Below are 71,665 nucleotides of genomic sequence, written 5' to 3'. Positions count from 1 at the left end.
ACAAGAATCCAGCCCACCTGATGAGAATATTAGGAAGGGAGGAGAGAGCAACCTCTGGAATAATGGTCATGTCTGGTTGCTTATGGGGTTGGTAGAGTTGGGAGTAGGCAGTCAGGTGAGAGTGCAAGGGTGTTAGCCCAGTGCTCAGAGGAGACAGGTGATAATACAGCCTCTCACAACAGGTCCCATGAACCATCTGACTACCAGGTCCTGCTAGGGTACCATCAGCTCCAACATCCCACTGAGCATAGCCGGCAGATGACAGTGTATCGAGTCATTGTTCACAATGACTTTAACAAGCGCTACTACATGGGCAGTGACATCGCTCTGTTGCAACTGCCTCTATCTGTGAACTTTACTTCTCACCTCCTCCCTGCCTGCCTGCCGGGGCCTACCATGAAGCTGCCCCTTCACAGCAGCTGCTGGATAACCGGCTGGGGGATGATCACTGAGGGTGGTGAGTAGGAGCAGGGCAGGCAGGGAGGGTAAGGGTGGTGGAGGAGGAAGGTGTGTTAACCATTGTGGGGCCCTTCCAGCCCTGATACCATTTCCTTCTAAAGCTTCAATTTCCTTCTGTCATGCTTCAAAAAGTCTGAGCATATCTAACTTTTGGAATCAAGAACTTGGGCTCTTTGACTCCAAGCCATTTAGGATTCCACTCTGATTCACAGGTCCTGCATGAGACCATGTCAGGCCCCTCCAAAGCTTCCTCAGGCACCTCTTGGGCTTCCCCTACCATGGAAGGTACTCAGGGAAGCATAACAGTAAGGAAATGAAAACAAGTTTGCTTGTTGGCTTGAGAGGCAAAGTTGGGTGTTTCTGGATTAAGAACATATTCCTATGTGAATCTCACTTCCCCTCATCCATTAATTCAAGTAAAACTTGTCTGTTCTGCCAGCTTGCTGGGCTTGTACATTTTTAGGCTGAGAGAGAAGAAATGGTGGGCAAATATTTTTTTAACACAATGGAAAATGCTTTTAATTTAGGAAAATGTAACATAGAGTGAAAAAAGCAGAATGTAAATTTGCCGTGATTTGTAGGGTCATAGGGTCATGATGTGGCAGAGTATCTCACTGGAGGTATTTGGGGCAAGATTTCCTTTGCTGTGCTCTGGCCACAAATATCAATCACACTGTCTAGTCATGAAAACAGCCAATGCTTCAACATTTCCAAAGACACCCTCTTGGGAAGCACTGTCACTCATTAAGAACCACTGGCAGAGCAAGAAGGATTCTGCAAAACTGGTCGGAGGGTAGGAATTGGGGTATGAGGGGAAGTTGCAGGCTAGAGCAGCCAGCAGGTCAGGGAGCATCTGACATCAATGATAGACTCAGCCTGCAGCTGTTCTGTCCTCTCCCTGACCACAGTTGCTGGGCCTGGGTTGTCCCCGAGGACATGTGAGAGCTGTACATGGCAAGCACTCCACAGGACGGAGCTGTCACTGTGACACTGAAAACACCAGTCTGACCTGTGAGCAATCTGTGGAAATAGAATCCACATGGAAAGCATCCACAGACCAGCTGCTTGTTGAGGCTGGGCCATGTCTTATTTGACATACTACCTCACCCCACCCAGCATCCATTAGGTGCATCACTGGAACCTGGGCCAAGCCAGGACTCTCAACTTCCACCCTCCACCTCTACTTCTATATCTGCATAGCTACCGGATTAATTATTTTCAAAACACAAGGAGACCCTTCAGTGGTTTCCCAGTGTGCTTGAGAGAAATCCAAACTCCACATACTGGTGAAGAGGCCTTGCTCGCTCTGGACCCTGCTGTGACCTTGTCTCATTTTTTTCAACTCCCACGCCACTGCAGCCACCCAGACCTCCCTCCTGGCACTTCCCACTGCAGACCCCTCACCTTTGCTCTCTTGTCTGCCTTAAATGTCTTGTCCCTTCATCTTTGCAAGTCCTCTGAGAGACTTCCCCAATCCTGTCAGTTGGAAATGGCAGCATGTCCATTAGCAGGCAGGTTGGGGAGGTAGCTAGCCCCTCTCTCAGGCTCCAACCCACATCTGACCTTCCCCCACTCCTGACCCCTGCAGATTTCCTGGCTGCGCCATTTCAGCTGCAGGAGGGAGAGGTTGGCATCATTGACAGTGAGGTCTGTAAAATGTATTTCCAATCGCCAGACTCCAGCAGCAGTGAATATTCTATACACGAGGATATGTTTTGTGCTGGGGACCTCATGACAGGAAAGTCCATCTGCAGAGTAAGTGAGATTGGCTCTGTTTATCAAGTGGGAACTCCCCTCTCCCTTTGTGTCTTCTCTGGATCCTGCCCCTGACTTCCTCCTCCTAAGCTCACCCCCCAGCCTGAAGTGTCAGAACTGAAGTTCAGAAGACCCCAAAGAATACTAGTTCATTCCACACATTTCTTCGTTTAAAAAAAAACGTTGTTGAAGAATAGCATGCATAGAAAAGGGCATAATTTAGACATGTGCTATTTGATGCATTTTTAGAAATTTGCACAATCAGGGACACCTGGGTGGCTCAGTCTGTTAAGCGTCCGACTTCAGCTCAGGTCATAATCTCGTGGTCCGTGAGTTTGAGCCTCATGTCCGGCTCTGTGCTGACAGCTCAGAGCCTGAAGCCTGCTTCAGATTCTGTGTCTCCCTCTGTCTCTGCCCCTCCCCTGCTTGCACTTTGTCTCTCTCTGTCTCAAAAATAAATAAACATTAAAAAAACTTTTGGGGCGCCTGGGTGGCTCAGTCATTTGAGCGTCTGGCTTCGGCTTAGGTCATGATCTCGCAGTTCGTGAGTTCGAGCTGCATGTCGGGCTCTCTGACAGCTCAGAGCCTGAAACCTGCTTCGGATTCTGTATCTCCCTCTCGCTGCCCCTCCCATTCTCTCTCTCTCTCTCTCTGTGTTAAAAATGAGTAAACATTTTTTAAAAAATTAAATAAAAAAAAAAGAAATTGGCACAATCATGTAACAACCAGCACCTAAAGAATCCTCCTGATACTTCCTTCCTGTTACTAACTCCCTGAGACTAGTCCTGGCTTCTGAAGCTCTGTGGATTAGTGTCGGGACTTACCTACATGGAATTATACAGGATGATTCTCATCTGGTCAATATTATGTTTCTGAGATTTATGCATCTTGGGTGTAGTTTACATTGTTCACCTTGTTGCTGTGTGGTATCCACTGTGTGAATATACTACAATTTTATTTATCTATTCTAGTCTTGGTGGCATTTGGATAGTTTCCACTTGAGACCATTACAAATAGATTTGCTGTGAACATCCTAGTGCATGTGTTTTAGTGCACATGGGTTCACATTTTGGTTGAGTATAACCCTGGGAGTAGAATTACTGTGCCATAAGATATGCACAGGTTCGTCTCTCACAGGTACTGAGGAGCAGCTTTCCAATCCACTGGTACCAGTTTGCACTCCCCCCAGCAGGGGCTGACAGTTGTGTTTGCTCCACATTGCCTCCAGTACTTCATGTTGCCCGCCATTTTAAATGTGATTTTTAATTTGCATTTCTCTGAGAATTTCTCTGTGAATAATGAAGATAAGCACTTTTTTCATATGTGTATTGCCTCTTTTTAAAAGTGTCTATTCAAATTTTTTTGCCATTATTTCAGTGAGATTGTGTGTCTTTCTCATTGAATTTTAGAATATGAGTATGGTATTGAATATATGTATTAAGAATATTTTCTCCTACTCTGTGGAATCCTTCTATTCTATGGTGGAGAAACTTGAGACCCAGAGAGGAAAGTGGATAGCTCAAGGTGAAGTGGCATGATCATAGTCAAACCTAGAAAAGCCTTGGAGCTATGGCCCCCACATGCTTCCTCATACAGAGCTCCTTCCTCTCCTGCTCCTTTTGCTACCCCTTTGTCTCTCTCCTTGACCATCTCCCATCAGCTGAAAAACATACTGTCATGATGCCCATCTTAAAACACCTACACATACCTTCTCTTTTCCCCAGCTCTCTGCCCTGGGCCCTGATTCTCAGCCTGCCTTCCCACAGGGCTCACCCACTTCAAGGGCCCTCTCTGGCTTACTCACTTCTCTTTCTTGCCTCAGCCCATTCTATCAGACTTTTGTGCTCGCCCTTCCTCCACAGTTTTCTCACCAAGACAGCCAGATGCCTAGGTGCACCTCTGACCTCCTCCCACTTGGTGCTTGGCCATGCACCCTGCAGCACATCCCATCATACTTGAAGGGCAGCCCCTCTTATGTCTCCTGCTTTCTTCCTCCTCTTTCTGACCTCCACACACCAAGGACCCACCACTCAGCCCTTATTCTGCTTTTCCTGCCTTGCTCCATTTTTACCTTAAATGGAGGGAAAGGGTCAGGTAGGGCAAATCTGTGCCTCACCATTTCTTGCCTGCCTTTATCAGTCTCTTTCTGCTGCAGTAGTTCATGACTGGTCTCCCTGTGCTGATTTCTGCCCTGCCACATACTGTGCTTCACCCAGCCCCAGAAATCCTACCATCCTTTTAGAATCTGTATCAGGTCACACTACCTCCCTGCTGAGTGTCCTTCAATGTCCCTTCATCCATACCCTCCCAGCTGATAAGCCTGGGCCTGGCCCTGCCACTTCTCAGCCTCACCTGTGCCAAGCAGGCCGCCTACCTGTGCCTGCAAATTCCAGGTCAGGCCTTGCTCATCCCTCCCATCTCTGCTTAGAGGCTCTCTGAAGGCAGCCCTTCCTGCCATTTACCACCCCCTGGGTGCCTCTGTTCCACATCTTGCATCTGTGCATGGTGTGTGCTGTACTGTCTGTGTTCATGTTCTGTCATATCAATGTCTCCTACACACAGGGTACTCGGTCATGTTTATTCAACAGAAGGCTGGAAGGGTGCTATGTTTCTTTGGTCCCTACTTTATAACCAATGAGATAGAAGCATTATGCCCAATGGTGCCTTCCTGCCTTGGAGTCCTGACCTCAAGGTCCTTAGCATTTTTCTGGGACCCCCTTGGGCTCCCTGCCATTCTGACCACCCTACCAGTTTGGACTTGGGATCACTTCTTTTCTGCTGAGCACATTTAACAGTTTGCGTTTTCTAAAGAAGCTCCACAAACCAGAGACCTTAATAAGTCAAAAACAAATGCCCAGGTGGGATGTTGTACTGGACTGATAATTACCCAGAGGCCTGCAGGCCCCATGGGACTTCAGGTGGTACCTTCACTCACTTAGGATTGGGAGCACAAAGGGCTGGTGTCCGATATCTGGAGTCTGCCTGCATATTCTCATAGGTCTATGACTGCCAGCTTAGAAGGATGCTCAGAGTCCCCTCCACAGACTTTGTGAAGTGAGCTCCAAAGCCTTACCCTTGCGATTTTGATCAAAGAGGTATGCAGTGGGACTCTGTGTCTGGATTTTTCAAATCCTCCATGTAATTCTGATGAGAACAATTCACAGCCCCACCTTGACATGAGGCTTCCTAAACTCCACTCTGGTGGAGGGCAAAGGCACTTCACACTGTCTAAACCATGTGTGTCCCCCTCTATTTTGGTCCCCATGACTCATGCTGTCTCTTTCCTCAGGGAGATTCTGGAGGCCCCTTGGTCTGCAAGCTGAATGGTGGCACTTGGTTTCTGATGGGGCTGTCTAGCTGGAGCCAGGCCTGCCGCTATCCCATAGGCCCCAGCGTCTTCACCAGGCTCACCTACTTTTCCCACTGGATCAGTGAGAAGCGGAGCACCTTGCCCAATCCTGATCCTTCTTTTGCTACTTCTCAGGACAAACCTCCTATTTTGAGTGACTTTTCTTCTCTGGGCACTGTCCTCAAGCCCAGCACCTGCATCACCCTTGTGTCTTTACAGACCTTCCTCCTACTGCTGATTTTCCTAATGATTCTGTGACAGACCCTGTGATGCCCCTCCTGGCCCTCCCCAACAAGCTTGTTTGCATTAATGCCAACAGGCTCTACATTCTTCTTAAATGTGCCCATCTCTGAGCAATCCTGTCCATCTGAAGCTTGCTCCAGGCCTGATAAAATTTTAAAAAATATATTAAAGAAGCTTCCTGCTCCTGTTTCTGACCTATCAGAGCTACCTTCTGTCCCCACCCTACTGTCATTCAAGCTCCTTGGCACATGAAGTTTTCCCTGCTCCCTCAGCTGGGAGTAGGGAAGGGCAAGGACACTGAGGGCCTGGCTAGCTATCTGGAACTGAATCACTAGCCTTGAGGAGTCTTCCAAAGAGCTGCCATGGCTTAGGGCCCAAGGCCTCACCCCATGGAGGAAGTGGCATCCCCTAGGTCCCACAGAACACTAATGGCCAGTGCGATAGGGACGGGTCGTCCTACGGGTGGATGATTTGCCCTGAGCTGGAGATGAAGAAGGATACTCCAGGCCCACAGGTCACAGAGGTTCTATTTGAAAGGCTCTATTTGAAGTAGACTGTGAAGGGCTCTGGCTACCAGGCTAAGGTCCAAAATCACAGGTCAGCTGCCCTCAGATCTCTGCTGTTAGTCTATTCCCCTTGTACCCACAGTACCTGTCCTCCCCCTATCTCCAGGGGCCCAGCCTCCCACCCCCTGGGAACCTGTCATAGCTTGTGGTTTGGCTGACCCAGGACTTGCTGGCCCAACACTGAGCCTTAAGCCATGTCCTGAACTGTCCCCTACAAATATGTCTGGGTCACAGAATTGTAACTAGTTAGCAGAATACTCAGAAGAGTCTCATAACCACAAGACCCACCCTGAATTCTTGGTGATCAGGGAGCAGCCCTCAACCATTGCAGATCCACTGTATCAAAATGCCATCAGGTGTTCTGTGCAAATTCTTTCCAATCTTGTTCCCCAGATAGCCTGGGCTCTCACCAGCAGGTGAAAATAGGTGAAGTCACATCCACATGGTCACCAGAGTCTTGCTGGCTTTAAGCCCTCTGCTACTCATGCAGAGGTTTCCTTCCCAGCTCAGGAGTGTCTGGAAGTGATAAAAAAAAAAAAAAAAAAAAGCATTCTCTCCCTATTAGTAGACTCAGTTATGGGGCTTCCTGGCTGGATTGCTGGGCCCAGAGGTGGCAGTCAGCACTTAGTTCAGATTTGGACCATTATCTACCCACTGCCCCTAGAACTTCCACTTACCTTCAACCCATGGTGGCTTTGTGCTGACTGTGCTGGGTTTCTCTCCCACAGTGACTTCTGCTTTGTCCATCAATAGCCATGTTTCTATGTGAAGCACCGAGTGGTGTGACTGTTGGTCCTGCATGAAGTTTCTTGGGTCCCCTAACTCAGTAGATGCAAATACATTTCCAGTCCACTCTGAAGATCTGCCAAATCACAACTTTCCCACAGCCTACTTCCCTGTTACAGCCAGCTTCAATGTTTGGTATTATTATCCATGTTTGATCCCTTTTTACAGATCTGAACCCAAGATCTAGCATGGTTAAGTAACTTGTCTGAGGTGATGTGGGTAGTAAATAGCAGAGCAGAAATTCAAACCCAGATTTCTTAAGGAGCTCAGAGGTCTTCCCTCTAATGCAGGCCATTCTCAGGCACCTCAGGCCCTGTGTGATTTCCTCTCTCAGGTTAATTTTGAGAGGTACCTTGAGAGGCTTGGGTTAACTGTCCCAAGTGTGGCCCTGGTCAGTGACAAGGAAAGATCCCAAATAACAAGACTGATGTCAGGGTGCAGAGCAGGTCTGGAAGGCCAGTAGGACTGGGGCTGGGGGACAGGCTGGGAGTGCTGCTGAGATGGATTTCACCAGACCCACCATCAGAAGCTCCCAATGGGCTGCTAGGTCGCACTCCCACATCAACCCTGGATGAGCAGGGGAGGTGAGAAGGAAATGTAGAATCAACAAGAAATCCTAGAGGAAGTAAAGTTTTCCTGAAGTGGCCTGTAGCTGGGTTAAGAGAGTAGGGCAATGATAGGATGAGCTTTAAGGCTGTTTGCATGTTCCACTCTCCCCCATCCGATACCATGTGACAAATGCTGCCTAATCTTTCTCAGGTGCCAGTGTATTCCAGGGTGGATGTGTCAACTAGTGTGTAGCTTCTGATGGCCATCTTGAGTACATGCCCTCCGTGCCCACACTTCTACCCCTGAGGGCAGGGGGAGTACTACATGGGGAGACTTGATCCTTCCACTATGATTTCTTCTAAGAGCTTTAATGTTGAAGCCTTGGATGCAGAAAATGCCTGGCAGATAGCAGTATGGAGGAGAGGTTAAGAGTGGATTTTTGATGCCTGGGGCCTCTGGTCTAGGGTCATCCTCCCTTCTCCTTGAACTCATCAGGACTTCTGTCCTTCTCTGGTATACTGTACCAAAGAGTGACAGAGTAGCTGCTAACCCATGGGTTATATGAGCACATGTGCCAAAATAACTGCACAACTGAGAAGTATGATTGCCACATAAGAAATACAGAAGATTGGACGTTATATGTTATTTGAAATAGAATTATTAGAAGAGACAGACCACCAAAAATTAATAAACACAATAAATATCCTTATGGATATAGGAAAATATTATTAGCAATAAGACTCAAGACAAAGAAACCACAGGAAAGAACCAAGTCAAAATATTGTGTATGAAAAATACAATGGTTGAATTAGAAGGCACAACAGATTGGATGAATAACAGGTAAACACAGATGAAAGACACATGCAGTTGCTACTTTGTGTAGACATTACAAAGTATGGACTTTGGAGCTGGCACACTTATGGTAGGATAATGTGTGGAGTTTCTTTACAAAAGATCTAATTTCTAAGGTATGGTTGGGGATAAGGAGAAGAGGAGGCCAGTGCAGGAGCCTGGCATAAGCTCTGCCACCCCCCACTCCCCCCACCCCTGGCCCTAAGGAACAGGGAAGGGAGAAGAGGAGCAAGGACTGACAGCTGAGGGACATAGCTAACTGAGGAAACCTCACAAATAGGGTTTTTGTGGAAATAAACACTGTGACCACTTCTGTCACCTCCTCAGATCTTCAGCTGAGTCTCCCCTCTGGTTGAACCCACTGTGGCCAGAGAGAATAGGAACCTGTCAGGCCTTCCAGCTTACACTTCCACCCCCACAGAAGGAGTGGGATGAGGTGGAGAGTATGCCTGGAGGGACAGACAGGAGATAATTGCTACAGGGGGTCTAGATTACTTGGGTCCACTCTCCTGCTAAAAAAAAAAAGAAAGAAAGAAAGGAAAGTCTTTATTAATTCAGTAAAGAAAATATTCATGAGGTACCTGGCTGTCTCAGTTGATGGACCATGCAACTCTTGATCTCGTGATTGTGAGTCTGAGCCCCACACTGGGTGTAGAGATCACTTCAAAAAATAAGATCTTATGTAGAGAGGCAAACCTAGAAGTTGACTCTCACCTATAGAGAACAAACTGATGGTTACCAAAGGAGAGGTGGGTGGGGTCATGGGTTAAACAGGTGATGGGGATTAAAGAGGGCACTTGTGATGAGCACTAGGCATTGTTTTGAAGTACTGAATATTGTACACCTGAAACTAGTATTATGCTGTAGGTTAACTAACTAGAATTTCAATAAAAACACACAAAAAAGTAAAATAATAATGAATAAAATAATGAATAAATTATTTGAATAATTTGATATTTGAAAATTGAATAATTTGAAATTTGAATAATTTGAATAATTTGCCAGGTATGTTTTGATTGCTCATTGAAGTAACCCTGGAAAAAATGGAAAAGAGTGGGGTGGCAGAAGCCTTTTACCATACAAAAAGAGAAATTTCAGGGGCAGAAAAAAAGACCAGGCAGAGAATCAAAGAAACTATAAGGCTTAATCCAGAGAGAAACAGAGGAAAATAAAGAAAAAGGAGATACAGAAAATATGTAAAAAGAATAAAAATGCCTTCAGTTTAAAATTCTCCACCAATAATACGGTCTTAGAAAAGTTGGCAGCATAGGGTTGGCAGGGATTTTCTGGGCTTAGTGACAATATAAACTAAACTCATTTTCTTTTTCATGCGTGAATTAGATCAGGAAGTTACAAATGAGTGCTTGAGCTTGGAGAGCTGGGCCAGGCTCTAATTTGAATAGTTCAAATAAGTTATTTCATTAGTAAATTAAATGAATAAAAATTATAATGAATAAAATAAAATCCTTTTTAAAAATCTTTGGGGTGCCTGGGTGGCTCAGTGGGTTAAGCGTCTGACTTCAGCTCAGGTCATGAACTCGCGGTCTGTGAGTTCGAGCCCCGTGTCGGGCTCTGTGCTGACAGCTCAGAGCCTGGAGCCTGTTTCAGATTCTGTGTCTCCCTCTCTCTCTGACCCTCCCCCATTCATGCTCTATCTCTCCCTGTCTCAAAAATAAATAAACGTTAAAAAAAAATTAAAAATCTTCATAAAGACATTGAAAAGGTAGGAAGACAGCAGGGATCTGCCAGGGCAAATTCTGAGAGAAAAGCCTGCAATCAGAATATAATCAGAATATCTGATACCCAAAGTTATTTTTGTTGCAAGGATATATTCTTACAGCTCATATGTGGGCCTCAGGAGACTTCTGTAAAGACCATGGGAAGGAAGCTGTATTAGACAGGGTTCTCCAGAGAATCAATTAATATCTGTATATAAATATATAGGATCTATATCTATATATCTACAAACACACACACACACACACACACACACACACACACACACAGATTGATTTATTTAAAGGAATTAGCTCATGATTATGGAGACTAGCAATCCAAAATCTGCAGGGTGGGCTGGCAGGCTTAGACTCAGGAAGAGATGATATTGCAATTCAAAGCTATATTAATTGTATTTTTTGTTTTCTGTATTTTATAACTTGAAATCTCAGTGGGGGTTGACCACGGAGAGGCTGTTCCATACCTAGAGATAATAATCAACTGGGAACATACATTTCATATGTAAACCAAACGAACCCGAAGTCTGTACCCCCAATGCCTCTGTCTTACTCTCACACACCAAACCAATATTTTTCCCACCTTCAATCACTGCAGAGCTAGATGGTAGACAATTAGAGACCACCCATATAGCCCAGAGCCTATTGACATTATTCCAACTGACCAGTCCTAAACTGTTTCCTCTCCCCTGCCTTGCTTTGTCCATGCAAACCACAATAAAGCGCTGGGCTGTGCTTTCACCTCACTCCTGCTTCTGTCTCCTGACCAACCAGGTGTTTCATTATCATGTGGCCCTGTGTGAAGTGGCATGTTCACTCTTCTCGGAAAATGTAAATAACAAAAATCCCTCAATGGTATTTACCTCTCTGGGCCACCACATAGTCACCTCCATAAATTAAAATCACACAGGTATTTTAACACAAAGTCCAAAGGTTGTCAGGCTGGAGACTCAGGAAGAGGCAACGTTTCAGTTCAAGTTTGGAGGTGGTCTGCTGGCATAATAACCTTCTTCGTCTGGGGCAGTTAGTCTTTTGTTCTATTTAAGCCTTCAACTGATTAGGTGAGGCCCACTTACATTATAGAAGGACATGTGCTTTACTCAAAGTCTGCTGATTTGTGTTAATCTCATCCAAAAAAACACTGTCACAGAAACATCTAGCATAATTTTTGACCAAATATCTGAACACTGTGACCCAACCAAGTCAATCCATAAAATTAACTATCTCAAGAATTTTATGGGAAATGTTCCCCATATTACACTGGGACCCCAAAAAGCCTAACAGGATAAGACACACTGGTCTCCTTCAAGCCCTAGAGCCTGCAGGGAAGGCCACATTAGCACTGAGTTGAAAGCAAAGAAATGGGTGGATGTACCCTTGCAGTTTGACTGGCTAGAGCTCTGTCAACCAACATCAAGATGTGAATGTAGTTTGAGGTGGTCTGTGACCAATAGGGCTCCAGCCTCCTGGCAGAAGCAAATGCTGAGTTTCCCTAAAGGAGGGTACATTCATTCTTGGTGTAAGAAAATCACTGCAAGTTCTTCCAAGAATAAAAACCAGCATATGGCCAAATAGAAGCAACCATGAACTGAAACAAAACTCACTAAATAAGAACTAGAAGATATGAGAGAAAGCAGAAATGGACCAAGATTTCAGACTTTGTAAATGCCAAAGATTACATATACCTCTACTTTTTCCCCTGTGTCTGTTAGCTTTTACATGTCTCTACTCATTTCCCTGTATCTGTTTTTACTGAATAACAAATGACCTCAAAACTACCAGCAAGGAGTGCCACTGTGGCATGGCTCTATGGACCAACTCTCCAGTGAAAGTGGTGAAGATTGTTTTCAAAAATTAAAGTGTTCAAAAGTGGTCCTATGGACATATAACAAATGGAGAAAAATTTATTCAAGAAAACCTACAAAAACTTAGTAAGAATGGCAAGAGTCTGTGGCACTTGAACCACACCTACTTCCTCCCTTTCCCATTCCCAGATCAGCATGACACAAAGTCCACTACAGATTCCTGCAGCCAAGGACACAGGGCTCCCTGTCCCCCAGTTAGAGGGTTACAGCATCCTCTTGGGAGAGGCTTTCTTATCCTGACCCCAGCTACCTATGAAGTTCTGGGAAAGTGTGGCCAAGAGCTTGGGGATCTTTCTACCATCAGCCCCTACTCTGGAGGAAGGCTCTACATTGGGTGTGCTGCACTAAAAATACCTGTTCTTGCCCTGGACTTTAAAGCAAAGTATCTATGCTCAGATTGGCAAGACAAGATGACCTGAGGCTACCACCCTCCTTCCCCCATATCATGGAGCATCTAGCTCCTAAAACAGGGTGATAGACAAGTGTGTCTGTCCCCAGAGCTCCAGTTCTGGCTCAGAGATTTGGTCCAGGGGGAGAATCAGGCTATATAACAAAGAAATCTGAAGCTCTTCCCAACAGAACTGACTTTGTTTACAATGGAATGTGGGAAAATTCAAGCTGAAGGGCTTCCTCAGAAATAATGGATTTTGTGGCAAAAAGCAATTAAGAGACTGGTAGATTTATTTGAGATAAAAGTTAAACTGCAGGGCAGCTGGTTTACTGGAGAGAACCAGGGCAAGAAGCAGCTAAGAAAAGCCCTCCTGGAATCACAACAAATCTGAAACATTTACTTCAAAAACTATCCCCCCAAAAGAGCTTGAATCTAATTGGATCAGGCCAATTCTATATTACACACTTCCCATGGCTTACTGTGCCCATGTCCCTGAACCCCCAGGTGCATGTGCCCATCTGGAGAACCTCCTCTGCTGTCCTTGTGCACGAACTCTGTTATAAGTCACAAGCTCAAAGATAAAAATTACTGTGCTACCTGCCTGTGAAGCTGGCTCTGCCTGACTGTTCTACTTAACTGCCTTCCTTGACATCCAGGGAAAGACCATGATCCCATAGTCACTTGGCTGCACATTTGAGAGCACTCTGTACCATAGCCCTTCTGCCACCCTGTAGGACTCTGGGTGGAAATCCAGCCATCTCTACTCCTCCCTTGACACATGCTCCTTGATGCCTTGGCTACAAATCTCCTATTCTTATCTCTTCTCCTACATTCTCTCTCTCTGGCTCTGCCTATCCTTGGGGAAGTGAAACTTTTCTGCCCACCACTTGGAAAGCGAGTACAGGACAAGTCCGTAACTTGATTATGTGAATACCCAATATCCCAGAAGTTACTTAGACCAAGGGTCTTTGCCAGTGAGCCCTGCTGAGGCCCAGAGAGGTGACAAATATGCTCACGGGATGTAGTCAGCCAGCCCAGTGCTCATCTACATGTCACATACTCTATCATCCATGAATCAAGCCAATCTTTACTGGAAGATTCTAGGACAGGGCTTCTGTGGGGATCAAATTTTGAAGGGGTCTTGTATGATGTAGCTCCCATCCTTTAGTGAAGAAAGATCTCTTGAGAATGTGTCTCAGATGGAGCTGTGACCACGGGTGCTTGAGTGGCTCAGTCAGTTAAGCGTCCTACTTCAGCTCAGGTCATGATCTTACAGTTCATGGGTTCAAGCCCTGTGTCAGGCTCTGTGCTGACAGTGCAGAGCCTGGAACCTGCTTTGGATTTTATGTCTCCCTCTCTCTCTCTCTGCCCTTTCTCTGCTCATGCTCTCTCTCTCTCTCTCTCTTAAAAATAAACATTGAAAAAAAAAAAGATGTAGCTGTGACCCTGGTTCGATGACTTCCCTCACTAACAGTCTGCTGGCAGTGAGACGCAGAGCACCCTGGGCATGGCAGTCTGCGAGAGCATTTCTGAACCTCTGGAATGTGAATATTCCTCTCCATATGCAGAGGACGAACATTTATGTGCTGTAAGCCACATAATTCTTAGCTTACATGTCTATTTTCAAAGACCGAGTAATCAGAATCATAGCATAATGTGGCTGACGTTTTTTATGTACACTTGTTAAAAATAAAAATAAGTAAAAATTAAGAGTTCTTTCTTTTTAGAGGTTATTTCCAAAACAATACTTTTATATATAGTATGGACAAGTATTTAAGATAAAACTTAGAGGCTCTGTGGCTTACACAAGATCTGGTGGGGGAGCCTGGTGTCTGTGCCTGATAATAGCAAAAGCCATTTGCTGATGAAGTTGTAGGCCCAGTTAGACATGGTTCTGAATCTACATGACTAGGGATCCAAAGAGCTAGAATCAAAAACAGCCACTTAAGCACTAAAAATAAATTGCCATAATAAAAACCATATCCTTTTGAAAGTAGGCAAATCTAAAATAAGTAAAGTAATAACCTTCAGACTTCGACATGCATCAAATGTCCTTCCTTTTCTCTTTTGGAAAGTTGAGTGTTATCTCCTACATGAAATCTTTATCAGCTATGCCAGGAAGTGTCACCTCCATAGGACTTCGCCTGTATACTTTTTAACATCACTTTTGACATTGTAATATGTAAGAGTTTGCCTAAGACTGTAAGCTTCTTTGGGATGGGATCTTTATCTTATTTGATTTTCTCTAAAAACCTAGTAGAGAAAATTGTATTTGCTAAACAAATGACTTATTCTAATTTTTAATAGAAAATGAAAATTAACAACTCTAATATCAAAAGACTCAAATATAAATAACAAAGGAAAATCCATGACTAAAATAAATAAGAAATTAAAAATTAATGATTATAAGAATAAAATACTTATTAAAAGTAAGTTTAGAGATGCCTGGGTAGCTCAGTTGGTTGAGCGTCCAACTCTTGATTTCAGCTCAGGTCACTCTCTCATGGTCCTGAGATCGAGCCCTGCATCAGGCTCAGTGTGGAGGTCTGGAGCCTGCTTGGCCTCCTCTCACTCTACCTCTCTCTTTGCCACTTTCCCACTCCTGCTCTCTCTGTCTCATTCTCTCTCTTAAAATAAAATAAATTTAAAAAAATATTTTTAAATAAGTTTAAAATTCTAAATTGAAAGAATTAAAATATATGCATATAATTGAAAATAACTTCAAAGTTAAATGAGTCTGAAAGTAAATAATCCATTTAGGGATGCCTGGCTGGCTTGGTGAAAACATGCAACTCTTGATTTTGGGGTTGTGAGTTCAAGCCCCATGTTAGCTATAGAGATTACTTAAAAATTAAATCTTAAAAAAAATAGATATCCATTTAAAGGAGTAGCTGTATATTTGGGGAAGATGAATGCAGCTGTTCCTTCTAAGTTGTACAAGTTGCTCCTGCTATTAAAAGACAGAATCAAAATAGAGCAGGACAGTGCAGTAGGAGTAGCAGGAGGCACCCTACGAGTGAAGGGTAGGGGAATACAGCTAGGAAAACTCCAGAAGCAAGCTGCCATGTTTTCAAGCATTTCACAGCAACAACAGGAGAGAGAGCCCTGGGAGGTTAGAAAGTCTGTTTAAATCATACTGCTTTTGCACTATCAACAATAGCCAAAGTATGGAAAGAGTCCAAATGTCCATCGATGGATGAATGGATAAAGAAAATGTGGTATATATATATATATATATATATATATATATATATATATAATGGAGTATTACTCAGCAATCAAAAGAATGAAATCTTGCCATTTGCAACTACGTGGATGGAACTAGAAGGTATTATGCTAAGCGAAATTAGTCAGAGAAAGACAAATATCATATGACTTCACTCATATGAGGACTTTAAGACACAGAACAGATGAACATAAGGGAAGGGAAGCAAAAATAATATAAAAACAGGGAGGGGGACAAAACACAAGAGACTTAAATATGGAGAACAAACAGAGTGTTACTGGAGGGGTTTTGGGGGGTGGATGGGCTAAATGGGTAAGGGGAATTAAGGAATCTACTCCTGAAATAATTGTTGCACTATATGCTAACTAATTTGGATGTAAATTTAAAAAATTAAATCAATCAATCATACTGCTTTTGAGACGCCTGGGTGGCTCAGTTAAACGCCTGACTCTTGATTTTGACTCAAGTCATGATCTCGAAGTTCATGAGATCAAACCCCGTGCTGAAGCATGGAGCTCACTTGGGATCCTCTTTCTTTCTCTCTAAATAAATAAATAAATAAACTTAAGAAAAAAATGAGAGGCAGAATGACCTTAGTGGCAGTCACCAGGGAAATTGCCTCATAATAATTTTTTAAGAGCTTTCTTGGTTTGGGGTGCTTTTCATTTATATAAAGATATTTTTTAAACAACTGGTAGGGGGCTCAGTCAGTTGAGTGTATGACTTCAGCTCAGGTCATGATCTCAGGTTAGTGAGTTCAAGCCCCACATCGGGCCTGCTGCTGTCAATGCAGAGCCTGCTTCAGATATTCTGTCCTCTCTCTGCCCCTCTCCCACTCATGCTCTCTCTCTCTCTCTCAAAAAATAAATAAATAAATAAATAAACATTAAGAAAATAAATAAAGGAAACAACTGGTAGCAAATGTTGTGTAATGTAAAACTTCCAACATCAAAAGTAAAGAATATTCACCAAACTAAGTCTAGGTCCACACATTCAGGAACTAAATAACTGGCACTACAGTAGCTGACTTGGGAGAGAGGAGTGTTCAGGAGGAGCCCAGGGGCACCTCTGTTGTTGGCCTCCTGACTTAAGGCCCCCAGCGGTGGACATCTCCAGCCCCTCTGAAGCCTCTGGTCACCAGTGCCCGAATCTGTAGCACAAACAGGAATCCACGGGGGTCAGAGTGATGGATGGAAGACGGTGAGTGTGTTGGGTGTGTCTTAGCCCCTGGGAAGGTGACCTTGGCCCCTAGAATCACCCGGGGTCATATGCACAAGGTACTGAGACCTATTTGCTGCTCTGTACTGAGTGTGTGATCTATCAACACACAGAGCCATTCACCCCAGGTGATGGGCAGGGCAGCCTTCAGAGGACTGGTACTCTGGAGAGTGAAATAATGCAGGGTAAATGGGAAAACTCTAGGTCTCCAGGATGAGCAGTCTGAGTCCCACGGACCTGGGCTGAGTGAGGAGCTGCCTGTCTCGGGTCTCATGGAACAGGAGTGGAAGGGATGACCCTTTCTTTTCCCCCACCCCTCCACCCAAGACAGTCCTGTCATGAGATCTGCACTTTAAAAGTGGTTAGCTCGCAGGGACGCCTGGGTGGCTCAGTCGGTTGAGAGTCTGACTTCAGCTCTGCTTGTGGGTTTGGGCCCCCCATCGAGTTCTGTGCTATCAGCTCAGAGCCTGGAGCCTGCTTCAGATCCTGTTTCTGTTTCTACCTGCCCCTCCCCTGCTCATGCACTGTCTCTCTGTCTCTCTTTCATATATAAATAAACATTTAAAAAAATCTTAAAAAAAAAAAGTGGTCAGCTTCTTGGAGTGCTTCCCTTTTGCCCTAATAAGGATTTTTCTTTCTAGCACAACCACCAAACCTTGCCTGTACCTTTCAGTTAAAAAAAATATATATTCTTATGCAGTGGTAATAAAAACATAAATTCTATGGCTTTAGTATATTCCAATGTGAAAATGTCTACAGGAGATGCTCCTTTTTAAAATGTAAGATATCCAGTTATATTTATTTATTTACAAAATGAAAAACACATGAATACACTTGTACTCCTACCCTTTAAACACATTTCAAGTTAACTTTGGTTTTTCACCTTCAGGTTTTTGTATTTTGTTTGACTTCTACACACCAATGAAAAAATATACAAGACTCGAGCTTTTGAAAAATTGTGTCACGTTGTAACCATAAGCCTTGGACAGGGCTCTATAGAGGCCGTGGGACCCCAGGGCTTGGGCTACTCCCAAGTGTACCATGTGGGCTTTCCTGCTTGCATGGGAGGGGGCCCTGGGTGCCTCTATGCTGCTCACCATTTTCTGAGATCTGAAGCCACAGAACCCAGTACTTAACTGGATGCTCCATGCTGACCTTAAGAGATTGAAGGATGGGGTTGGTTCCTGCAGGGCAAGCAGCTCTCTTCACATGGAATACGTAACAGCAAGTTCTAAAGTCACTGGAAGGTGGTTCTGCAGGTACCTATAACCTTCTCCTCCTAATTAAGGAACTATTAGAGGTCTAGCCATGCAACCTGAGGGACTTTTATGGAACAGACATCCACTCCCTGGGAGGATGTTCTAAAGACATCCTTGACTTGATGGCACTGATCCTCCTCCTACAGTCATACACAATAGTGCCCATCCCAGTACTCTCCTTCGTTTTGTTGGTTTTCCTGAAATGCCAAAAAGAACATGAGGAAGGCACCAAAGTATACATGAACTTGTTTGCCTTCTCTACTTCATCTCACTTGCTCCACATGCACATTTCTGCTACTTTATCACATCCTTTTACTACTCAGTCCCTTCTCTTGAGACCATGACAAGAGAATGTCTGGAACCAGACTCCTGCTGGAACAGAGTTGACAGAGCCACCCAAGGCAGGAAACTTCCTGTGTAGGGAGTACCCAGGGCACAGCCAGCACTATTGCTGCCACTTCAGCAGGATAGGCCCAGTTCTTCTGACTCTCAGCCCTGCTCCCTTGGCATTCAGGGCTGTTCAATACACTACGGTGCAGCTCAGCACTCAGAAACCAAGGACATACTAGGAAAGTGGGTGAGGGGGCTGCAGAGAGATTATTTATAGACACTGATGACCCAATGACCTCAATTGCCTGGATGAGACCAGGTCCTTCAGGGTGAGAATTGTGAGAGAAGGAATGGGGAAGAGCTACAAAGAGGAGCCTATGACTAAGAAAGAGAATTAAAAAGAGACAGAAAAAGGAAATAAATCACATGCAGGTTGCTACTGTTTCTGAATCTTTGGATTATGTGAAGTACAAGGACAGCAGCCCTGTGCTGGGCTCAAAGCAGCTGCCCAGGACAGCATCTGTGAGGCAGGGAGATGTTCTCTCTGCACAATCCAGCATGGTGGTTGCTGGCCACAATGGGTAGGTTGACAAGCACTTGAAATGGAGCTTATGTAACTGAGGGACTGTATTTTAATTCACTGAAATATAAACAGGCTCATCTGGCTAGTGGCTGCCATGGCCGATAGAGTAGTTCTAGAATTCCATTGATGAGGAAGATCCACTGGTTTTCCTTGCAGAGTGGTTCACTGGCCTGGGCACATACACAAGTGCCAGGGCCTCTGTGAGGCCCTGGGGACACTAAAACAGTAAGGTCAACATTCAGGTCCTAGAAGAGTTCCCAGCAGAGAGCCACTTGAAAACAGAGATGCAGATCCTGGCCCCACAGAGCCTGTACTAGACACAATCAAAGCAGAAAGTCCCTTCACTGTCTTCAGAAGCCCACCCTTGATGAAAGCCTGGGCAGGCACTGGCTCCATCTGGGGCCCAACAGGCCTGAGCAGGCTGAGAAGGGGTCCTTTTCAAACCTGAACTAGATCCTACTCCAGGAGTGTATTCACCTGACATTGCCCAGTGTTGAGCACTGGCAATGAGGATGGCATGTTGCTGCCCTTGTAGGGTTTGCCCATAGCCATGATTCCCATCCTCATGAGAGGAAAGACTTATAAAGGAAGAGTCTGGGCCTGAGAATTCCAAGACACTTTTAGAAAAACTCCCAGTGGGAGCACCCGGGTGGCTCAGTCAGTTAAGCGTCCGACTTTGGCTCAGGTCATGATCTCACCATTCATTAGTTTGAGTCCAGCATCAAGCTCTGTGCTGACAGCTCAAGAGCCTGGAGCCTGCCTCAAATTCTGTGTCTCCCTCTCTCTCTGCCCCTTCCCCTACTTGCACTCTGTCTCTTTCTCTCAAAAATAAATAAATGTTAAAAAAAATTAAGAGAAAAATTCCAATGGAAGTTCTGGCCACAAAGGGAGCAGCAAGGACCACCTGAGCTCTGGGATATGCTCCTATCTCTGCTGGGCTTGCCCTGCACTGAAACCAGTGCCCTGCCCACTTCCACTGCAACAGAACATGCTACCGCAGCTGCCCTAGCCTCTTAAACTGCCCTTCTGGGCCAATGTGTTTCTGAGCCAGTCTTTGGAGACTTCACTTCACTGCCTTTCACTAATTTCTGTTGGTGAAATTGCTAAAGTCACGAAAGAAAATACCTGGTATGTCACACAGTTGGAGAAGACATGAGAACAGAAGGAAGCTCTAATGCAGTCTTGTAGGGAGACCTCCATACAGTGCTCATGCTAGCCATAGTGGCATATCCTGCCTCATCCCCACTCAGGGGAGCACAAATATTGGTCAGTCGTGGCTGGGTTCAGGTGATGATGCTCTACTGATTCTTCTGTTCTTGAGACCTTTGACCTCTCCTTCATCCCATCATCTGGTATGCCTAGTGTCTTCCTTCTGCTTTCATAAATCTTTTTTCTTATAACATCCAGCACTAGGCTCTGAGTGCTGCACTCACCCATGGAGCCCACCAGGTAGCCATCTCCTAATCCTTAGAACCTCCCTGTTAATGTCATGGAAACTATCACCCAGAGATTAAGAATTTCAAGGAGTTTCTGGGGGTGAATTGTGATATTTTTCAATCCAGCAGTCTCAACTGTTTGTTTTGTGGAGGAAAATATTGACACTGACAGGACAAACAAATTTCACTAAAATGCAACATATTTCACACATATACAGGATCTAAAAGGAAAATTCAAACCATAATTTGTCTCATTATAGATTTATATTCACTTAAAACAATGACATAGGCATGATTCCTTGCAAAGGTCCACAGAAGACAGCAAGAGCCTATTTTAAGTGGTCGACTCCACACGAAACTGAGTGGTGCTTTCCCTCTCCTACTGCTGAACTTTCCTTCCTCCACCGTGCAATGCACAGCCTGTTTTTTCATCTCTTGTAAAAGAGCCGGGTGCCCACCTTAATGGCCAGGCCCTGAAGATTTCTTGCTTTTCTTTTTATTTTATTGTGTCTTTTGCGCATCACACAGAAACCATGGCTTGCACAAATGAGGGAGAGAGATTTTCCACAAGGGAATGGCATTTCCTGTTTTGGGCAACATTATCTGAAGTGAAATGTTAGATCCCAATTGGTGAAATCTGAAGTGAATTTCTCCAGCTCTGCCTGAAAACTCCTCCTTTCTCAGATTCCTACCAGAGCTGGGTGTGGCATGTGGCTGCCCCAGGGCCTGACTACAAAAGATTGTAGGAAGCCTGTAATTGAAAGAGTTTGGGAATGAGGAGAAGGGAAGGAATGTGGCATCAGAGGGGAGAAATGCCCACTTGATCCTAAAACTACTTGAGGGAGCAAGGACTGGGTTACTGAAGTCTTGGGCCTGGCAAGCGCCCCACACAAGGAGACTCTAGAGCAAGAACTAAAATCACAATTGATGCCTAATTCATAGTAGAAATTTACAGTCCCTTCCAGGCAGTAGAGATGTGAGAGAAAATGCATCATGGGCTTTGGAATCAAGGCACCAAAACTTCAGTGCCCTGTTTCTTATTTGCTGGCTATGTGCCTGCTTAGTCCTCAAGCCTCTGTTCCCTCACATGGCAAAGAAAGACAGTTATGGTGGCTTTTCTTTCATTATGATTGATCAAATTCCATGAGGGAAATATAAAAGCCTCCTCCAAGGTAAGGTTTATTATTAGATGAAGTTATTATTGACTCAATAACAGAGATTCTGAAATATGGGTTTTGTTCATTTACAACCTTGTGAACATTTTGAGTGGTGATGACCTTTCCCCCGCCCCAGATGAACTGAGGTATCTCTCGGTATACAGTAAACTCCAGAGGCCCAAGCAGTACCAGGCTTCCCTCGAGACAATGCCTGGAGTCCAAGTGTATGCTCATTACTAACCATCCTTGTCTAGACATGTGGGTCACACTTGCATGGCTGGCCTTTGTGGAGGTTCAGTCAGCAGTAGATATAAAGTTACCACACTAGCATTTGCAGCTTTCACAGTGATGACCCAGTGCCAAAGCTTACACGGTTCTTTAGTCCATTATAGTTCTAATGTATGAACAACTCATTCCTATGTGTCTTAAAATGTAGCTTCTATTACTATTCAGGTATGACAAGGCCATTGAAAAGATAGTTTGTTATACGCACAAATCTCAAGAGGACAGGTAGAGAAGCACAGAGTCAGTTAGGAGGAAGAGGGGGCAATGGAAAAATGTACCAGGAAACTAAGGACAGACTCTCTGCCCCAGAGTCTGCTGAAATTATTCAAACTAGCCAATCCTAAGCCTTCTTACCTTGCCTTGCCCATTCCTTCCCATGGAAACCAAAATTTAAGGCTTTTGCCTACATTTTTCCCTTGTTCCCTCTGTCTCCTGAATGACCCTGGTGTTTCTCCATGCGGCTCTGTGTGGTGTTCTATGCCTTCTACTTCTAGGGATCTGTAAGTGTAAACTTCTTTCTTCATGACAGTCATTTCTGTGTCCATATGTCTTACTGTTCTTGATTAAAACAAATCCCAGTTACATTCTAAAACAGTAAAGAAGTTATTCATGTCAATAAGCAAGTGAAGTTCTCACACATGTACCAAAGTTCAAAGAGGTTTCAGATATTTAACATCATTTGTACGGACATTAGACATAGATTCACAAATCACATATCAGATGTAATGACAATAATGTATTGGAGAAAGAGTCAGTGAATGAGGATGCAGTACCATTTGTCAAATTATTGTTGAATCACAATCATAGGTTGGGCACAGATGCAAAATTTGGTAAAAAGTCAACAAAAGCTTATTGGCTATGTGGAATTCATGACAGAATATTATATGTTATTATTATGTACAAATTCTGTGCTATCTATATTTATAAATAACAAACTGTATCTACCTTACTTATAATAAACTGATAGATATGCCTATTTATAATATATAACATATTTATAAATATACAAAGTAAATATTATAACATTTTTTATAGATATTTTTCTGGAGAGCTGGTTGTTGAACATTTGTTTACATGTCAGGGTATGAACACCAATGGAAGTGTTGCAAACATTTCCAAGCACAGCACTCCCACTCAGATTGGCAGTGTTCACCTGCTGGGGACCCTGCTATCTCTCTGGCTAAACTTTCATAGTGTCTAGTTGGGATCCAAAAGGTGTCCAGCTCCTGGTCAGATCAGTGGAGTGCCCAGCAGTTCTAACTGGAGGTGACACCACTCTCTGTTTTCCTTTCCAATAGCAGACAATCCAGGTGAAATGACAAAAGCCTGTGTATATAATGTTTATACAACTTCCTTTTAAATATTCAAAGATGAATTCAATAGAAAGGTCAGTCACAGGACCTGTGTGATATAAAGCTACTTGTGCCAGATGGGTTTTGCAGACTACAGAGATTGGAAATACATACACAGATGCTTTTAAATGCTACCAGTCAAGAAGTTAGTGACTTCAATCCTGGGGCAGAGGGAGTGTGAGGTGGCTGGAAGGTAAGAGAGGGCTCCTGGACTGGCAGGCATTCGCTTTGGCTCTTAAGTAAATTCTAATGCAGGAATGGGTTAAAAGCTCTGAACAGTCAGGAAATTGAAACCATGTGACAGGTGGCATTCCCTGTTCCTTTTCTCAGTGTCCCCAAGTGGTTCCCCGAGTAAGAGCTTACATGGCCTTATAATAACAAACCCTACTTTTCTAGGATATTCCAGGGTAGACTGAGTGAGAAGGAAAGCTGGCAAGGAAAGAGTCGCTTCTATAAACAATATAGAATGGAGAGAGATTGTAATTACTTTCTCCAAAGGAGGTCCCTTCACCAGCTGTCAGGGTGAGCAAAACCAGAGGTATGAATAGGCTCATCCCTGGGATGGGGCAGCTCTGAGATAGTGGCCTAGGAAGGCTGCCTTTATCTGCTTTCCTCAATGGCAGGATACAGATAAGATGTGTGACACATTTATGTGAAGTTTCCAACCATGAGCCCAGGATCCCCTTTTGTCTCCTGGGAAGTTTCTGCCTTTTAATGATCTCTCTGGATACCTGGAGAGCTATTTACAGGGAAAATACCTTTTATCCTCAAATTCTCCAAACACTACAGAAGAAGGTGGTGGTTTACTTTTCACAATTGCTGGATGAGATTTTATATTATTTCAGAGCTAGGTAGGTAGGTGGGTAGATGATTGATGATAGATAGATAGATAGATAGATAGAATGGTTAATTTGCTTTTATTATTTATAGTCAGGAATTATTCTATTAGGAGGATCCAATTTCCCACTTATAATGTAAATGAGAGTTTGTATCTTACATATTCATACTAGTAAGGAAGAAATCTTGCTTTTCCGTTTCACCACAACTGTAGCCTCTCAAACATGGAACAGTTCTCTCAGTTCAGTTTCCTAAGTGCAGCTATCAAAAATAAGACAATTTTTGCCTGCCTATGTTTTTCAGCATACTTCATATTGGTATAAAAATGGAAAAAGTGTAAAACGTATTTTGTGAACATTCTACACATAGTATAAACATATTCATCAAATTCTGAGAATACATGTTCAAAGTTCATCACTTGTTTGCTTCTATAACATTTGAGTTGCAATACAAGGTACTGACCAGAATGCACTTGAAACTATTTAAAGGCAACTTTGCTATCAAAAATCACTATTGCCTAGAAATATTTCTCAAAAGTTTAGTAATTACTTTTTCATGAACCATAGTCCAAATAAACCCTTTATTGACCTGAACTGACATTTCCCCAAAGAAGACACACAAATGGTCCATAGTATATGAATAGAAACTCAGCATCACTAGTCATCAGGGAAATGTAAATCAAAACCACAATGAGATATCCAACCTGTTAGGATGGCTATTATGCCAAATACAAGAATTAACAAGTATTCGCAAGGATGTGGAGGAAGGGGAACACTTGTACACTGTTGATATAACCATCATAGAAAACAGTATGGAAGTTGCTCAAAAAATTAAAAATAAACTACCTTATGATCTAGCAATTCCATTTCTGTTTATATATGTTAAGGAAATAAGAGATACCTGAAATCCCTTCATCATTGTAGCATTATTCACAATGGCCAAGATGTGGAAAAAACCTAAGTGTCTGTCAATGGATGAATAGATAACAATATGTGTCCTAAGTGTCTGTCAATGGATGAATGGATAAAAATGTATGTGTGTGTGTGTGTGTGTGTGTGTGTGTGTGTGTGTGTGCATATACATAATAAGTACACATATATACAGAGGAATATCATTCAGTGTTAAAATGAAGGCAATCCTGCCATTTTGGACAATATAGATGAACCTGGAAGACATTATGCAAAGTGAAATAAACAAGACACAGAAAACAAACCCTGTATGGTCTTACTTATATGGTGAATCTAAATTAATTGAACTTAAAGAAAGGTGGTTGGGGGCGCCTGGGTGGCTCAGTCGGTTAAGCGTCTGACTTCGGCTCAGGTCATGATCTCATGGTCCGTGAGTTCGAGCCCCGCGTTGGGCTCTGTGCTGACAGCTCAGAGCCTGGAGCCTGTTTCAGATTCTGTGTCTCCCTCTCTCTCTGCCCCTCCCCTGTTCATGCTCTGTCTCTCTCTGTCTCATAAATAAATAAAAACGTTAAAAAAAAAAATTTTAAAGAAAGGTGGTTGTCAGCACTGGGAGGGTGGATATATGGAGAAATGCTGGTCAAAGCGTGTAAACTCAGTTATAAGATGAGTAAGTTCTGGGATCTATTGCACAGCATGATGACTATAGTTACTAATACTTTATTGTATACTTGGAATTTGCTAAAAGTAGAACCTAAGTGTTCTTATCTAGAAAAAAGAACTATGTGAGGTGATGGGTGTGTTAATTAACTTGATTGCACATACATATATCAAATCATCACATTATATGCCTTAAATATAAACAATTTTATTTGTAAATAAATAAAAAGATCCAATATAGGGGGATAAGTCAATCCTTTCCTGTATTCTACCTTCTTTAACATTCATTTGAATATTGCACATTCTGAATTCATATTTTCATAACTAATGGTTGAAAATGACAACAAACTAATTTATAGTATAGATTTTTAAAGTAATTATATTACATAGGCTAATAAAGTGAAGTGGACTTAAAAAGCTGAAAAAGTCAATGGAAGTCCAATCTATTTGAAATGTATGCTTTCAAAGTGGATCTTTTGGACATGCTCTCATCTGGTGTCTCCAGTGTGCCCCTGCCCCATTCTGATGTACTTCTGTAGTCACTGACAACATTTGCATTGTTTCACTTCTATTTCCTGCTTGAAGGACTGTGCCAATGGGCCCAGCTTACAGTGGGCCTCAAAAGATTTTGTTGAATTGTTACATGTGAGTGTGTAGTGTGTGTATGCTATGTGTAACACTAAAGTAGTAGCCTATTTAATTCAGCATCACTTCCCATTTTAGTGCTCACACCAAGAGCTCTCTATTCACCTATAGGTAGAGTGTTCTACTATCTAAATAGAGTCAAAACTACCCTCCAATGCAGCATTTTGACAGTTGAGCATTGTGGCAACTGTCTCGAGGCAGGGCACTTTTCTGTCTATAAAAGTACTCCAGTACATGCAGCTTTACATCACATGAGCAATATGATGTAATGGGAAGGCCTTTCTATTGAACTCAGCTATGAATTCCTTAAATGAAGTTCTATTAGCCTTATAAAAATATCAATATCTTGATCAATTAATATATTAATTCAGGCTGTATTATCTATTCCAGAGTCCATTTCTTGATCCCATTTTATTCTTATCTGTTCACTTGAATAATTTGTAATATTCTTCTTGTTTTCACTCCTCTGATTTCTAGTTGTGGTAACTGTCCAGAGTTGTGACTAATTATCTGAGAGCTAATGTACTTGACAGATCCAGCTTAGAAACGCCTGACTCCCAAGTACTGTGTGATTGATAGGAAGATGGGTCCTTCAGTCCCTTTAAAATTTTTCACAAATTCTTTATACATACTTGATTTCAGATTGGGATTCAAATTGAGGCTGGATGCTTGGTGGCTGGACCTGTTTTGAAAGCATAAACAGTACTACAGTTGTAGGATTTATATTATTAACCTAACTTCATGTTGCTTTTTATGTTCTTGTATTTTATCCTCCTTTCAGCCCCATTAACTCTGCCTTTTTCACTCTCTATTCCTTGTTTACACATTGATATAGAAACTTAATAGAGACCAGATGATAACATCTGTCTTGAAATTATCTGATGCCCCCCATCATGAATGCATACCTTCAGGTTGTTTCAAGGCTCCCCCACCCAAGGTTTCAAGAAACCTATCACTCTCCTTTCATGTATTCACCTCCTTCCCCAATCACTACATATAAACTGTTCCTAGGTTCAACAGAGCAAGGCAGCTTTAGGAACTACAAGCAAGGCACATCATGTTCGTGGACAAGTTTGAGTCTGTAACAAGATTTAGTGGCTGGCCTGCTGCAGGTAAGCTGTGCTTGCTTGGTTGGCTATCAGATCACTAGACTCCAAGAGAGGAGGGCTAGCCTAGAGCCTGAGGCTCTGACCTCTTTTTGCTGAATTCTCTCTGCCTTGCCTTTAGAATGGATTCTGCTATGGAGAATCTTCCCCTTTTAAGGAGATGGTGATAATCCGAAGAAGTGCTAAAGGCCCTGAAAAAGGTGTCACAAAGGAGCTGGTTTAGTAGGGGAAGCTGCAGAAAAGGAGGTGAGAAAAAGGTGGCTGTCAGCCTCAAGTCTTGTCTCCCTCCTTCATACCCTTTCTCCCCCTTCTTGCTTCTTTATCAATGAAGCATTTTTTAAGGCAGCAGCTCTTTGCCAGACCCACAGCACATGTGGTGCTGTCCCTGCCTCCCAAAGATTTATAAGAGTAGTGGGGGACACTGACAGTAAACAAATGCATGACATGAAGTGCTGCTACATCCACGGTGTATCTATGTGTGTGGGAGATGAAGGGGTACTCAAAGGGAACTTGTTATCTGGGAGGGGCCGCACGCTCGGTTTATTCTTAAATCATCAGAGGTAATTTAGGCTTGAATAGGCTCCAGCACAAGTGTTTACTCATGGTTGCTCTAGGTTGCAGACCTTGAAATAAGGCTTAGAGGAGAAAATCTGTTTCATGAAAATATTTATTAAACAATAAAAATATTCACCTAATGCTTCAGTTCTAGGAAATGAAACAAATCTATTACCTACAACACAGAAAACGACATGGATGCACAGCCCTGGCTTTCCCACAGAGAACTATGCTTGCTCAAGCTTGTGCTGGGAACACCAAGGTTCTTCCGGTGTGGAACTGCGAGTTAGGTCCTCTAAGGTCCAGTCAGGAGTCTCCCGCTTCACTAAGGATGCTTTGTACAAGCAAGCAGGGAAGGAGGAAGAGAACACTCAGCATGTGTTGTGTTCTTTCTCCATTAGACCGTGCAGCAAGAAAGTCTTCCAGGTCTGAAAAAAAAAATCCCGAGTATGTAAGACACACTGTCACAGGCCGGCTTTAAGAGACTGAAGCAGAGAGGTCTGTACCTGCTCTGTTAGAAGCCCTGCTCTGCTGGGGCCTCACTAGACTGCTCTGGTGAGGCTCCGAGAATAGATGGCTGTGAAGCCCCGCCCCATGCGACAGTGAGCTCCCTTGGCAGCAAAAGGAAGCCTCCGCTGTGGGGGTCACAGCTCAAGGAAGAAGATGTGCCTTCCTCTAGCTTTTATATTCCTTTCCTTGCAGCCAGAAACAATAGGATTTTTGTGGAACTTAGAGAGCTGAAGGAGAATTTATTGTTTTTAGGGTTTAGCCCTTCTTATGCAGCATGTGAGCTGACCACAGGTGATCTGTCAGAGAATTCCACACCAAATCATTTAACAATCAGGAGCAAATAGATCTGATTTGAAATGCAGTAACATAAAACAGCTTGCATCCATGTGTTTCAAAGAAGGTCCAACTTTTCCCCAACTTAGTCCTAACAGTATGATAGGGAAAGATAGGGCAAAATAGGCAGAGGGGGAAAGAAAGGTTAGGACCTGAGGTCCTTGGACGGAGAAAAACACATATTTTGGAACAACGCTGAGAGGGACGGACCAGAGGAGTGGGACTGACCCTCGGGAGTAAGGTTCCTCTTAAGAATATAACAGACACTTGGGTGGCTCAGTCGGTTGAGCGTCCGACTTTGGCTCAGGTCACGATCTCACAGTTCACGGATTCAAGGCCACGTTGGGCTCTGGGCTGACAGCTCAGAGCCTGGAGCCTGCTTTGGATTCTATGTCTCCCTCTCTCTGTGGCCTTCCCCCATTTATGCTTTCTCTCTCTCTCTCTCTCTCTTTTCAAAAATGAATAAACATTGAAAAAAAAAGATAGCTGTTAAAAAAAAAAAAGAATGTAACAGAAACCACCTACTCCCCCTCAGGAATTTGACAATCAAAATACATAACTAAAATAGGTAAACCATAAAACTTATGTTATATGAGGGGCATTATGACCATACCCTGACTCCTCACATGATGGAGTCAAGCCAATCAGGAATAGACAACCCAGCACCTAGAGTTATCAAGCCAATAAGGGTAGGATCTGAGAAGGAGCAAGGGGGAAGGGGGGGGGGGGCGCTACCAGAACCTTCTAAAACAAAGACCCTTGCCTATAGTCATGGACATTCCCTTTTAAATGCCCCCTCTCTGCAAAGACAGTTTTCATACCATTCTTACTTCCTAAACTTATACTCTAATAAACTTTTGTGTGTTTCTCATTTTATTCTGTGTCCACCTCTTCATTCTTCAAAGCAGCAAGACAACAAACCCCGGGTATTGAGGTAAAAAATCCTGCAATAACCCATTTCCTTGACTAGGGACTGCTTATTAAACAGGAGGAAAGCACCAATTCCTAAAGCAATGGCTGGTATTTCCACAGAGTAAGTCACAAAAATAAATAGCTTCACAGCATTTTGGAGGCTAGTGCCACACCCCAAGGTGCTCACCTTCCCTGTTGTCTCAAGGGGGTTCCTCCACAGTAGGTCTCCCTTTGAGCCCTAAGAGTCTATGATTCTGGCTGTCTGTATGGCTGGACCCCATCCCAAAGGTGCTGGGTGGGAGTCCTGGGGTAGTGGGGCCCAGCAGAAGTCTTGGCTAAAGTCCTTACTGAGTGATTACTATGTGAAAACCACAAGCCCCATGGGCAGGGATACCAACTCTACTAGAACACTCTCACAAGCAAACCTGGAGCTACATGTGGGGAAGGTTGGGCAGGTAAGCATGCAGATGAGGAAGGGCCCAAATATAGGAAACTTCTCCCCAGGACTGCTCAGCAGAGGCCAACCCTGCTGGAAGCTGAGCTATCCCAGCCTGAGTGGCAAAGCCCGGGCTGTGGACGGATTGGTGACTGCAAGGCGGCCACCGACGGTGAAGCTTCTTGTACTCCTGCTTTTAGGTAATTTAGCTTTAAAACTACCTGGGGTATTGTCTGTTGGGGAATTGCCCTCGGCAGGCCCCCTGGGAAAAGAACCATTAGGGAAGAAAATAAGGTTCCACAAGAAATGGTGTGGCCTTATGTTTAGCCCTTGCCATCCCCTTAGCCCTTGCCATCCCCTATGGAGACTCCTCTACTTACAGGAAGGATAGCCTCATACTTTTGCCAGCAAAGAGGGCCTGTAAAGAAGAGACATATGGATTTGAAAGCCCCACTCTGGCAACTAAGGAGTGTATCTCTGGGCACAGGTGACTTCAACCCCTAGGCCCACCTGGCCCCCCAGAGGCATTCCAGATGATGACTGAACCTAGTCAGTTAAGCTAGAATGGTTCATTGGTTCCTAGGTGCATTGTCTCTCTGAGAATGTATGAGGCATGGGTTTCTAAGGCCTTTTCAGCCCCTTTCTGGCACCTTGGACCAAGGCAAACACATTGTTCTTCTGGCCTCATGTGGTTAGGAGGTCATGTCCCTGTAACTGTTCCACTTGAGGTGTTGAGAAATGGAGGGCCTTTCACAAGAACAGCAAAGCAAATGCTTTGTAGATTATAGATAAACGCAGATGCATAATGGAATAATGTAAGAAGTAAATCTATAATCAAAGGGTATGCGGGAAAGTTAGGGGAAAATCACCATGTTATTTCTTAAAGATCGTTTATACATAGGAACATTTTCAAAATTAGGTAATGTTAGAAAAACACAGATGACGTATGCTACAAGGAAATCACTAGCATATATAATGCCACGTTTGCTACAATAAATGGGCCAGTTCAACACGCTGCTGTTGTCTCTGTCCATTTTTATTTTAGTTTTTTTATTTTAGTTTTTTATTTTAGCTTTTTATTTTAGTTTTTTATTTTCATTTTTGTTTTAGTTTTGTTTTATTTTCACTTTTTTGCCGACACCGTTCATCCTTCAGAAACCCCTGGACCTGCTGGAGCTGGACTCCAGCACAACCTGGTGTTTTCCCCCCTCACCCTGACCCCACCCCAGACAGGCCTGCCTGGTCCTGCCCTCTGAATGTGAGAACCTATGGTGAGCATGAAACACTGGAAATTATCAAGCAGTGATAAGCAACTGCAACAGGGACCCACTCTGCACATGTTCACAGGTGGGCTTTGGTGAGACCATCTAGGAGGCTAGATTAAGGATAGGACTGAGGTCAGGCCCACTCTAGGCCTGGGTACCACTTCTCCATACCACCCCACCTTGGGAGAGTGTTGTTTCAGAGTACCAAAACCCCACAAAATAGAAAACCTAACATTTGGGCCCAGAGAAGTCTCCAGAAAAGCTGATGCTAAGACAGGTGCTCACAGTGTACGAAGGTTTTTAGGTGAGAAAAGAGTCAGCCCATACTGACCTTCAATGTTCACTCTCCCCTGGTAGAAAGAAACAGGCTTCCCATAGGAAAGGATTCAGGCCCGTTGGCAATCATTGCTTACACATAAACTCAAAGGCTGTTTTAGTCAGCTTTGTGAATTTGGTTAGACCAAGGCAGCCCTGCAAGCAGGGGTCCCCAAACTGGGACTGTGAACACCATGTGGTGTCCCTCTCAGGAAGCCCAAGGTCACCCACAGAGCTTAGACAGAAAATATTAGAACTTCTACTGTACATTTATAGGAAAATTTAAAACTAAGCTTAGTAATATTTACTGTATTTATTAGAATCTACCAAATTAATGGTTCTATTAATCTACCAAAATAATGGTTCCCACCATTATTCACATCATACAAAAAAGAAAACTCTGTTACTCTGTTACTTACTATAATCTGGGATTTTTATTATATACTTATCAAAAGGCCTTTTTTAGACTTGGTCAGACATAGCAAAGATTTTTAAAAAAATTTTTTTATGTTTATTTTTGAGAGAGAGGCAGAGTGTAAGTGGGAGAGGGGCAGAGAGAGAGGGAGACACAGAATTTGAAGTAGGCTCCAGGCTCTCAGCTGTTAGCACAGAGCCCAACGTGGGGCTCGAACTCACAAACTGTGAGATCATGACCCAAGCCGAAGTTGGATGCTTAACCGACTGAGCCACCCAGGTGCCCCTCATGGCAAAGATTTTTATCATGTGTATTAGTCCTGTACATATGTATAAAGAGGAAGATATAAGTAAAATCAAGTTTGTACATGCTAGCATGGCAACTGTGTTACTGCCACTGAATGGGGAACAATCTCAGGTATTTTTACTGGAATGGAGTGGGAAATTAAAAAGTTTGGAGACCACCCTGGATGAGTATAACATCAGATTTCAGTGTGAGGTCCAGAACCAACATTCCCAAAAGTTTCCAATTTGCAGATATCTCTGGGAGCCAGATGGCTTTGTCTCCTGCCATGACACCCAGAGAAGCTCACCTATTGGAATGGCACCTATCATGGGAGGGTGGTTCCTGGAGGGCAGGACCAAGGGTCGGTCTCTCTCTCTCTCTCTCTCTCTCTCTCTCTCTCTGCCATACAGCACACTTGGAGCTGGCCAGGGCCAGGATGCTGGAGGGCCATCTCTCCTATGGGCCTATATAGGCTGGTTCTGGCCCAAAGATGTTTGTTTGCTTGTGTGGGTTGATTGGCTGGTGCCAGAAATGTATTTTTAAAATTGGGTGTGAAGTGGGAGGTGAGGCTTGACCTGACCCCAATTTGACATTCACATTACCTGTTTACTTCTGAAGGCACTTGAGTTTGCTATTTCATTGTATCAGTACTTAAGACTAAATCTTAGAATATTAAACTGGTTCCTGAGGCTAATGAAATACTTAATTCTTTGGGACTATGTGTGGGAAGAACCACCCTGTTGGTATAATGAGATCTTGGGCTGGCTCAACACAAAGCAAAGGTCCTGGTAGTTGGAATGTTGTCTTTTTTTTTTTTTTCCTAATGTTTATTTATTTTGACAGAACGAGAGAGAGAGAGAGAGAGAGAGAGAGAGCAAGCATGATGTGGGAGGGGCACAGAGAGTCACAGAATCTGAACAGGCTCCGAACTGTCAGCACAGAGCCCAATGTGGGGTTCAAACTCACGGACCGCGAGATCATGACCTGAGCTGAAGTCGGACACTCAACCGACTGAGCCACCCAGGCACCCCTGTCTTTTTTTTTTTAACCCTAATTAACTTAATGCCCCTCGATTAGTGGATATTGTTCACAACCTAAAAGACACATTTCTTTTTCTTTAAAAAAAATTTTTTTTAATGTTTATTTATTTTTGAGAGACAGAGAGAGACAGAGTGTGAGCAGGGGAGGGGCAGAGAGAGAGAGAGAAAGACACAGAATTTGAAGAGGCTCCAGGCTCTGAGCTGTCAGCACAGAGCCCGACGTGGGGCTTGAACTCACAAACCGCAAGATCATGACCTGAGCTGAAGTCGGACACTTAACCGACTGAGCCACCCAGGCGCCCCCTAAAAGACACATTTCAGTAAACTTGCATATAAATGCTAGATTATGAAATAATTTTTTAAACCTCATATTGACTTGAATACTGTTGATGGTAGTGATAATAAAATAATTTACTCTGTGCATAACATGTAACAGGTTTAGTGCCTTTTCATCTTATCAATGGGGTAAATATTCAGCTCTAATTCTGCAGTTGCAGAGACTGAAATACAAACAAGTTATTCAACCTTTCATAAAGATCATAAACATTATAAAGAGTATTTTTTTGGGATTTGAAAAAGTATTTTGGAGGTATGTTCCCACGCTTTTTCTATTATGCCACACTGTCTCTTTAAATGCAAAATTAACAGATGTAAATGGAGAAAATAGTAGAAATAATGATAGTTACCTGCAATGTAGGTAATTGATAGAACCCTATCATTTTGATAGATTGATAGAACCCTGCAATTGATAGAATAATTGATAGAACCCTGCAATGATAGAACCCTACAAATGGTTTTTTTTAATTGCAATATAATAATAGGTAATGGCTTTTATGGTGTTTCTTCTTTCGAGCTGTATTTGGAACTAATTGGTCAAAGGTTATCCATTCAATATTTATTTAGAATTATTATTCACAAAGCATTATTTTAGATCATGGAACAGAAAATAGCTCACACCACAAACAAGATTATTTTGCATAAAATTTATCCTTCAACATGTATGTGAGGGTAGAGGGCAGGTTATCCTCATTTTATATAAAAACTGAGAAACAAATAGAGTTCTTTTGAATCAGAATGCCCTTGGAAAGGCATTGTATTTGGGATTAAGACAGCCTGTCATTCTTGGACCCAGACAGGATTGAGCAAGAAGGCCCCTTAGAGACCCTTTGGCTTTCAGGTAGCCTGCAGGTGCCACAAGGCCATGATTTTATAGTGTGTTATTTTCTGTTTGTGATTCCTGCATCGAGATGTATCCTTTCACCTCATTATATTATAAACATAATTTTTTATTCTATCTTTCATATGTTTTTCACAATCCTCATAACATCCTATTACAGGATTTACTTACCTATTACTCTGCTGTTAAATTTAGAATATGGTCATATTTTCAATATTCTAAATAACACTATCAAAAATATTTCTTTAGTTTATATTGACAATTATTCTTATAGGATGAGTATAGAAATGGCACAATAGTTAGGATTCACATCCTGAACGCTTGTGCACTGTTGGTGGGAATGTAAATTGGTGTGGCCACTATGGAAACCAGTATGGAGGTTCTTCAAAAAATTTAAAAAAGATGGGAATGCAAGCTGGTGCAGCCACTCTGGAAAACAGTATGGAAGTTCCTCAAAAAACTAAAAATAGAACTACCCTATGACCCAGCAATTGCACTACTAGGCATTTATCCACGGGATACAGATGTGCTGTTTCAAAGGGGCACATGCACCCCCATGTTTCTAGCAGCACTATCAACAATAGCTAAAGTATGGAAAGAGCTCAAATGTCCATTGATGGATGAATGGATAAAGAAGATGTGGTATATATATACAATGGAGTATTACTCAGCAATCAAAAAGAATGAAATCTTGCCATTTGCAACTACATGGATGGAACTGGAGGGTATTATGCTAAGTGAAATTAGTCAGTCAGAGAAAGACAAAAATCATATGCCTTCGCTCATATGAGGACTTTAAGAGACAAAACAGATGAACGTAAGGGAAGGGAAACAAAAATAATATAAAAACAGGGAGGGGGACAAAACAGAAGAGACTCATAAATATGGAGAACAAACTGAGGGTTACTGGAGGGGTTGTGGGAGGGGGGATAGGCTAAATGGGTAAGGGGCATTAAGGAATCTACCCCTGAAATAATTGTTGCACTATATGGTAACTAATTTGGATGTAAATTTAAAAAATAAAAAATAAAATAAAATAAATTAAAAAAAGAAATGTCATATGATCCAGCAATTCCACTTCTGGGTCTTTATCCAATGGAAACAATCATACTAACTTAAAAATATATATGCACCTCCATATTCATTGCATATTATTTACAATAATATGGAAGCCAAAATATGGAAGCAACCTAAGTGTACATTGATGGATGAATGGATAAATATATGATATAAATATGTATAAATATAACATAAATATGATATAAATGTGGGTAAAATATGTATATTTATATATAAAGCACAAACACACAACAATGGAGTATTTTTCAGCCACATAAAAGAAGGATATCTTGCCATGTGTCACAACATAGATGGACCTTGAGGACATTATGCTAAATTAATCAAACTGAGAAGAAAAATACCATATGCTCTCACTTATATGTAGAATCTTTAAAAAAAAAAAACAAAACAAAAATGGAACATAGCTACAAGAACAGTTTGGTGGGTGCCAAAGGCGAGGGTTGGTAGGTGGGCAAATGGGTGAAGATCAAAGGTCAGAAGGTACAAATTTCCATTTGGAAAACAAATAACCAATGGGATTGTAATGTACAGCATGGTGACTATAGTTAATAAAACCATATTGTACATTTGAAAGTTGTTAAGAGAGTAGATCTTAAAAGTTCTCGTCACAAGAAAAAATTTTAACTATGGAGGGTGATGGATATTAAGTAGACTTAGTGTGGTGAACATTTCACAATATACACAAATTTTCAATCATCATCTTGTACACCTGAAACTAATGTAATGTTATATGCGAATTATATCTCAATTTTAAAAAAAGTATACGACAAATTTCAGGGATGTCCTTATGTACTCCATAAATGGTAGCAATTTTAGTCATAGATTCATATTAGTTATTATTCACAGAATAATGTTAATTATTATTATATCAATATGCTATGGTATGTTTCTTTACAATATTTTTAAATAATCTTTATAAAATATATCTTACTTTATATTTATATATATTTATATACCATACTATATTATATATACCATATTATATATTATATATGTTATATATTATATATGTATATATACATATACCATATTATATTGTATATATTTATATACCATATATATTTTATATATTTATATATATTTTATTTTATATGTATATATATTTTTATACCAACTAGCCTCTCATGATTATCTCTTAAGAAATAAATATCAGACCCTGTTTATTTGCTGTAGGAGTTAATTCCTCTAAGTCTCAGTTTCCTCAAATATAAAAAAGTATAATAATACCTATTTCATGGGCTTAAGAGAATCGGATGGGAAAAAGTGTACGAAGTGCCTGAAATATACCAAGAGCTAACAAAAACAGCCATCATCATCATCCCTCCTATCATAACCACTGTCAGCACAGCCACCACAGTCATCTGCTATGAAGAAGAATCAACAGGCCAAAGAGTCTAAAAGTGTTGCTGTGCTTTCTGCACCTGACAATTCACTCTGAAACATGACTATTTCATTCAACATTCATGAGCAGAAACCACATTTTGGAGCCATTTTCATTGTACTTGGCAGACAGCATTCCCAGCCTTGGATGTTTCCAAAGATACAAAATAGTAAGCAGAGAGCCTGGGACCTAGTCTTTGCCCTGCTGCTTCTGAAACCAAGCTGGCTTTGCATAGGAGACTGGGAAATGATCACAGCTAATCCCTTCCCCACATTACTGCTGGGAATGCCAGTGGCATGTGGGAAATGACTTCACTTGTAGGACTACACAGGTTCCACCTGCAATATCAATATCTGTTCCCTAATTTGTGTGTCCTTTCTCTGGAGCACAGAAGGAACAGCTAGTGAATCACAGGTCAGCAAACAGCCCAGTAGGAGATGGGGTGCTTTGGGAAATGTGGTGGGCATGACAGAGGGAGGGAAAGATACAACATTTTCCAATACTGTACTATAATCACAGTCTCCCTACTGGCACCACCCACACCATGCACAGCTGGATGAGAAGGGCAGGGCAGGAAGTGGGGTTGATGGGTTGTACCTTCACTAAGCATCTTTGACAGGTAATCCTACCCAAGGCTGCAGAAGAGAGAGAAAGGTATAGGAATGTGGGTTGAAAGCTGAGCATTCATTCAGTGTGCTCCTCCACTACTGGCCCCACCAAGAAGGCAGGGGCAAGAACTTGGTTTGGAGGGTTCTTATCCTCACTACTGCTGGGTTCTTATCCTCCACTGCAGTCCTGACAGTGGACAAAGGGGTGGGAAGTGGGGTTGAAGGGCTGTGATATCATTAAGTGTGCCCTTCAACTGTGGAATTTGCCCAGGAGCAGGGACAAAGAAGGACAAGAAGAAGGACAAAGGAGGAGCATAAAAGGGGACTTAGGAGTTTTGACTTCTCACAGCCAAGGCCACCAGGACTGACTGAAGAGGGCTGAGGGCTGTGCCTTCATTAACTGCTCCTCACTGAAGTCCAGTCAGAGCATGCTGAAGAGGGGAGAGGGTGCAGGATGTGGGATTGAAATGCTGTACCTTCTTTAACTGTGCCCCTTGAGGTCATAGCAGAGTGTTACATCTGGTTTCTGACCCAGGAAATTTCATGTTTCGTACTGCGTTTTAAAAGTGAAACATTTGTGGGGCGCCTGGGTGGCTCGGTCGGTTAAGTGTCCGACTTCGGCTCAGGTCATGATCTCACGGTCCGTGAGTTCGAGCCCCGCATCGGGCTCTGTGCTGACAGCTCAGAGCCTGGAGCCTGTTTCAGATTCTGTGTCTCCCTCTCTCTCTGCCCCTCCCCTGTTCGTGCTCTGTCTCTCTCTGTCTCAAAAATAAATAAACGTTAAAAAAAAAAAAATTTTAAAGTGAAACATTTGCACGAAGTTTGTTCCCTGCTCAGAATCCTCACAAATGAGCGTTCACCCCATGTGTTCTCCACACCATGCTGGCTTTTAATATGTGTGGCAAGCCTGAGCACCTTCCTTCCCTGGGAGCACTACCTGGTAGGCCCTAAAGGGTGGCGTGTAGCCATTCATCCCTGTTCCTGTCCTGCTCCAATGCCCTCCTCATTTCACACTGGAGAAGATGGTGTTGGTGTGGTTTAAGAAAGTCACTGTAGATTCAGTCCAGTAAATCAGTCCGGTAATCTGTCTGCCAGGCTTGGCTCGGTTTACCAGCTTGTGTGCTCCCCAAAGTAGGCTCACTGAAAGGATACTTGAAGAACACTGGAAATCACTTTTAAACCCAGCAATCGGGACATAGTAAATTTAGGAATAAAAATTTAAATAATAATAATGATATGCTGATAACCACAGAATGATTATATGTGATTCACGACGAATGTGACTTTCCTAAGTGATGAATTTTTGCTCATTTCTGTGTCGCCTGGCACAGCTAGATCTCTGCGGATAGATAGGTACAAAGGAACAACCGCCTGCGTGTATGGACTGTGCTAATAGGAGGCGGGTACTCTTACCGCAGCTGCCGGGTGTCTGGCGGGGGAGGCAGTGCAGGGCTGCGAAAACACACCTGCAAAGGCGGCAGCCGAGGAAGGTCCAGGCTCCATGCTTCACCGAGCCGCATTCGCTGGGGAGGCCGCAAGGTGGAGTTAGCCTTGCCTACGCGCATGCGCTCCCTTCTCCCACGCCCATCCACGCCCCACCCCGCACAGGCCCCGCGGCCGCTCCCATCCACTCCCCGCTCCCCTCCCCCACACTCCACCTGCGATCCCCCAGAGCCCGCTCCCCTCCGCCACGCGCCGCCCCGCGGGTTGCCCCAGTGGCCGCTCCAGGGCCCCCGCCCCATTATCCCCGCCTCACCGACCTAGCAGTCCGCTCGGTGACGCGCTCACCTGTGCCTCTGGTCGTGCTCGCAGTAACGGCCGGTGAAGTGGGCGGGGCACACGCAGAAGCTGCCCAGCACGCAGGTGCCGCCGTTCCTGCAGCAGCGCAGCAGCTGGGGCTCACCTGTGGGGGAGTCGCCTGGCTGTCAGCCTCCGCCTGCCGCCCGGCCTTCCGCGTTAGACAAGCCCGAAGAGGGCTTCGCGAGATCGCCCCGGAAAGACAATAAAATTTAACTCCCTGCTAAGTGTGTTTGCTCAGGCAAACCCTACTTGTTAAGTTAAGGATTAAAAGCAAACTGCCAGGGGTACCGGAGGGTCAGGAATCAGTCCGAGGACCCGACGAGAATCCCTGCCCCCGGCAAGTGGGATTCTCTCTCTTCATTCCTTTCACATGTTAAAGTCAGGCTGTGACCTGCCTGGACAGTGATTAAAGACAGGCCTCCAGGGAGGGGACCACCCACCGAGAGAGGACTGTAGAAAACCCTCTCACCTCCTCCTGCCCTCCCGCCAGAAAGACCGCCTACCCCCGCCCCCAGCCTCCACGCCCCCGGGATGTGGGGTCTGGAGGCTGACAGTCTGCAATAAGCCAAGCAAGGGTCCCCTATTATCTTGGGTTGGGAGGTTGTTTTGAATATATTTAAATCGCAGTTCTCTGGACCTGAGCAGATGGAAAGTTTTACCAATGAAATAGTAAAACTTTTCAGAGCAAAAGAACACCTCACTAGGAAATAGTTTTCACTTTATAGTGTATCATCATTTGAAGATGATAAAATGTGCTTTGTTGGATTTTTCATTTTATGCTTAATTTATTCCAGGTTTTTCTCAGATCCTAAATCTGCAGACCACCGACTGAGATGACCACAAAGGTAATGTGGGCGCCTTCGCGACTTGCAACTTACGCTGTTGGAGATCCGGGAAGTAGGGACGTGAATTCTGGGGCCTCCAGCCATTGGCGCTTGCATTCACCTCCCCAAAATTATTCACGGTCCAGTTGAGTGTTTTCTGCAGGAGCTTTTGGACTGTAGCATTGTTGATTTCTTCTCTGTTACCTTTATGTTTCTCTCTTTGATAACCTTTTAAAAACACCGAAAATATGAGACTGATAATGATTAAGAAACAAATAGGCAATAAAAAGTAAGAGGCTATAAATAAAATGCTTCTTACTGTTGTTTCCCAAGTGGATGATCTGTAATGCCCAACTGGTAAAAAACAGAAGCCTAGAATATTTAAAGGAAATTATTGAAGTTTAAAATATTAAAAGTATAAGTAGAAATTTACATATGTTCAAAATGTAATGCAATCATATATAAACATGTCTATACAATATTTAATGTGTAATAAATATTATGCCATATTTTATAACTTGTAGATTTTAATTAATGTTGTCATGACTTAGAAAGATTTTGAGACCAAAGAAGTGTACATGTCCCTTAATGAGAAGGAACAAATGTGCATGCATTGCAGTTTATTCTGGAAGCTTTTAAATGCCCCTCTTGGCTCTCAGATCTGGATGATCTGTGTCCTTACCTAACAGGGTGGCTCCGAACCATTTTCCCACTGACACGTCTGCTGTGAGAGTCTCCTCTCATCCATACACTGAAGACCAACTTCCAAGGAGGTCGAATATGACTGGGTTTTGTACTTGAAGGTGTCTTTACTCCAGCTCTTGTAACAACTGCACTAGGACATAAAGGTGGATAAGTAAAGAAGATATGGGTATTTCCTATCCTCTGCCTAGGCCATGAGAAACAACAGTGAGATCTCTGGGTTCTGCTGTGGAGGCCCATTAGGCAATGACCTGCTGTGACAGGCAGGGCCCATGCGGAGCCTCCAGGACTGTTCCCTCAATGAGATCTGGTGGGGTGGGGGGTGGGGGCCGGACACTTGGACTAATTCTCTCCCCAGTAGTGTTAACAGTGTTGACAGCAGCAGGAGTGGTCCACCCCTGATGTAAAACATTTGTGGCTAAGGCAACAAGCCTTTCCCTCACCAAAACAACAACAACAAAAACAAACAAACAAAAATTAAAATCCAACATGAACAAAACCTTTTCACAGGAAAATGGAAATTTTATATTGCATACTCCTTGTACTGATGGTGAGGGCCCAGCTAGAGAAGGGATCCATTGTGTGGGACATAACCAGCAAGTATGGGTCCCAAAAGTCTTGACTGGGTAACATGAATATAGAGACATTTCAACCCCTATTTTCTGAGGATGTATCAATACTTTAACAGACTGATTCATTTCTCTGTGCCCAACATGGTGGTGAATATGATACAGCATGCCCCTGGGGAAGCGTTATTATTATCCCCCATGTAAAGGGAGAGGCAACAAGAAGCTTAGAATCTAAGTCCGTTGTGGCAGTTAGATCTTTGAAAAATATGAAATGTACAGATTTTATAAGAAGGGGCCTACAGTGTGCTCAGTATGTGAAGACTACTGAGTATAGAGGTGACCCCCCCCCCCCCATTAAGCTCTGAATCCAAGAAGGGAGTGATTGCCAAAATAAGGACCAGAGGCCCTTTTATCAGCACTGAGGAGGGTACCTTGCAACTCGGGGGCAAATTGTTCTGTGATTTTAATATAAAAACTGCTTTCTAAAAATAGCATGCTTCCTCTGAGGATGAAATAGTCTTTGATACTTATTTAATTTTTTAAACATTTAATATGAGGTTTATTAAAGAGGCTGTTACATAAACCAATAGGGAATTGGTGAGCCTGGCTGCCATGGGGCCTCCCAGGGACTGGGTCTGTGAGCTGCCAGGACCAGGTCAAGCCCAGCAGATCTGGCTAGGCAAACCATATGGAAGATGATACCTCACACTTTCATGGAAACATCTGTAACTGGAATCATGACAAATACACTTTTAAATTTAATGGTTATTACTTGTGAAGTGCATAATTTAGTTATATATAAAAGGGGCACCTGGATGGCTCAGTAGGTTGAGCATCTAACTCTTGGTTTCGGCTCAGGTCATGATCTCTCGGTTCGTGGGTTGAAGCCCTGCATCAGGCTCCATGCTGGAGAAAGTATGTTTTATGACTTCAAATCAGGAGAAACTTTTATTTGAGCAAATGGGTTGTGCTAAAGTAAAACCATGTATAAGCTAAAGAATTATATTTCTTTGAATAAGAAGATTTAAAACTGTTCACTTTGCAGGATATCGAATCCAAGCCTTTCTGATAACATTAAAGATCTAAGAATAATATCTAAAATCTAATCCCCCCCCCCAGTTTCTTCTGTTGAATTTTGTATTGTGGACATTATTTTTAAATTTACAATCTGATTCTTTTTTTTTTAAGTTTATTTATTTTGAGAGAGAGAGAGAGAGAGAGAGCAGAGGGAAGGGCAGAGAGAGAGAGGGAGAGAGAGAATCCCAAGCAGGCTCTGCACTGTCAGCGCAGAGCCCGACTTGGGGTTCAAACTCATGAACTGTGAGGTCATGACCAGAGCCAAAACCAAGCTTAACCAACTGAGCCACCCAGGTACCCCTGTATTGCGGACATTTTTCAACATACACAAAAGCCAGGATAATAAGGATTCAATAAACTGGGGTTTATCGATTAAGTATCAATTTTTGCCAATCTTATTATTTCTCCCAAACATATATTTTTTTCTGGAATTTTTTTAAAGCAAATCTCAGACATCATGATATTTTCTATGTCAAATAAGGTTTTGAAGATATAAACTTTATAAAAGGAAAATGCAGGGAAAGGAAAGGAAATGTCTTGACAGCAAGACAGGATAGAGAGTCTCGAAATATGGATGGAATGTCCCACTCACTGTTTGCTTAAGACCTAAAGTCAGCTCCAGGGAGGGAAAGGGCTGATGGCCTAGCAGTGAGAAAGCTGCTGATACCTATTTTTCAGTATCCTGTCACTTGATCTCATTTACTTACAGGCATTATAAAAAAGAGTTTTGCATTTCATGGCAGAGGAGCCCAGGTTTGCTTAGTTAACAAGGCCCAGCTGGCCAGCTGGAAGGAGCTGTCTGGGAGCAGCTGTAAGCCTAGTGAGGGGGCAGCAGATTCCCAGCTCTGGGGAAGGTTTTTTTCTTGTTATCAGTTATAAATAGATAAGATTGGAGCCAACCCACTCACCAGACCTCCTCTGGTACTTGTGACTCATTTTGAGCTGATATAAAGTGTGTGGGAATTGGGGCACCCGATCCCAAGATTAGAGACTAACCTACCTCTGTGTCCACAGTATATCAAACAATCTCTTAGGGAAATGTTTTGTAACAAATTAGGTGTGAAGGAATTCTCTGAGAGTGACTCTAAAGCAGTAGTTGTCCATGTGTGCTGCTCATTGGGGTCTCTGGGGAAACTCTGAATCCGTACTTAAGCCATACCTCAAGCCCTGAGCAGAGCCCAGCATTGGGATTTTTTTTTTTTTTAACCTGCTAAGGGGACTCCAGTATACAGCCAGGACTGTGATTCTGCTGTCTGTGTTTTATGTGGCTATGTGTTCCCAGTGATGGGAGTGCTTCTTTCTTGTTGCATTCCTGACTTTTAGCTCAGTGCCTCATGTATGGTATCACACAACCTGGTGTTATTTATATGAATAAAAGAATAAATGGATTATCATATTTACACTCATTTTTCAGTGAAGAAATTGAGATCTAAGAAGTTAAGAAACTGGCTTGGGGATGTATGACTAACAGCTGTGTGGAGTCTTGAACCCAGGTTTATCTGATCTAAAATCTTGTTTGATTCAAGTTGCTTTAAAATTATTGTGTTTAATGTAGACCAGGCATACTATACTCACTGAATTACACAGAATGCTTTATTTTATTGTCATCCATTCTTATGACCCAGACATTAATTTCTCCATTTTACAGATGAGAAAAGTGAGGTTTCAAGAGTTGAGGACTTGCGCAGCACCTCTCAGCAGTGGTCCAGGCGGTCAAAAGCTGAGCTACTGCTTGCAACCATAATAGCATGCTGCTGCCCCCTGAAGCAGGCTAAGGGCTTCTGAGTGGGCACAGTGGAAAAGACTAAACGGAGAGGCACTGCCCCAGTTCTACACTGTAAGGGAGGGGTTTAGAGAGCCCAAAGTATTTACCAAGACAGGACATTACAGGGCAGTGACAGGATGTAGTCTCTGGGAGGCAGTGTTGAGAGCACTGACTGAGGGAGGGAGGGAGGTGTCCTGGAAATAACAACAGGGACCACGAGGGTCCCTAGGAGGGGCAGAAGGGCAGAAGGAGGAGCTGTAGGTAGACACATGATGCAGGAGAAACTATAGCATATAGAAAAGCCAGTTGATGGGGAACCTCCTGGACGCTCCTGCAGGAAGTCATGAAGATCTGAATAGGGATCAAGTGGGAATTTAGAGAAAAGAATAAATTCTAAACATATATTTAGCAACCAATATCACTTTTCTCTAATTTTGAAAAACATAATATATCCTCATGTTAATATTAGGGTGACTGATGGCATGGACAACAAAGAATTGTACAGAGTGGAGGACACCAAGCAGTTAATTCACTTTCCAAGGGAAGAGAGGGGCCAGACGTCAAGAAAAATGTCAGCCCTGAGTCAGGTTGGGCTTTTTAAGGGGTTTTGAAGGATGTCCAAGCTGTGCTCATGGCAGAGTGTGGGGAGGGGGCTGACTCTTGGCCAGGTGGAGCAGGAGGTGTCAGGTTTCTGGAGGGGCTCTGTCTGGGGCTCCTCCAGAATGTGCGTTGTGGTCAAGCTAGAGAAGAGTGTTTTGTAGTTGGAGTCTACTTTCTGAGAATGTAGGGCACCATAACCTAGAAAAACAAAGTTAAGGCCAAGTGCAGACACCTGTGACTTCTGTTTGTAAGTGTGGCTGGGGGTAGGTGCTTTGAACAGATTCCTTTCAGTTAGTTTGAGTAGAAGAAAACATGAAAAAGAAGATAAATATCACTCCTCTTGTTCAGAAATAATGACTATTAGCTTTTTCACCCAAGTCTTTTATTATTCCCCCATGTAAAATGTGAGGCAAACAAGCTTTAGAGCTTCAGTCCCTTGTGGCAGTTAGATCTTTGGAAAATATGGAATGTACAGGTGTTATGGGAAGAAACCTGTAGGGTGCGTGCGCAGTATCTGAAGACTGATGAGCACAGAGTAACTTTCACCTGTTACTGTGCCGTTTTTTAAAGTTAATCCTAAGTGGTTTATATATTTTAATTTCACTGTAAATAATATTATCTTTGTTACTTAATTCCTTTCTTTGCTGCTTGCATTTAGGAATAAAATAGATTTTGTTCTCGTAAAATATATATAACACAAAATGTCTTAGCTCAGGTTGCTATAACAAAATACCACAGACTGAGTGGCTTAAACAACACACATTTATTTCTCACAGTTCTGGAGGCTGAGAAGTCCGTGATCCAGGTGCTGGCAGAATTGGTTCTCGGTGATGTTTCTCTTCCTGGCTTTCAAACAGCTGCCTTCTCACTGTGTCCTCACATGGCAGAAAAGGGGACAAGAAGCAAACTCTCTGGTCTCTTCCTATAAGGCACTAATCCCATCTTGAGGGTCCCACCCTCATTCCCTGGTCTAAACCTCCCAAAAGCTACCTCCAAAATTCCATCACATTGGGGGTTATATTTTCAATATGAATGGGGGGGGGGCAAAATTCAGTCCATAGCAAAAATAGCCATTTTGCCATATCTAAATGTAAAATTTAGTGGCATTAATTATAGTAATAATGTGCAGCCATCAGCACTACTTAAAAGCATAAAAGCATTTTCACTACCCCATAAGAATCTCTGTACCCATTAAGCAATAACTCCCCGTTGATTGCCTACCAAACCCCAGGTAACTTCTAATCTATTTTTTGTCTCTATGAATTTGTGAATTCTAGATATTTTGTGTAAGTAGAATCATATACTATTTGTCTTTTATTTCTAGATAATTACTTAGCATAACATATTCAGGTTCATCCATGTTGTAGCATATAACAGAACTTCATTTCTTTTCACAGATGAATGATATTCCATTGTTTCTATATATACCAATTTTATTTATCCATTCTTCTGTTAATGGACACGGGTTGGTTTTAGCTACTGTGAATACTGCTGTTATGAACACTGGTGTATAAATATCTCACTTGAGTTCTTATTTTTAATTCTTCTGAGTATATACCTATGAGTGAAGCTGTTGGCACATGTGGTTATTCCATGTTTAACTTTTAGAGGAATTATTACACCATTCTTCATAGCAGCAGATGAACTTTCCCTCACTGCATTGCAAGTACAGTGCAAGTAAGTAACCCCTCACTCCAGAAAGGTAGCCTGCTGGGTTGGGGGCAGCTCCTGTACACACCAGCCTAGAAGTCCAAGGTGCCTGAGGGTAGGAGGTGCACGGGCAGCGATGTGCATACATTGACCAGTCTGAAGGTGCAGCCAGGATCCTGGGTTTGGCCCATGAATCAGGGACATGGAAATATAAATGGGCCATGGGTGGGGACTTTGGGAACACTTGGGGCCAAAAGGTTCTATCCAGCTCCAAAACAAAGCAGCTAATTCCTCTGATGCCAGATATCTTGGGATCATGATGGGCATTCCAGGCCTGACCAGGGCTATAAGAGATGGGAGAAAACTTGAAATCATGATTGTCAGAGAGGCCCCTAGTCCAGTAAGGACAGAGGACCATATGGGCTATGATGGTAACAACTATTCAAACCTTTTCGTCACTGGATCATTGAGTAAAAATGATGCTCTAGGAAAATGATGTTGTAAGCAAGAGCAGAGCCTAGCCAATAGTGGGTGTGGGACTGACTCCTGGGGACAGGTGTGCAGGACTGAACTGTTTATGCATGAGCCAATTCAGTATGTAAGCACCCTGGGATCAGTTTCTGGGTCCTGGATTTGTGAGGGTGGACAGGGCCCTCTGTGGGGACTTCTGGGAACTCACAGGGCTGACAAGTTTCACCCCACTGCAAACCCAAGTTGCCTGTTATCCTGAAGCTAGGTCTCATGGGAACTCCCAGCACAACCAGGAAGTTCACTGATGAAAGTCACCTGAGGGATCTGATGCCCACGGATGCTGAAAGTATGCCCTGGCACAGAGATCCAAGGGGTCTCACTGAAATATCCCTCCTCTGCTTCAGGAATGCAGTGAAGGTAACCCTAGCTACAGGAAGATGTCCTGCTGGGCTGAGGTGACTCCTACTTCCACAGGACTAGAGGTCCTGGAAACCTGAGGGCAGGAGGCAGGCAGGGAGCATATGCTGGCCTCTCCAACCCTGAAGCCAGGCTCCCTGTCATCATTCCCTGGTCAAGGCTCTCTTGGGAGAGTCCCTACCACAAGTTCAGACTTGTGCAGTGTACATGTGTTTGCCAGTGGCCATTCTGCTCCAAAACAAGGTAGCCAATTTTCCTGATGCCAGATCACCTGGGATCTTGGATGCCATTGCATGCTTCACCAAAGTGCTGAAGAATGAAAAACACCAGAGAATAATGATTGCCAGGTGGGTGCTCAGTCCCCATAAAGACAGCACACCCATATGGGGTTTGACAGTAGCCACCATTCAAATTTTTTCATCAATGGCACAGTGTGGGAAAGGAGGCCCCAGGAAGATATCCTGGACAGTGAGGGCAGGCACATTCCAACAGGCCAAGAGGACCTGATGCTTGCATGAGGGGCACAGCTGGGAAGTACACTGATGACACACCTGGGAGACCTGACTCTAACAATGCACTGAGTATCCTAGCAGCACAAGGCCACAAGGGGTCAAACTCCATGACATTTCCTTCCCCACATCTGTAGTGCAGCAAAGAACCCCTAGCTTCAGGAGGATGGCCTTACAGTTCAGGTCTAGAATCTGGGAGACCTGAGGGTAGGAAATACACAGGGAATGATGTGCCCATGCATAGGCCAGTCAGAAATGAAAGCCAAGTTCCATGTCTTAGCCTCCACATCAGGGCCCCATGTAGGCATAGTTTGGGCCACAGGCAGGGACTGGTGGGTACAAATGGGGCCCAAAGTGCCCATCATGCTCCAAAACAGAATGGTTATGCTGATGCAGGATCTCATGGAATCACAGAGCCAGATTTTGAAGGATCTTGATAGCCATTCCAGGCATGATCAAGGCTATGTAGAGTGGGAGACAACTTGGAATCATGATAGCCGAACAAGTCCTTAGTTCAATAAGGACATGAAGGACTCTAAGGGTTGTGAGGGTAACCACCATTCAAGTCTCTTCATCAATGGATCAGTGCACAGAAACACTGCCCCAGGAAAATGGCAAAGTAAACAAGTCCAGGACCTGCACAATAGGCCAAAATGGGAAATTCACTGATGAGGGACACCTGGCATGCTCACAGGTGTCCTGAGTATCCCCTGGCACAGGGTCCCAGGAGTCTCCTTCAAATATCTTTTCTCTCTCTACTTCAGGAGTATAGTGCTGTAATCCCTAGCTACAGGAAGGTATCCAGCTGAGATGGAATAGGCCTATTTCCATGTCACTAGGGGTCCCAGAAATCTGAGGACAGGAAGTACAGAGGGTGGAAAGTGAGTATACACTGGCCCTTCTCACCCTGCAGCCAGGCTCCCTAGCACAGTTCCCCACAGAAACATGTAAAGATATTGAAGGCCAAAAGTGTGGACTTGAGGGGGACACAAGGGGCTACCAGAGGTCATCCTGCTCTAAAACAATGTAGCTAATTCCCTTGACACCAGATCTCTTGGGACCTCAGATGCCTTTTCAGGGTCACCAGAACCTAGTGGGATAGGAGACACCAGGAAATTATGATTAAAGTCTCCTAGACTGCATAAAGACTGCAAGGTCCATTGAGTTCTAACATGAATAATCATGATTCAAACTTTTTTTATCAATGGCACATTGCAGGGAAAGGCTGCTCCAGGAAGATGTCCTGGTAGATGAGGGCAGGCTCATTCCAATAGGAAAACTGGGCAAGATGCCTGTGGCAGATTCCCAGGAGTGGACTGCCAATGCCTGAGCCTCAGTGACTCTGCGTTCAGGCACCCTGGGATGGGTCTTCAGGTGTGAGGAGTAGCCTTGCCCCTTTTGAGGACTTTTGGGAGACTCACAGTGATGTCAATGTCCACTTTGCTCCCAAACACTCCTGTTCCCTGAAGTTGGATCTCATGGAACTGCTTAGCCTTACCATCCCAAGTATGGCCAGATTATCCACTTATAATTATGAGACTTCTGGGAGACTTAACTCCCCCAGAGGCCCTGATTATCCCACCAGGTGCACAGAGTTACAAGGGTCTACATCAAAGGAATGTTTCCATCCCCCCACCATAGCACAGTGCATGGAATCCCTAGATCCAGGAAGAATGTCTGCTTTGTGAAGAGTTCTACATAAGGCCTAGATGTCTGAAAAGTCTAAAGGCCAAAAGTGCTTGGGGAGCAAAGCGCACATACATTGGCCAATCCAAAGCAAAAGCCAAGCTTTCAAGGCTCGACCCCCAGGTAAGTGTCAGGTATGTCAATTTGGGCTAAATGTAGGGTCCATCAGGGTACCCACTGGGCAAAAGGTCCATACTAATCCAAAACAATGTAGCTAATGACTCTGGTGCCAGATCTGGTGCCATTGTGGGTCTGAACAGGGTTTTTCACAGGATGGGTGTCAACTTGGAGTTGATTGTTGAAGAAATGTTTAGTCCAATAAGAACAGGACGGTCCAGTGGGGTCCAACTATAAATGGCATTCAAACCTCTTCATCACTGGATTGGTACAAACACTGCCCCAGGAAGGTAGCATGGTAAGCTATAGTAGGTCCTATGTAATGGGCCAACTAGGCCTGATTCCTGGGGGCAAGTGGGTGGGAACCAACTGAGCACACTTAAAGTGCTATTACTCAGCATCCAAGCACCCTAATTCAGTTCCCAGTGCCAGCCTTGTGGGTATGGACAGGGTCTCTGGTGGGGACTTCTATGAATCTCACACGGATGCCAAACCCACTGCAAAAGGAAGTTGCCTGCTCCTCTAGCCAGATCTCATAGGAAATTTTCAGCCTTTCCAACCTGAGAACAGCCAGGAAATTCTTGATGAGAGAGACACCTAGTGACCTCACTCCCACAGGTGCCTTGAGTATTACCTGGCACAGGGTTGGTCCCAAGGGGTCTCATTGAAATAATTTTCCTATCACTACTTCAGTAAAGTAGTACTGATAACCCCTAGCTAAGGAAACACATCCTGCTGAGCTGGCAAAAACTCTATTGCAAATGGACTAGAGAGGTGCCTGGGTGGCTCAGTTGGTTAGGCATCCAACTTCAACTCAGGTTATGATCTCATGGTTCATGGGTTGGAGCCCCGCGTTGGGCTCTGTGCTGACAGCTCAGAGCGTGGAGCCTGCTTTGTATTCTGTGTTTCCCTTTCTCTCTGCCCCTCTCCTGCTTGTGCTTTGTCTCTCTGTCTCTCAAAAATAAATAAATGTTAAAAACAATCAGATGGACTAGAGGTTCTGAAAACTGGAGGGCAGGCGTTTGGTGGGAAGCAAAGTACACATGAGCTAGCTTCTCTGACTCTGCAGCCAAGCACACTGGGAAAAGTCACAGTGTCTCTCTACCATTTAGGAATGTTTGGGGCCAAATGCAGAGACCTGTGGAGGACACAAGGGGGCAGCCACTATACTTACTGCCTCCAAAGGAACTCGCTAACTCCCCTGATGTCAGATTTCATGAAATCAAGGCAAGATTTGTGACCAATTCCCTGCCTTCTCATTGGGCTGCCCTTCTAATAATAAAGCTTTCTCTGCTTCAAACCCAGTGATTCAGAGACTGGTTATTGCACATCAAACACACGAATCTGATTTTAGGATTTGGTAACAATTTCTTGTGGCAGGAAGGCCCTGAGTGATGGGGTCACTTGGGGGATTCCCTGTGGCTGCTTGGACCACAGACTGAGTCCAAGGGAGTTCTCTTGACTGTCTCCCTGACCAGGTTGGCTGCCTTCAAGCTGGAGTCACCACTGGAGCAGAGAAATCTCTGTTTGGCCACTAGGAGGAATTCTGCAGCTCAAGGGTGAGTTTCTAGTGCACACACCATCAACTGTGTTTTCCTCTCATTTTGCTTTTGGTCCTTTCAGGGAATTTTTCAGATAAGCTGTTTTTACATTTTCCATTTTACAAAATGGAAAAAGTTGTATAACTACCCTTATTTGATTTTGCTTCCTCTCACAGGTCCTTAATTGTCTTTGTGTGTTATTGTGTGTTTGTCTTGTTTGTACCATGGGAAATGCTGATTCCAGACTGTAGCCCTTTGGGATGCTTACTCCAAAATTGGTATACTTTTAGTTATGAGTCTATGAAAAAGAAAAAGATAGTCTTTTGTAATGTGGGTTGGCTGCAATATGCATTGAGTGACAGAGAAGTAGCCAACAAATGAAATTTATTGAAATGAAATTATAATACTACTTTGCAATTAGAACTGTTTTGTAAGAAGGAAATGAAATGGGATGAAATGCCCTATGTACTAGATTTGCATCAAATGAATCTGCCCAGAAGTCATGTAAGTTATGGTGCAACAGGCCGTGAAGATTCGATCTATCCTCCATGATTCTGACAAAGGGGTAATACAAAAATTATTATTGATATGATAACAAACACCCACCCAGGGAAGCAGAAAATGGGACAGAAGTTCCTGCTCTAATGCCAGCTCCTCCATCTGTTCCTGTCACCCAAGATGGAACAAAGCTACCCCAATAGGGAACAAAGGTCCCTAAACCAGGGACCCCTCAGAGGGAAGCTTAAGAATAGTCTCCCCCTGCACACCCATCAGGGTCCCCCTTTCAGTGTTGGTTTGCAGCCTGGCTTGCCAACAGGGCAATATCCAAATGACAATACATATTTGGGGGATTAAATGCTAATGGGAAACTAATGAGAATGGTTTGAGTCCATTCCCCAATTTCTACATCAGATCTATTTAACTGGAAAAACAACCTGTATTCTTAGCATGATGATCCACTCAGCATGGAAGGATTATTTGCCTTGATATTTGCTACTTACTATCACACTTGGACAGAGATATCCCAATCCTTCTGACAGTAGAAGAATATTGTATGGTTTTGGATGAGACATGGGAGGAAGCTCCACCTTCTGGACCCAAATAATCAGGCCAGACTGGAGGCCCTAAGAAGTGGTACCAACCTGCAACCCCAAATAGGCTGTTAATGAAGGTGGGCTTCCTAGGCTACAGAACTATCCGGAAGGCATTTTAGGGGTATCTCAGTCTGTAAAGCATGCAACTCATGATCTCAGGGTTGTAGGTTCAAGCCCTACATTGGGTGCAGAGATTACTTAAAAATAAAATCTTAAGGGGCACTAGGGTGGCTCAGTTGATTGAGGGTCTGACTCTTGATTTCAGCTTGGGCCATGATTCCAGAGTCATGGGATCAAATCCTGTGTCAGGCTCTGTGCTGGCATGAACTTCTTAAGAGTCTCTCTCCCTCTACCCCTCTCCCCTGCTTATGCACGCACTCCCTCTTTCTCTAAAAAAATAAACATAAATAAATAAATAATAAATAAAATCTTAAAAAGAATGCATTTTAGTAGGATCAAAAGGAGCGTTCCTAAACAGAAAACTTTGAATAAAGTTTGAGAAATTTTTCAAATGCCTCAGGAGGACCACTTGTCCTTTAAAAACATTTTTTTTTAATTTATGCAAGATCAAAAGGATCCAAGTACTGAAATGCCTGAAGACATCTTGACTCTGGTAAACATGCTGTTGGGGCAGATGGGAAGCCAGGAAAACTTTGATCGCTCAGCTGGTCAAAGTTCTTTTAAAGAAGGAACATGTTATTCCTCATTTGAAGCAATATCCTCTCAAGAAAGAGAATACAAGCCTTAATAAAAGACTTCTTGGGGCGCCTGGGTGGCTTGGTAGGTTAAGCGTCTGACTTTGGCTCAGGTCATGATCTCACAGCTCGTGAGTTCAAGCCCCACGTCGGGCTCTGTGCTGACAGCTCAGAGCCCAGAGCCCGCTTCCGATTCTGTGTTTCCCTCTCTCTCTGCCCCTCCCCTGCTCATGCTCTGTCTCTGTCTCTCTCTCTCAAAAATAAATAAAAGATTTTAAAAAAAAGACTTCTAAAAATTTGGACTCATTGGGGCATGTCAATTGCCTTATAACTAACACTCACATCCCTCATATGGAGGGATATTGGTTTGTTCAGGACCTTTGAGCAATCAACCCAATAGTACAGGATAGAGATCCAGCAGTGTCAAGTTCATATTCCCTCCCAACAGCCTTGCCAGGGGACTTCTGTTGGTTTACTGTCTTAGAGCTAAAGGAAAGCTTCTTTTGCGTCCCCTTAGAGAAAGACTTTTAAAAACTTTTGCCTTTTAATGGTAAGATCCAGATACCCAGATGAAACAATTTTGAGGGATGGCACTTCCTCAGGACTTAAAAACTCTTTGACTCTGTTCTCTCCACAGACCTGAGGGACCTCCAATTAGAAGAAGGTACTCTTTTACAAAATGTGGATGATATTCTAGTTGCTAGCAAAAATGCAGGACACCATCACCATCCTCAATTTCCTTGGAAGACAGTGGCTATAAGGTCTCTAAGAAACAGGATCAAATATGCTAGCCAATAGGAAGACACTTAGAATTTGAGCTCTCCTAGGGACAAATTTGCTTCCCGATTGATGAAAAACATCTTGCCTGTGCAGCTGCTTCCATGCCACAACAACTGAGGGTATTTTTAGGCATGGCCAGATTCTGTCAAACATGGATCCCAAATTTCATTTTAATTGTTAAACCCCCTTTATGAGGCCTTAAAAGGAGAAGATCATGAACTTCTAATATAGACTAAGGAAATGATCCAGGCATTTGACAAAGTGAGAGAAAAACTGCTCACTGCCCAGCCTTGGGCCTGCCTGATTTTAAAAAGCCTTTTGATTTGTTTACACATGAGAGACAAGGTATGGGCCCAGGGGTTACTTACCCAAATGTTAGGATTTGCTCCACGTCCCATGACCTACTTCTCACAGCAACTAGAACAAACTGCTAAGGGATGGCACATCTACCCCAATAGGTGCTCTGCTTATCAAGACAAAAAGGGGGCTAATGATTAACTGCTAGATGACTTGGAAAATACCAAGCCATTCTTGACAAGTCCTAATGTCAAATTAAAGGCAGTAACTTCTCTGAACCCACCCACCTTACTGCCTAGCTGTTTCGAAGAACCCCAAACAATTGTCTCCAGACCATAGAGCAGATAGATTCCAGCAGATCAGATCTGGTGTACCAGCCCCTCAAGAGACCTGAAGTTGAATTCTTAACAGATGGGAGTAGTTTCCTGGAATGCAGCATAGCAATGGGTATGTGGTTATAACTCTTCATGGAAATGTGGAAGCCCAGGACTTGCTTTCCAGGGTCTCAGTACAAAAGGCTGAATTCATTGAACTACCTGTGCTCTTCAACATAGTAAGGACAAATGGATCAATTTGTACACAGACTCCAGGTACACTTTTTCTGTTATATGTACTCATGAGGCAGTATAGAAGGAAAGGGGATTCCTTTATTTATCTATTTATTTATTTATTTACTTTTTAATTTATTTTTTTAAATATATGAAGTTTATTGTCAAATTGGTTTCCATACAACACCCAGTGCTCATCCCAAAAGGTGCCCTCCTCAATACCCATCACCCACCCTCCCTTCCCTCCCACCCCCCATCAACCCTCAGTTTGTTCTCAGTTTTTAAGAGTCTGTTATGCTTTGGCTCTCTTCTACTCTAACCTCTTTTTTTTTCTTTCCCCTCCCCCATGGGTTTCTGTTAAGTTTCTCAGGATCCACATAAGAGTGAAACCATATGGTATCTGTCTTTCTCTGTATGGCTTATTTCACTTAGCATAACACTCTCCAGTTCCATCCATGTTGCTACAAAGGGCCATATTTCATTCTTTCTCATTGTCACGTAGTACTCCATTGTGTATATAAACCACAATTTCTTTATCCATTCATCAGTTGATGGACATTTAGGCTCTTTCCATAATTTGGCTATTGTTGAGAGTGCTGCTATAAACATTGGGGTACAAGTGCCCCTATGCATCAGTACTCCTGTATTCCTTGGGTAAATTCCTAGCAGTGCTATTGCTGGGTCATAGGGTAGGTCTATTTTTAATTTTTTGAGGAACCTCTACACTGTTTTCCAGAGTGACTGCACCAATTTGCATTCCCACCAACAGTGCAAGAGGGTTCCCGTCTCTCCACATCCTCTCCAGCATCTATAGTCTCCTGATTTGTTCATTTTGGCCACTTTGACTGGCGTGAGGTGATATCTGAGTGTGGTTTTGATTTGTATTTCCCTGATAAGGAGCGACGTTGAACATCTTTTCATGTGTCTGTTGGCCATCCGGATGTCTTCTTTAGAGAAGTGTCTATTCATGTTTTCTGCCCATTTCTTCACTGGGTTATTTGTTTTTTGGGTGTGGAGTTTGGTGAGCTCTTTATAGATTTTGGATACTAGCCCTTTGTCCGATATGTCATTTGCAAATATCTTAGGAAAGGGAATTCCTTACCTCAAATAACAAGGAGGGGTGCCTGGGTGGCTCAGTCAGTTAAGTGTCTCACTTTGGTTCAGGTAATGATCTCCTGGTTTGTGAGTTTGAGCCCTACATGGGGCTCCATGCTGTAAGCATGGAGCTTGCTTGGAATTTCTCTCTCCCTCTCTCTCTGTCCCTCCCCCACTCATGCTCACTCTCTCTCTCAAAATAAAAAAAATATTTTAAAAAAATAACAAGGAAATTAAGCCTCTAAAATTAGTAGAGGCTATAAACCAGCCTACTGAATTGGCTGTTATTCATTGTGCAGGACATCAAAAAGAAGACTCACATACAATTAAGGGAAACCAATTGGCTGATCAAGCAGCCAAATATACAGCTAAATTCTCAAAAATAAATGATAAATTGGCATTTTTTATTCCACAGATCCCATTCACCCAATATGTACCACATTATTCATAAAACGATTTGGAACAGGCAGAAGAAAAGGGATTTAATATTGAGTCTCCCACATTTCTAGGATGGAAAAGTAATGAACAAGGCATAGTGCTAATTCCAGAAGATTTACTAGAGGACATCTTAAAAGCAGTCCATCAGGGTACCTACTGTGGGAAAGATGCCACCCTCCAATGGATACAAAAATATTTGCTAGGACTCACTTTCAGAAGATGATAAGGTAACTTAGCAATGTGAAATATGTGTCAAGAGTAACCCTAAAGTTTGGACTCCAACCTTAAAAGGAGTCCAATATTGCAGAGAAATCCCCTGTGAAAATTAACAGTTAGGCTTTATGGTCATGCCAAAAGCTCCTGGAAATTTTTGTTCCCTATTAATCCTCATAGATACTTTTTCCAGATGGGTAGAAGCCTTCCCAGCACAAACGGAGAAAGCATCTGAAGTCACTAAAGGTCTGTTAAAAGAGATTAGATTTAGGCTTCTGAACTCATTTTAAAGTGATAATGATGCCACCTTCATGGAAAATATTACACAGGAAATCTCAAGGGCCTTAGGAATTAATTGGAAAATACACACTGCATGGAGAGCACAATCTACTGGAAAGACTGAAAGAATGAATCATACTTTAAAAAGGACTATTGCTAAAATCTGCCAAGAAATAAATCTTACCTGGGCCAAAGTGTTAGCTGTTGCTCTGCTGTGAATCAGAAATAGCACCCTGAAATAAGGTCCAATTATGTCCGTTTGAAATTTTGTATGGGAGACCATTCCAAGTCTCACCCCATCAGGCTGACCCACAAATTCATTTATTTATTTTTTGGTGCAAAAATGTGGTTTTATTAAAGCACAGGACAGGACCTGTGAGCAAAAAGAGCTGCCCCTGACCTACAAATATTAAAGGAAATAGCTGTAACAGGATCTGTAAAAGCTTTGGGTCACATGTTCATTTCTATCTGTAAATTTGTTTCTAACAGGTCACATTATCCTATGGATGCCACTACACCCTTTCAGACCCGGAGACCAAATATACCTGAAATTGTGGCAAAAGCCCTGCCCTGACAAGAAACTTAAAGCCTGACGTTTACAACACACTCCCCCATCAAACTCACTGGAGTTAAACCTTGGGTGTCAAGAACAAACGAGAGGAATCCATTAATCAGCAGTGCAAGCCTGTAGAAGACATAAAATTCTATTCACAAAAACTAAGTGATGCACAGCTGACTTCCATTTGTAATTTGTTTTGTGTTTTTTGCTCTCACAATGCTTGTTTTCCTATTAATTCAAGATGTATGCTTGCTGCCCCCAATTTTAATCACTTCTTTTGCCATGATACTAATCATTCTTTGCCTTATGGATATGCTTACTGCCCTTTTCCCCATGGCCTGGAGAGACAATTCAATGGTAAGACTCTCTTAAACTCTAGCTAGAAATGGGGACTTAACTAAGTGGTGGATCTTTCACCCTAAATTGCACTCTATACATGAATACAGTGACCACCCCTCCCCTCCTCCCCCAGTGGTACCACTGACAAACTTTACTAAGATTTCTTCTAACTATACAATCTGGTTTGACAAGCCTACTCTTCTGGCGTTTGGAGCTAAGATAATTAAGCTGGAGGATATTCCAGTTCTGTGTTTCTTTTTATCAAATCTTACATATGGAGCCTTGACATATAATGATTGGAATCTGCCTCAAGGACCCTGCAATTCCTCTCATGCTTATAACATAACAAGCTCTGGTAAGTTTATTCAATCCTAGAATAGGGTGACTTATTCAAATTCCCCAAAACCTCAAAAATATTGAGAAGACTTTTGCTTCAACAAAACCTGTCTGTATTCTAAAACACAGGTCCACTTAAACTGAGGACTGTTGATTCATGGAACCCCTATACCACTCCCTGAATATTCCTTTAAGAAAACCAAATTAGCAGTCACTTCTTCTTGGCCATAGCACATTCTCTAGAATATTCCTTCTAATGAACAAATAAATCCTCAGGACTTTTCTAGGGTTCCCTGTGCCCCTACATGTTATATTTTCATATATGGGAACCAATAGCAGCCCTGGGGTTATGTTTGTATAAACATCTAGGGTATAGTAGGCACTTGTTTTCTGGAACATTTAGGAATCCTTGTTTCTGTTCATAATGTTTCAGAAACCCAACATTAGGCTCACTTTCTCAGGCTGCTTTCTCATCAGAGAAGGGGCCAAACTTTAGGATCCCAAGACTACATTTCTGGAAATCAAGAAGATGAATTTTGGTATTTCTTTGGGAGAACTTTCCAGTCTTGGTGAGGTTAGGTAGTCCATAAACATGATTAGAAACCTTTCTGTGAGAGTCTGGGTGGCTCAGTTGGTTAAGCATCTGACTTTGGCTCAGGTCATGGCCTTATGGTTCATGGGTTAAAGCCTTGCATCAGGCTCTGTACTGACAGCTCAGAGCCTGGAACCTGCTTTGGATTCTGTGTCTCCTTCTATCTCTGTCCCTCCCTTGCTGGCTCTCTGTCTCTTTCTGTCTCTCAAAAATAATAAATAAAGGTTAAAATTTTTTAAAAAAAGAAACCTGTGATTCTAGGAACTTTGGTTGAGGGTATTGCTCAACTAATAGCAGCTCAACAAAACAAAACAAAACAAAACAAAAACACCATTAGACTCCTTGACACAGGTAACCCCGGACAATAGGATTGGCCCTAGACTATTTTAGGAGAACAAGGAAGAATGTGTAAGGTAATTAACTCCTTGTGTTGCATCTATGTTCATTCTTCAGCTGAAGTAGAAACCTAAATGAATTAGAAAACAAGTCACTTGGCTAAAACAAATTCCTGTGAAAATCCCAGATATAAAATGGGACTAGTTTTCTAATAAATTTTCCAGGATTCCACAAGAAATTCAATTATCTGTCCTAGCTGTCCTTTTTATAATTTTTTCATGAAATGCTGTTCATGGGCTGCAAAAGTCAGGACCAGCTTGATGGTTGTCAAAAATACTGAGGTTGAGCCAGGCACCAAAGAGTTCTCACAATTAGGAGCAAAAAAGTTTCATTTCTCAAAAGCCAAACTTCACCCCTCTTTGCAAGAAGTAGTGAAGAAGGATCGTTGCAAGAAGTAGTGAAGAAGGATCCCCATGATTGAGGAATTATAAACAGGATTAGGGAACTGGAGCCCAGTACATGCTTCATTCTTCACATAAATTTTCTCTAGGCTCTTCTACCATTGTAACCTTACATGTTGCATATAAGCAAATTCCTCTACAGCCTTGCAAGAATCACTAACTTTGTTCCTTGCTTTCTTCTTCCCAGCATGAGGTATTGGAACCAAGGAGGGAGGCTACCTGATAATGTTTGTTTTATAGATACAAAACCAACATGTAATGCTATGAGACCCCCAGATAGAGCCCAGATGTCCCAATAGTGCAATATCTCAGAAGTTTCAAGTTTCCCCTCTAAGTACCAAAGTCCTTCCACTTCCTGCCCTAACCCCCCCCCCCACATATCTTCATACCTTAATAACTGCATATAAACCTATCTTAGACTTAACAAAGGCAAAGCAGATTTGGGACTGATTCCCTGTCTTCTCGTGGGGCTGCCCTTCTGATAATAAAGATTTCTTTATTTAATAAAGATTTCTTTGAAATAAAGATTTCAAACCTGGTGACTCAGAGTTTAGCTTACTGTACATGCCTGTACATACAAGAGGTCTGAGGGCAGGAAGTACATGGGAAGCAATGAGCAGCAGGCATTGGCTGCTCCAGAGCAAAAGACAGACTCCTTGGGTTTAGACCTTACCATAGAAACAGGGACTTGTGGGGTAGACTCAGAACCAAAGACTCCATCATACTCCAAAGCAATGGAGCACATTCCTGTGGTCTCAACTCACAGAATCAAGGAGCTAGTTCTCTCTGGATCTTGATAGACATCCTGGGTCTGGACCTGTAAATCCTGAATACTGGACAGGGTCCTGATCCAATAAGGACAAAGGTGCATATAGGGTACCAGGATAAGCACTACTGAAATCTCTTCACCAGTGGAACTGTGCACAGGCAGGCTGCCCAAGTGAAATGACTTGGCAAGCAAGGGCAGTCTTTATCCAACTGTGGGTATGGCTCTAATACCTGGCAGCAAGAGCTCAGGAGCAAACTGGCAGTTTTCCTGCCATTCTCAGCATCCAAAGTGTAGTATGAATCACACAAGGTGACAGAAAGTCGGACTGACGTGGAGAGAGATAAAGTGTACATGAGGGCTTCTTTTATTGCTTTACACTATAGCTTTGCTCTTGTTAGTGTCACTTTCCCTGATAGCTTTGGACACTCCCCCAGATAGATCTGCATATATATCCAGAGCATCTGAAGGGTCTCAAGACTAATGTTTTACTAGGCAGTAGTAAATAGCCTTATCTTAGTAGTGGGTAGGCCTCATGGTCCTGAAAGCCTTACTTCCAAATTCCTTAGAGACTTCTGCTATCCTTAGCCCCCACTAACTAGAAAGTATATAATTAGTCACTTCTCATAAGCAGAAAAGCAGTTCTTTTTGCACTGAAAATGTCTCAATAATTCTTTCTTGACTGTTCACTCCCAGCCCACATCACATCACATCACATCACATCACATCACATCATCACATCACTTTCTGCAATTATACCAGTAAGTTAAAATATAAAACAATCCAGATAGAATAAAATGGAGCTGAGAAGGAAATAGCCAGGGTGGGGCCAGTTCAAAACATATGTTTAAGTACTTTAAAGTTATAGGAGGTACTGTTACACATTTTGTCTGAGTTTTCTAGAGATTACAACAGTTTGAAACACCTCAGCCCCTAACCCCTGGTGAAGTTTTCACCTCGAGTAACAGGCCTTCCCAGTGATCCCCAACCTGCCATCTGCACCATATAGAACTAAGACTCACTGATGGAGTTGGAGAAGTGAATAAAGTATGCCAAAGATGGCCGATGGGGCTAAAACAATCTCTGGCCTCTAACTTAGAGATCCCTCCTCCAAGTTCTTCTTCCTTTGTTTGCTGTGCATGTGAACCACCCCCCCTCCCAAATATGGAGGCTTACAACTATAAATTACCCTTCCTGCTGGCATTCAGGGCTCAGATCTTTGGAGAAATGGTCTCCTCTGAGCCCGTTGGCATTACATAAATCTCTGATCCACCAAGATCTGAGTGCTGCTTGGTTTTTCCGCCAGCGTTCCAGCCTGGTTCCATAACACCTCTCGTCTTGCTTTTCTTTTGTTACAGCAATGCTTCATTGTCCAGGAAAGGACAAGTGACATGCACTCTGGGAATCAGTAAAGACTTTATTTTGCACTGGTGTTGGCCCAGCAGTGTCACCTCCAAAGGTGGAGCATCCGGCTCAGGTTTTACCCTTCTTTATACATATGTGCTTCCGGGATGGGTAGGGCTAGTACAGTTAGGCTTCTGGTTCCTGGCTAAAGGCTGATACAAAAGGCAAGCAAGATCCCAGAAGCCAAAAGCATCCTGGCCTTGGACATCTGGCTGCCCCTTTTTATCTGCTTTTCTACAGCTTTCCTTCTCATTCCCCCTTCTTGATTCTCAAGATGCTGTAGCAGACTTAGAGAAAATCAGCTTGTGGGGGCAGGGAATCCTTTTGCTACCACAGGAGGAGGAGCAAAGACTGTTTTGGCTTCTTCCTGCTGGACAGGGACATCAAAGGGAGGAATGTGACAGCTAGGGTTCTTCGCCATCCAAAGGAGAGTAGTGACAGCTAGAATGGTCCAACTGAAGCGTCGTCTGGAGTTTGATAGCTTCTAGGCAAGAGGGAACAATCCTGGTTAGCATATTAAGAATACAAGGATCAAACAGGAGGGCTATGACAAGCATTAGGAGAGGAACAGCTAGAGGGTGGAGCCAGGATGCCCAATTCTATATGTTGCTCCGAGAGTTCCATGGGTCTGCTAATTCTTGCCTCTGCTTGATGATCCATTCCTTTAGTTGTTGGGCCATATCTCTAACTACCCCTGACTGGTTAACACAGAAGCAGTGTTCCTCATTTAGGAAGAGATATATCCCCCCCTCCTCAGCAGTTAACAGCTCTCTCTTCTATTTTGTAATACTACTGCTGCTAACAAGTCCACCTGCTCTTGTAAGGTTACCAGGGAGTTTGTAACTTGTTCTATGTCATCTGTCAGATCTTGGATAGTTTTTGGTAAAATGAAATAGATGAGGTTACTCCCCCAACTCCAGTACTTACTCTGGCAGTGATTCCAAACCCAATTAGTAGAGGTATAGCTTGGATAGCTCGTTTAGACTGGGTATGTGCAGCCAAGGGAAATATAAGAGATTGGTTGCTGGGGAGAATATTTATTTGGGGTGGGGGGGTGGTTAGGAATGCAAAGGTGCAAATTCCCATCCAGTTAGCAGGCAAGCACAAATAAGCATTAGTTCCACAAAGAATATTCCCACAAGGGGGAGACATCAGGGTGACTCTTGGTTTTTTACCTGTTTGATTGTATATCTCAGTTTGGTTGCATTGGTTAAGTTAAGTTACTTAAGTTAACTAACAAGTAAGTTAACTTACTTGTTAGTTAAGTTACCTACAGGGGTTGTTCCCCATTAGTCCTTAAAACACAAGGAGGCTGCCCTATTAGTTTTGTATCAGTAACCATGGACCTTATTGTGACAGTTATGTTATCTGTTGACATGTTGTGGGGGATAGCCATATTGGTTATATCATCTGGGACTGGGGTAACCTCATAATGCAAGGGATTTAGAGAGAGACAAAGCCAACAGTCCTTGGCTAACTTAGGGTTAGAGAAGTTGAAGAGGAGATGGGTTGAACTTAGAATATGGTATAAACAGGAGTTTAAATCATAAGGCCCACTAAGCCTGATTTCTGGAAGTTTGGGTCTCCTGGGCAGACTTCCAGAAGTCTGCTTCATAGAGTTTTGTGCCTCTTGTTGGGTTGCCTCCTTATAGGCCTGGTCTTAGACTCCTCCTCCATCAGACAATCCAAAGTGGGTTTGTTGTGTCCAGCAGTCCCATTTTTCTGGATATCTATGACATGATGTTCCCTGCCAAAGGTATTTTGCTTTAATTCTTCCTTGCCAACAGGTTTTTCTGTCATGGAAATAGAGCAAGGCAGATTGATAACATTTTGCATGTTGATATGTATATGTGGCGAAGACCTTGTGTGTGGTCCTCTGTCCTAGGAGATGCTTTAGGCGATTCAGTGCATGGGAAAGGGAGGAGCTTGTGTGATAGGTCCTGAAACATTCATCATTACATTGAGGAGGGGCATCACTTCTTATGAGAGAACTCAGCATTAACAGTAGGAGAAATTTCATTTTGTTAGGGTAGATTCCTGACAGTTTCTTATTCTAAGTCAGGGACAGCAATCATAACTCAGATCATATACATCTAAAGACAATTAGGCATCCTGACACTAACAAGTAGAGGAAGGCTAACAAGAGTTTGTGACAGGCACCAGTCTGCAGGAATAACTTGGGTTAGTCCCACTGCAAAGAGTATAAAAATGAGTATGGAAAGATAAATAGGTAGGGGGTGACAGTGAAATTTGAGAGAGAATGATTTGTTATAGTTCAAGCTGCTTGGTGATTTCCTCGAGGTTCTGGTTACAGAGAGTTCTCAGGTGCTGGATGTAGGCCACTTAGCATCTGCCATCTTCTTAAGGGTGATCTGTAAAGGATTATTCTGGTTAGCAGTCACTTTCTATTCCAAGTGGTTGTCAGGTGGCAGGTAGGCTACCTTTATTCGAGAATGTTGGATCCAGGTCCTGCAACATTGAGGGCTGTGGGCGTGGTTAACACAACTAAATAGGGTCCCTTCCAGGTAGGTTTGAGTGGTTCCCTTTTCCAATCTTTAATAAAAACCTGATCCCCAGGTTCTCCTAAGGAAATAGGTGTCCTGTCCTTCATCCACCTATGTATTTCAAATATAGTTTTTCCTAATCCTTGTAGTTGTTTTTGTATGTATAAATTCTCTAGCTCTGTCAGGTCCCCCTTGAATTTGACTACTGGAGGTAGGATAACTGAAGGATCCTACCTTCCATATAGGATCTCAAATGAAGGGAATCCTATTCTTACCCATTATCTTATTATGTACAGCATATTTGGAAAAGAGCTAGGGGTAGTATATCTGGCCAGGGCAAGTTAGTTTCCTGACATAGTTTTGCCATGGCTGATTTAAGGGTTTGGTTCATACATTCCACTTTCCCTGAACTCTGGGACCAGTAGGCCATGAGTAAGTTCCATTGGATACCTGGGGTTTTGGTTATTTGTTGCACCACCTCAGCCACAAAAGCTGGGTCACTGTCTGAGCCTATGGTTAATGGCATCCCATGTCTGGGAATGATATCCTTTAGCAAGGCCTTGGTTACTTCTGCCTTTTTGGTGCATGTGGGATAGGCTTCAACCCAGCCTGAAAATGTGCAGATGAATACCAGAAGAAATTTGTATCCTCCACTGGGTCTTATTTTAGTAAAATCTACCTCCAAATCTTCAAAGAGTGCCTGACCATAGTGTTGGATTCCCATGGGCCCAGTTTGGTATTATTTGGCATTATTTTGAACACAAAGGAGGCAGAGTTGAGAGACTGAGGCACAGAGGGATGGGAGTCGAGCAATTACATAGTAACATCTCAATAAGCATTCAAGGGTTGTTTTTCCTAGGTGAGTGAGCTCAAGCTGTTGGAGAACCACCTGGTGTGCTAGCTGCTCTAGTACATAGACTCTTTGGTCTGGAAGTACCCACCATCCTTCCTTTGGCCTCCTTTTTCCTGTTGTGCCCATTTTGTTTCTTAGTTTGTGTACTTTGGGGAAGTTGGCAGTTCCAGGGCTAGCGTGATTTTTGAGGATGTTGTTTGTTTTCCTGTTTAGCTGTGGCATTGGCTTGTCAATTACCTTCTGATACTGAGTCCTTTCCTCTTTGGTGTCTATTTCAGTGGATGACTGCTCCCTCCTTCAGTTTCCAGACTGCCCTTAATAGTTTTGGGGTTTCTTCCTGATTTTTTATTTCTTTTTCTCCTGCAATCAAAAGTCCTCTCTCCTTGTATAAAGTCCCATGTACATGTAGAGTGGCAAAGGCATAGCACAAGTCAGTGCATATGTTGGCCCATTTGTCTTTACTGAGTTCTAGTGCTCTTATTAGAGCCCACAGTTCTTCTTTTGGGGCTGACCATCCTGGTGGAAGGGCCTTTGCTTCTATGACCTCAAAATCAGAGACTACTGTATAACCGGAGTATCTTTTGCCTTCGTTCATGAAGCTGCAGCTGTTGGTGTACAGGATGAGGTCAGGATTTTGTAAGGGCCTGTCTGATATGTCAGGTTGGCTAGAATAGACTTAATCAAGTACCTTAGACAACCATGCCCACTGCTGCAGGCAAAAAAGTGGCAAGGTTTAGAGTTTTTAAGGCTTCTAATCTTATTTGTGAGTTCTCACATAGGAGTCTCTGATATTGTGTCATCCGAGCCTGACTTAAACGGTATTGCCCTCTGGAATCCATCAAGGTAATAACAGAAAGGGGAACCTTAATGCTTAGGTTTTGCTCCAATGTAAGTTTGTCTTCTTTGATTAAGAGTGGGGTGGCTGCCAAGGCCCTCAAACAGGGTGGCCATCCTGCTTCAACTGAGTCAATCTGCTTTGAAAGGTATGACACTGGTCTTTGCCAAGGTCCAAATTCCTGGGTCCACCCAATTCTATTCATGTATGAACAGGTTGAAATCTCATGATACATCTGGAAGTCCCAAGGCTGGTGCCTCTGTGAGTTTTGTTTTTATGGTTTCAAATGCCTTTCCTTTTCTTGAATAGGACCCCAGAAAAGGGGTGCCATTTCTTCCCCCTTCAGTGCCTCATATAGAGGTATGGCCAACTCCGAGAGCCCTGGCATTCATATCTGACAGAATCCTGCTGCTCCCAGGAACTCTCGGACCTGCCAGCAGGCAGTGGGAACCAGAATGTCACAGACTGCCATTTCCTTTTGGCTCCCAGCATCCGTTTGCCTTGGGTAATTTTGAAGCCCAAATATTTAACTTCCTTTTGGCAAATCTGTGCCTTTTTCTTTGACACCCAGTATCCCACCTCTGCTAGTAGCCTGAGTAGGACTCTCTTTCCCTCTCTCCCAGCACTGGGTCTGCATGGGACTGGTTAGCAGGAGATTGTCCACATATTGGAGGAGGACACATCTTAGGCCCTGTCCCAGAAACCTGGCTAAGTCAGATGCCATCGTCCCATTGAATAAGGCTGGTGAATTTTTGAATCTTTGCAGCAGTCTAGTCCAAGTGAATTGTTCCTTTGCCCCCATGGTAGGGTTTTCCCATTAAAAGGCAAATAGGGGTTGACTATTAGACGCTAGCTGGAGACAGAAGGAGGCATCCTTTAAATCTAGACATGTGAACCATCTTGCTTCAGAGGGTATGAGTCCTAGTAGAGTCTATGATTTAGGCAACGCTGAATGCAGCATGACAACTGCTTCATTAATGGCTCTCAGGTCCTGTACAGGGTGGTAATTTTTTGTCCCAGGTTTTTGCATGGGCATCAAGAGAGTATTCCATGGGGACTGGCATTGTTTTAGAAGTCCCCATTTGAGTAGCCTGTCCAAGTGTGTCTGGATCCCCGGGCATGCCTCCCGTAGTACCATATATTCGTGTATTTTGATAGGTTGGGCCCCACGGTTCAGGTCAATTAATATTGGGGGGTGGTTTTTTGCCAGACCAGTAGGGTTTCCTTCTGCCCAAACTGAAGGGAATTCAGCTCCTAGCTCGGGGAGGGGAGGTATATAATCTCCATTCCTCTTCCTGTAGAATCATCAGGGACAAAGTCATGGGTTGGGCTTTCATGTTTAGGGACAATTGCATCTGTCCATCTGAGGTGAAGGCCATTTCTGCACCCAACTTGGCTAATAGGTCCCTACCTAATAGTGAGACTGGGCAGTCGGGTAGATACAGGAATTTATGAACTAGTTGGTGACCTTCCCTCAGCTGGCATTGTCAAGGATCACAAAATGGCCTTTGGGTCTGCATCCCAGTGGCTCCTACGATGGTAACTTCTCCACCCGACAGAGGTGCCACTTTATGTGTCACCACAGAGTGTTCAGCCCCAGTGTCAACCATGAAGTCTATTGTCTGGCCCCCTACCTTCATTTTGACCATGGGTTCATGGGGGCCTATTTGGATAGAGTCTGGTCTTTTCTAATCAGAGCCCACTCCTGCCAGTCCAATCAGGTCAGCCTCAAATGGTTCTGGTTGGTAGTGGCTGGGTGGAGCGGAGGTTTTTGGTTTTCCTTTTTGGCAGTTGGGGCATTCATTTTTCCAGTGTCCAAATTCTTTGCAGTAGGCACATTGATCCCATCCCAGTGGTGCCCTTCTTTGTTCCTGAATCCTTCATGGTTTCCATAGGGGCCCTTCCAGAGGGAGTGGTCGCCCCAAGGCCATGGCCTGGAGAGCTACCTTTTGTTTCATTCTTTGGTCTGCCTCCTTTCTGGCAGCTCGATCTGATTTACAAAAACCTTGTTGGAGATTTCCAATAGTTCGGTGGCATTCTTTCCAGTGAATCCTTCCAATTTTTGGACCTTCTGTCTAATGTCACCTTGGGCTTATCCCACAAAGTCATCATTGACCATGCCTTTGTTTTGGGGGGCTTCTGGGTCGAATGGAGTGTAAACTCTGAAGACTTCACATAATCTTTCATAGAAGTCAACTGGACTCTCTTCTGGCCTTTGTAGGACCTCAGATACCTTTACCACGATGGTGGGCTTTTTGGCCCCTGTTTTTACCCCTTGGAGGAAGGTGAGTTGGTATCTTTCTAATCTGGCCCTTCTCGCTTCAGTGTTGGGATCCCAGTGGGGCTCTTCTTCAAGCATAGTCTCTTGTGCCCAAGCCTCAACATCTAGTTGTCCATCTGGTGCCTGAATCCAGAACCATTTTCTGGCTTTGGTGATAATTCGTTGGTGCTCCTCCATATGAAAAGGGTAAGGAGAATCTGCTTACAGTCAACCCAAGCAAGGCGGTGAGCCTGGATTATGGATTCTAGGAGATCTACCATTGCCCATGGCTTCTCAGTGTAGGGTGGCCTGTGATGCTTCCAGTTGAAGAGGTCAGTAGTGGAGAACAGTTGATAGAAAACTGATCCCCCCTCTTGTAGGGTCCCGTTGGGGCCTATTCTCTGGGGACCCCTAGTCTCCTGTGTTGGCATCTTCATTGTCACTGGGGGCCTTGGACCTTGAGTCATGGACCTAAGGCATCTTCCTACCAGTTCAGGTGTCCCTGATTGGGGCAGACTGGCTGCTGGTGGAGGTGAGACCCACAGGGGTGGACTGTCAGGCAGGCAAGGTTCCCCCCCCTTGATTGATGGGGCACCAGGGACATATGGTGGCAGAAATGGAATGACTTCTTCTGAATTGTCTTGGAGGATGGGGGACAGTTTTTTCTGCTGTGAAGTCTTCTTCTCAGCCTGTGCCACTAAGACCCTACATTGTCCCTTACTAATGCAGAACCAGACCCAAGGAGGCTTGACTTGGGCTATTTCCAGCCATTGATCAGTGTATGGGAATTGACCAGAGTCTCCACTAACTACTTTATAAACAGATCAGACTGTGGGGACATCTAAGGTGCCCTCAGGGGGCCAGCCTATACCAAATGTGGGCCATTCTAATTCACAGAGGGTGTGTAATTTCCCAGGGGTCAATTTGACTGCGTAGTCAGCTGAAAATCCCTTTTAAAAATTCTTAATCATACACCCCAAAACAGTTGTTTTTGAGGAATTTCCCCCATCCTGGCATCCTAGATGGATCTGTCCCAATGTACGGTGTCCCAGGACAAACAGGAGGGCAGAGGTCACTTCATCCACTTGGTTACTCCCCTTGCAGGGACTAATATGCTGCTTAGTGTTGGCAAGTCAGTATAAACCCCTGACTTGGATCAGGCCTCTACAGACCTGATTCTGCCTTGAGCCGTATGAGGTGGTCAAGGAATGGCAGGATAGGATCCACTCAGACTCCACAGACAAAACCTTGGAGCACCGGCACTCCACACACATTCAGACATATTCCAGACTTCTACCCAGGACTTACCTGTCCTATGAGTGACTATGTCACCCAGGATGTGATCAAGCTCCCCTTCCACCTCTAGGTCAGGCCTGAACTCGGTCCTGAGTCCCTGGAACACTCACCTGATCTGATGTCCCATCCTAGCAGAATTTTCTGATTCCCCCAGGGTCCATTAGAACATGGTGGCAGCTGGCTATTATCAGGCCCAGAGAGGGTCAGGGTTCAGTGAAACCACTGGTGGTGCGCTTTACTTCCCATCATGGGAGTCAAAATGAGAACCCCCACTGGTTCTCAACAATGGAGGCACAAGGGGCCAGTGCGGCTGTTGGCTTCCTGGACAACACACCAAAATGTTATAGCAAATACTCCGCGTCCAGGAAAGGACAAGCAACATGCACTGGATGCACTGGAGGATCAGAAAAAAAAACTTTATTTTGCACGGGTGTCGGCCCAGCAGAGTCACCTCCAAAGGTGGAACATCTGGCTCAGGTTTTACCCTTCTTTTATACATATGTGCTTCCGGGATGGGTGGGGCTAGTACAGTCAAGTTTCTGGTTCCAGTCTGCAGGCTGATACAAGAGACAAGCAAGATTGCAGAAGCCAAAAGCATGCAAGGGGAGTATCTGGCCTCGCACATCTGGCTGCCCCCTTTAACTGCTTTTTTACCAGCTTTCCTTCTCACTTTCATTTCAGTGGCTTTTCAACAAGTATTGTCCCACTGGAACACTTTCTTGTTGATTGCTCAGTGTAAAAGGTCAACTTATAAGATATCAGAAAGCTTATTGTATATAAGTTCACCTTAAACTCACCTTTCATGAATAGTTGAGATAAAAGGCTTATGTAGTTCCCTATTAGGGTTATCAGTAATTACTAACCGCCCTATCTCACTTCTGTGACCTCGCCTGCTTACTAAACAGATAACTTAGGATGCAAAACGCTCCCCCACCCCCTCTACCAGATCTGGCCTAGGCAAGACCAACAAGTAAAAAGTCACATACTCACTGCCCTACAGCATCTCAGGTGTCTGATTGGTCATTTTAAACACTCTTAGGACAAAGACCTTCAAAATTTATAGGTTCCCGCCAAAACTAACATCTTTATGTCACCATATAATTGGCTACTATGAAATGCTGTCGATTGTAATTGGTTAACCAAATGATGTATTCTGACTTGCTAAAATCCATATAAGCCCGCTGCTGCCTTTGTTCAGGGCCATTCACTGCACTTTTCTCCTTAACATCAGGAGATCAGGTTTGGCCCGGCTGTGAATAAAATCTTGCCTCGCTTCTATTCGGCATCTGGTGGTTTTTTTCTATATCACCTTGTTTCACTCAGGCTGCAATCCTCTAGCCTGTGGCTACTCTACTGCTTTTTGGCTGGAAGTTAGTACCCTGGATGGAATAGTAATAAGACCCAGAAACTTGATGCTCTCTCTTCGTTTCTGTCCTTATACAACGTTGTCTGTCTTGAGCACGGGACAGCCACCTAAGTTACCAGGATGGCTGCCAATCTTAGCACTCTGTGTGAAGTTTCCTCCTCATTGGTCTAATGTGAGCCCCTCCATATCCCTGGTCTAGCCACTTCCGGCTGTGAGACCTTCACTCTGAGCCAGTCAAAACCAGTACCTGATTAGATTAAAACCTGAATGGGGACCCGGTTCCTAGGAAGTTGGCCATAAGAACTAAATGCATTGGAATGTTACTTAGATCATTAAGGATATCTATCTTCACTGTTTTCCCTACTAACTGCTTAAACTACAGAATTGGGTAATTTCCCCTTGTAAAACTTTTCCAGTGTTTTCATGGGTTAAAAATGGCAGGTTCTTCAGGAGCTTCTCAGCAAGGCGTGCACTGCCTGAATTTTGGCAGTCTCCTGCTTGGTCCCTTCGGGCTGGCCCTGCTCTGCCATTCCCACTGGACTTGAGGAGACTTGGCAATAGAGGATCTAGACCCGATGTCGGATATCAGTAAGGCCTGGGACCCAATTCTGTCCTGTCCTGCCCACCCAGAGTGGTGGAAGGAGGACATGATCACTCCCCGGAGACCTCAGTGGTCTCATTGACAGGAAATCTGTTACAGTGCCCCATCAGCCTACCTGTAGTGGTGGAAGG

The 71,665-nt window shown here is 43.5% G+C and overlaps 2 protein-coding genes and 1 long non-coding RNA gene across 6 annotated transcripts in view; 1 reads left to right on the top strand and 2 right to left on the bottom strand.

Moving 5' to 3' along the window:
- LOC102964084 (serine protease 40-like) overlaps positions 1-5,940 on the top strand; it is an 8,824-nt gene extending 2,884 nt beyond the window's left edge. The window contains exons 3-5 of the mRNA XM_007093118.2: positions 183-457; positions 2,048-2,214; positions 5,504-5,940. Of these exons, the coding sequence (XP_007093180.1) occupies positions 183-457; positions 2,048-2,214; positions 5,504-5,821 (760 nt within the window). The 3' untranslated portion in view covers positions 5,822-5,940. The remainder of the gene's footprint in view (positions 1-182; positions 458-2,047; positions 2,215-5,503) is intronic.
- A 22,283-nt stretch (positions 5,941-28,223) lies between these two features.
- LOC102967830 (cryptic protein-like) lies at positions 28,224-41,945 on the bottom strand. 4 transcript variants are annotated; one of them, XM_042996709.1, is made up of 7 exons: positions 41,866-41,945; positions 41,166-41,313; positions 40,803-40,855; positions 40,538-40,711; positions 39,648-39,762; positions 39,273-39,382; positions 28,224-28,530 (listed from the first exon to the last, which is right to left on the bottom strand). In XM_042996709.1, the coding sequence occupies exons 2-7, from the start codon at positions 41,225-41,227 to the stop codon at positions 28,409-28,411; spliced, it is 636 nt and encodes a 211-aa protein (XP_042852643.1). In that variant the 5' UTR covers positions 41,228-41,313; positions 41,866-41,945; the 3' UTR covers positions 28,224-28,408. The 4 variants fall into 4 exon arrangements, with proteins under 4 accessions (XP_042852643.1, XP_042852645.1, XP_042852641.1 ...); XM_042996711.1 differs by having other exon boundaries at positions 41,166-41,318; positions 41,866-41,940; XM_042996707.1 differs by lacking the exon at positions 41,866-41,945 and adding an exon at positions 41,722-41,830.
- Positions 41,946-61,812: 19,867 nt separating this feature from the next.
- LOC122241253 lies at positions 61,813-63,095 on the bottom strand. Its single transcript, XR_006221286.1, has 2 exons — positions 62,995-63,095; positions 61,813-62,303 (listed from the first exon to the last, which is right to left on the bottom strand). It is a non-coding gene; the product is annotated as an uncharacterized LOC122241253 (long non-coding RNA).
- Positions 63,096-71,665: the final 8,570 nt, after the last annotated feature.

Source organism: Panthera tigris, chromosome C1 (genome assembly GCF_018350195.1).
Source record: "Panthera tigris isolate Pti1 chromosome C1, P.tigris_Pti1_mat1.1, whole genome shotgun sequence".
NCBI classification, from domain to species: Eukaryota; Metazoa; Chordata; class Mammalia; order Carnivora; family Felidae; genus Panthera; species Panthera tigris.
This window is presented reverse-complemented; position numbering and strand designations above follow the sequence as displayed.

Excerpts from the sequence above, each read along its gene's own strand:
- LOC102967830 (XM_042996707.1), bottom strand. The coding sequence starts at position 41,818 with ATGTTACCCAGTCAAGACTTTTGGGACCCATACTTGCTGGTTATGTCC. Across the intron at positions 41,314-41,721 it reads CCTCACCATCAGTACAAGGA|TTGTTACAAGAGCTGGAGTA; the intron begins GTATGCAATATA and ends GTCCTAGTGCAG. Across the intron at positions 39,763-40,537 it reads CTTCCCGGATCTCCAACAGC|GTGAGCCCCAGCTGCTGCGC; the intron begins GTAAGTTGCAAG and ends ACTCCCCCACAG.